Source organism: Bos mutus, chromosome 9 (assembly GCF_027580195.1).
Source record: "Bos mutus isolate GX-2022 chromosome 9, NWIPB_WYAK_1.1, whole genome shotgun sequence".
Lineage (NCBI taxonomy): Eukaryota > Metazoa > Chordata > Mammalia > Artiodactyla > Bovidae > Bos > Bos mutus.
In genome coordinates this window covers 56,718,030-56,790,118 of record NC_091625.1, presented here as the reverse complement: position 1 = coordinate 56,790,118, position 72,089 = coordinate 56,718,030, and the positions used below count along the sequence as shown (strand labels likewise).

Below are 72,089 nucleotides of genomic sequence, written 5' to 3'. Positions count from 1 at the left end.
TGGGGTCGCAAAGAGTCAGACACAACTGAGTGACTTCACTTACTTACTTACTTTGCTGTGCAAAAGCTCCTAAGTTTAATTAGGTCCCAATTGTTTATTTTGCTTTTATTTTCATTATTTTAGGAAGTGGGTCAAAAAGATCTTGCTGTGATTTATGTCAAAGAGCGCTTTTCCTATGTTTTCCTCTAACAGTCTTATATTGTCCAGTCTCCTATTTAGGTCTTTCATCAATTTCAAGTTTATTTTTGTGTATCGTGTTAGGTCGTGTTCTAATTTCATTCTTTTACATGTAGCTGTCCAGTTTTCCCAGCACCACTTGTGGAAGAAGCTGTCTTTGCTTCATTTTATATTCTTACCTCCTTTGTCATAGTTTATGTGACCATATGTGCATAGGTTTATTTCTGGGCTTTCTATCCTGTACCATTCGTCTATATTTCTTTCTCTGTTCCAGGACCATACTATTTTGATTACTGTGGCTTTGTAGTATAGTCTGAAGTCCTTCTTCACAGAATTGAAACAAGAAAAACTTCCATTTTGTATAGAAATACAAAAGAAACTGAATAGCTAAAATAATCTTGAGAAAGAAAAACTCCAGCTCCGTTTTTCTTTCTCAAGATTATTTTGGCTATTCAGTTTCTTTTGTATTTCTATACAAAATGGAAGTTTTTCTTGTTTCAATTCTGTGAAAAATGCCATTGGTAATTTGATAGGAATTGCACTGAATTTGTAGATTGCTTTAGGAAGTATACTCACTTTCATTATGTTGATTCTTCCAATCCAAGAACATGGTATTTTCCCACATGTTTGTGTTCACTTTGGTTCCTTATATCAGTGTTTTATAGTTTTCTGAGTATAGATATTTTGCTTTCTAAGCTAGATTTATTCCTAGGTAAACTTTTAAGGAGTAGTGTGAGTAGAAAGAAAATGAAAGCATTCTTAGGGTATCTGATTTAAATAAACACAGTTTGAGCTTGGTGAGTTATCAAGTAAGGATAGTTTTTTAGCTCACTATGTTTCAGACATATGACTATGTCTGAAGAAGTTAAAGATGAAATAATTAATGAAGTATACAAAAAATATTTCCTGAGAACTAGGAGGTAATGGAATTAATAACTCAACAGTAAACTTTCCTTGAAAAAGGAGAAGTGGATGACAAGTAAGGGATGGTGAAAGATATTTGAATTATTTTGAGGTGTTGTAACAGGTGGACATGGAAACTATTAGTAAGAGTATATTGATATCTTCATTAGGACACAGGCCCCACTACATAATTTGAGTGTCCAGTGCACAAAAGGGGGCCTATGGTTCAAAGTTAAAAATTTCATCATGGCAACAACAGAACTCAAAGCCAAATATGAGTCTTTCTGAGTTAAAATACTCCAAATTATTTTTAATGAAAGAAAACAAGATTTGGGGAGGGAACCTAAAATATAATACAAAGAGTATAAATTAACTTAATAGTGTTACAAATGAATAACATAAATTTATTGAAGGGATGGAGAGAAAAAAAAGAATATAAGGAACTTGCAAAACAATATTTTGATTAATCTAAAAACAGACAAAAACAACTTTACATAACTAGCATTTCTACTAGGAAAATGAGTTGATAATTGAGAGACTGTATTTTTAACTGAGCAAATAAGAAAACAGTGTGGGTAGTAAGTGTCAGGTTTCTTATTGTGGAGAAAAGGAGTTAGAATTAAGGAAAGGAGACTAGAAGTTGTTGAAGTAGAATTAGAAATATCAGTATAAATTCGAGTTTAATATACTTAGGTGAACAAATAGGATATACACACATATGGAGATAAATATGTGTGTGTATAATATATATGTATTTTCTAGCTCTGTCTACTGAAAGGGTCTGGAAACAAAACGAAGTAGCAATTGACATGCTTTTTGGTTTCTGAATGGTAGTTTACAACCAATGGAACCAGAACTCTCAGGAAAAACGGCAGATTCCAGAAAATGGAAAGTACATTAAAGTAAAGGAACATCTTATGGTGGTATAAAGTAAGGAAGTGCTCAAAAGATTATTGGAACATGCACCAGTGGCCAAATATCTGGTACAATTAGAGCAAGAAAATAAATGACAATAGTTATGGATTATAAAACATAAAAAAAAATCCATGAGTTCATAATGAATGTATCTATATATGCATGTATACATATATCCATATATATGTATATGAATAAATAAATGAGAGAAAAATGACAATTCAAATTAATTGTAGAAGAAATTATGGAAAAAGAAAATTGAAATTTGTTGAAGACTGTAGGTATAACTATTTGGGGCAAGAATTATCAATGGGTGCTAAAGTTAGTGGGTGAAAGTATGATGGAAATGGGGTATTGACATAATCTCAAGTATGTTCCCATCAGATAATTATAAGAACAAAAGGGGAAATGATTACTTTTTAATGGAAAGGCCTAGCAGATCTTTGGAGAAGGCAATGGCACCCCACTCCAGGACTCTTGCCTGGAAAATCCCATGGAAGGCGGAGCCTGGTATGCTGCAGTCCATGGGGTCGCTAAGAGTAGGACACGACTGAGTGACTTCACTTTCACTTTTCCCTTTCACGCATTGGAGAAGGAAACGGCGGCCCACTCCAGTATTCTTGCCTAGAGAATCCCAGGGACGGGGGAGAGTGGTGGTCTCCCGTCTATGGGGTCGCAGAGTCGGACAGGACTGAAGCGACTTAGCAGCAGCAGCAGCAGCAGCAGATCTTACTTGAGTGAAAAAGGTTAATTTGCCAGCAATGAACTATATCAATAACTTGAGCTTCCTGATAAGATACACCAAAGACAAAACATCACTTCTGTGATATACTTCCCCAAATATATAATCTGACCATCAGTTCAGTTCAGTCGCTCAGTCGTGTCCGACTCTTTGCGACCCCATGAATCGCAGCACGCCAGGCCTCCCTGTCCATCACCAACTCCCAGAGTTCACTCAGACTCATGTCCATCGAGTCACTGATGCCATCCAGCCATTTCATCCTCCTTCGTCCCCTTCTTCTCCTGCCCCCAATCCCTCCCAGCATCAGAGTCTTTTCCAATGAGTCAACTCTTCGCATGAGGTGGCCAAAGTACTGGAGTTTCAGCTTTAGCATCATTCCTACCAAAGAAATCCCAGGGCTGATCTCCATCAGACAACCTTAAATCATGAGATTTCTGTGAGATAACTTACTGATATTGTTCAAAAGATTCAAGATCACAGCAGATAAAAACAAGGAATTGTCCCAGATAAAGTGGTCTAAAGAAACATGACATATAAATGCAATATGTGGTCCTGATTGGGTTCTGGACAAGAAAAAGGATATTAGTGGGACGACTGAAGAAATTTCAATGATGTCTCTAGATTTTGACAAGTGTTGTCTCAAGGTTAATTTCCTAGTTTTGATTATTTTATTGTGTAATGGTGTTAACATTTGGAGAATATGGATACAACATTTTTGTATTAATTTCAAAATGTTTTTTATAAACCTGGAATTATTTTAAAATGAAAAGTCTAAACAGATAAATAACTGATCAATGGCATAGGATATGTTTTATTCATAATGCTTGATAACAGAAAAAAGTAGACTATAAATGAATATATTCATCCCACTGTGTGACTATTTTTAATGAGATTATATAATATACATTGGAAAGAATGTACATGAAAATATTGAGAGAAATGGGAAGTTGAGTTTTTTCTTTCCCTTCTTTTATTTTTTTTTCTTTCTCTCCCTCTCTTTCCTTCACCTATCCTTCCCATCCTCTCTCCTTCCCTTCTCCTTCCTTCCATTCCGTCTTCCTTCCTTTATTTCTATTTCTTTCTTTCTTTTTTTTTGCTTTTCTATGCTTTCCAAACTTTCCATAATTAGCATATATTGCTTTTGTAATCAAGAAAATATAGTACAAAACTTATAAAATACACAAATTAAAGCATGTTCCATAGGAAATGCTAAAACCTTTTTATTTTAGTATCTGAGGATAAGTATTTCAAAATAATTTCATTTATATGTGGTTATTGTTTTCTATCCTATTTCTTTTATCTTAATAAAGCCATAGGTAGCTGTAATGAATTCTTGGACCAACACCAGTTAAAGATGGCCCAGTGTCGAGACTTTCCTCTAATTTCTTTTCATAGACTATCTTAATGATCTCTGCCTCTCTTCTCATGGTATTTCTAAAATGATTACATTCAACTGGGACAGCACACACTCATAATTACAATATAATAAGGAATACTTTTTGGTTTTGAAAAAAAATCCTGCAAGTATTATCTCTCTGTGTCAACTATAGGTATTTATAACATTAAAATATTAATATATACTTAAATGAATGATAGGTTTCTATTGATTTTGCTCTTCTAGGACTCATGGTTCTTATAGTGTGGTTGCTATACATTTCAAGTAAAATTCTTGAAGTGTAATGTTTCATTAAAGCCCAGAACAAAACCAGTTTATCTAATTTCAAATCCCAACTCCTAATCTCAATGTTTATGTGACCATGAACAAGTTACTTAACATGTCTGTGCCTTAGTTTCTCACATGCAAGATGAAATAAAAATATAACCTATTTTTAAGGTCATTTTAAAAGGAGATGAATGATTAAAAGTCACTTAAAATAGTCCCTGGCATATGGTAAATACAAAGTAGGTGTGAGCTATTTTTCTTTTCTATTATACAAACTGAGATCCTGCTCAAAGGTGACCTCCAAATGATAGAGCAGTCTTATCTTCACATCAACTAAAATATCTTTGCTGTGGTTTTTACCTATCTTTCTACATTAGAATTAACCAAATTTTTAGAATATCTTCATTATGAAACTATCTTGACATATATAACAAATCTTACCTTTAAAAATGAAGTGCTTGATATTAATTTAGAACTTAGAGTTAAAAAAAGAGTTTTCCATATATTATCTGATTTCAGTTTAAGCTTCACACTTTGTTACACCCTAAATAATAGAGTCCCTAGCTTGTAGGTGTGCTAATTACCTGAAAGAGTTCTGTTCATTCAAACTCCAAGTTGCAGTTAATTAACTTAATTAATTTTTCATCATAATTTGATCCCTAAAGCCCCATTTTGGTTGTAATTTCTTGTAGTGTTCTGAGTGAACCAATGAAGCACACAAAAAACAGCATAATATTCCAGCTGTGACTTTTATCCTTGTATAACAGGAGACAACCAAACAAAATTTATAGCTCAAAGATAATAAGTTACATAAAAGTAGAAAAAATGATGGAGAAATGGAGCTGGCTGATGTTGAACATAGGTAAAGAGGAAGGGGCATCCCAGGGAAAGGGGAGAAGATAGAAGAAATCAATAAATAAGGAAGAGGTAAGACAACAGAAAATATATGGATAGGAATCTTAAAAAAAAAAAAATTGTGAAAGTAGGAAGGAACCGTTCTCAGTCAACAGAGCCAAAAAATAAGGGAAGAACATGGGGTCCCAAGATTTAGTTCACGTGAAAAGAAAGGGAAAAGGCAATATTCCTTTTAAATATATGTGGAAATGCTAGATTAAAACAGCTAAATAGCTAAGCTAAAATAATAAAGTGAATCCATACCCACTTGAACTGTTACAAAACCAGTACAAAAGTGGTAGCTCAGGGTTGATAGCCAAGTGGTTGAGAGATTGGGGTTCTAGAAGGTCCTATAAGGGCTGGAGAAGTGGACTCTGAATCTCATGAAGATTTACCAGGGTTTGCAGTATGACCTCAGGGCTGCGCAAGGTAAGCACTTACAGAAAATTTAGCACTCCTCACTCCAACCCCTTTTCTTGGAAAAAAGTACAGGGATTTTTGTGTTTTGCTTTTAAGAGAAAATGTCACTTAAGGGGAATTTGGAATTCCAGGCATTTCTTACATGTAGGTATGGAGAGAAAATGCACATATTTTGCATGGTTGAGAACCTCATAGCAAAAATTCCAGGTGAAATTTGGTCCAGGATCACTGAAGTCCTTGAAATTCCCTCAATTAAACAATCCAAAAATACTTCCAAAATAACATTTTTATGACAACTTCAGGGTCTCATATTGAAAACAATAAATAAATAAATAGAATTTCAACTAAATATAGCAAATAAAGTAACATGAGAATTGGCACATAGTATGAAGAGAAGAATGACCTAACTAGAAATATTGTAAGATTAAAAATTATTAAAATGATAAAAGAAGCAATAAAACCATAAGAAAACAAGAGTAAGAATAAAGTGACCTGAATTTAAAGCCTCCAAATCCTGGGATTGGTCAAGTTCACCAATAAGTAGTTGAAAATCTGGTGTTGAATTTCTTTGAGCTCGAATTTTTTCATGGAACTACTGATATGTTTATCTCATGATGTTTGCATAAAGATTGTATAAGGAAATGCATGTAAAGTCCCTAGAAAATTATAAGTAGTCAGTAAATATCAGTATTTATCTCCCATTTATGACAGAAAAAGATGTTGAAACATGGTCCACTGTTTATTTGCAGTTCTGAGTACCAAGATCTATTTAGTGTACATTAAATTTTGAAACATGATTTCCTACTTAGTAGCATTGTAAAAAATTAGTGTGGAATAGGGCATTTATCAAGATACACAGTTAATGTGATAACAGTAACATGCCAATTTTCCATCCATATATGTAATATCTTCCTCAGAGATGTGTAAAATATAGTCCAAATACTTCTCTCAAGCATGACTTTCTCTAGAGGATAGAGCATGGGGATAGCACCAACTATTGTTTCAGATAAGGCTTAAAATCATTTTTGCCAAGTTTTAAATACATCTTTTTTGGATATTGATTAGAATTTCATTATATTTACAGATAATTTTTAGAAATGGAAATCTTTTCATCCAGAAATTTGGTGTGTTTCTTTTATTTGCCTTTAAAAATACTTTATTCCTTTGCAAAGCTTTGTGATACCTTTCATAAACATTTCTTAATAAATTAATTCCTATATATTTTAGACCTTGGTTGCTATAGTGACTCACATCTTACATACTATTAGGTATCCATGGAAACTTTTTATTTCTTTATATTTTATGTCTAACATATATACCATTTTTCAAGTATTTTTAATTTTTCCCTTTGCTTTCTTTAGGTAAATAGATAGTGACATATTCTAGATGCCTTCCTTTACAAATTAGTTCTACTATTATTTATCACACTGACAAGAAATTTCAAATAGTATGGCCTGGTAAGTGAAAAGCATAGAACTTATTGTCCTGTACATGTTGAATTCGGTTTTCTAAAGATGATAGTTTCTTTGGCATCTTGGTGTCACATAATATATTAAAGAATTTTATTAACAAAATTTCTAATTGGAACCACCCTTTTCTTACTATATATATACACACACAAATAAAAATTGATTATGAAAACTAAGTCTTTTAATAATCTTCTGAAAAACATGTCCTTGTATTTTGGACAACTTTGAAAGATCATACCATAGTTTATTTTCACATGTTACATGTTACTTTGTTGGGTCTAAGTACCAAGACTAAATTCATGGGCCTGAGAATATGTTTCTTTACAGTTTTAAGTAATGCAGCTGTAAAACTGTACTGTAAGTTGTGAAGGCAAGGATATTCCCTGTGGTAAACAACTCAGAAGCTTAGAGAGATACTCATTGGTTAGGTAAGTTACAACATAAACACAAAACATCAGTGTTACTAAAATAATTTTCTTCTGATGAATCAGTGCCTTTCTATTTAAACAAATTTGGATGTTTACCAAAGTAAAAATGCTCAATTGTCTTCTCCTGTCACTAATAGCCCTTGGTGGAAAATTTTGTTTTAAAAATATAAAATCTTGCTTTATGTATTTTGAGACTGATGTTTGTCAGAATCTTAGGGCTTCCCTGATGACTCAGACAGTAAAGATTCTGCCCGCAATATAGGAGACCTGTGTTCGATCCCTGGGTTAGGAAGAGCCTCTGGAGAAGGGAATGGCAACCCACTCCAGTATTCTTGCCTGGAGAATTCCATGGACAGAAGAGCCTGGCAGGCTACAGTCCATGGGGTTGCAAAGAGTCGGACATGGCTGAGTGGCTTTCGCTTTCACTTAGGTTCTTAGAATACTTTGAATTCTGATGATCTCCTTCAGTCATTAATTTTATGTCATTTCATAAATAGACAGTATTATTTTGTCATCGTTGATATTATTATTATTTGTTAACAGGCAATGCTTTTGTAAAATTGTTTTCTTGCTTTCCAATGCCCTTGACCTAACTTACCTGCCTTCCTTTTAGTTTTGTGTACTTTTTTTAGATATAGTATCGATCTTTGAATAATGCAAGGGTCAAGTTGAAACTCCACTCCACTCAGTTTAAACCCCACTCAATTGAAAATCCAAGTATAACTTATAATAGGCCCTCTATATACAGGGCTACTGCTTATTTGTGGTTCCTTCATATCTATGGTTTCCAATCCACAGGTTCAACCACCTACAGATGGTGTAGTACTGTTGTTTTTATTGTTGAAATAATCCTCCTATAAGTGGACCCACACCGTTCAAACCTATGTCATTCAAGAGCCATCTGTATCTCTTTTATAACTTGTAAAAGGTAATATCCTTCCATCTCTCTGAGGATATCTTTATTTCCCTTTTGGTCTTATGAAAATTTATGTAGGTATATAGTGCTAAGTTCAACATGTTGAAGATATGTCTTCAGCCTTTATTGTTGATAAAAATTTCTGCTGTCAACCTAATTCTTCTTTGCATGCAGTTCTTGTTTTTATTCTTAGGAAATTTTAAACAAATGTTTGAATTTTAATTTATTTTTATTTATCCATTACATGTTTTTTTCTGTTTGGTTAATACAAAGATTTGTTGTGGAAATTCTCAAGCAATATACACTTTCATTATTTTTCTCTTAGTTCTATTGAGATATTATTGAAATTATGTAATTTCTAATTATGTACAAAATTATGTAATATGAGATATTATTGAAATTATGTAATTAGTATATATAATGTGATGATTTGATACATAGGTATATTGCAAAATGACTTTAAATTAGCTAATACCTACATCCCATTACAATATTACCATTTTAACTTTCAAGTGTATGATACACTACTGTTAACTATAGTCACTATCTTATATTCTATCTCCAGAACTTACTTCTTATGAGTTCAGTAGCTCAGTCATGTCTGACTCTTTGCAGTCCCATGGACTGCAGCATGCCAGGCTTCCATATCTATCACCAACTCCTGGAGCTTGCTCAAACTCATGTCCATCGAGTTAATGATACCATCCAACCATCTCATCCTGTCATCCCCTTCTCCTCCTGCATTCAGTCTTTACCAGCATCAGGGTCTTTTCCAAGGAGTCTGCTCTTCCCATCAGGTGGCCAAAGTATTGGAGTTTCAGCTTCAGCATCATCAATCCTTCCAATGAGTATTCGGTACTGATTTCCTTTAGGATGGACTGGTTGAATCTCCTTGCAGTCCAAGGGACTCTCAAGAGCCTTCTCCAGCACCACAGTTCAAAAGCATCAATTCTTTGGCACTCAGCTTTCTTTATACTACACCTCTCACATCCATACATGACTACTGGAAAAACCATAGCTTTGACTAGACGGACCTTTGTCAGCAAAGTAATGTATCTGCATTTTAATATGCTGTCTATGTTGGCCATAGCTTTTCTTCCAAGGAACAAGCATCTTTTAATTTCATGGCTGCAGTCACCATCTGCAGTGATTTTGGAGCACCAAAAAATAAAGTGTGTCACTGTTTCCATTGTTTCCCCATCTATTTGCCATGAAGTGATGGGACCAGATGTCATTATCTCATTTTTTTAATGTTGAATTTTAAGCCAGTTTTTTCACTCTCTTCTTTAAATTTCATCAAAAGGCTCTTTAGTTCTTCTTTACTTTCTGCCATAAGGGTGGTGTCATTTGCATATACTTATCTTATATATAGCCGGAAGTTTGCACTCTTTGACCAACATTCCCCTACCCCTTAGCTCCTGGCAACTCCACTCTCTTTCTATGAGTTTAGGTTTTTAGATTCCATATATAAATAAGAATAAACACGTTTGTCTTTGTATGATTTATTTCACTTGGCTTATACCCTCAAAGTCCAACTGTATTGTCACAAAAGGTAGGATTTCCTTTTTTCTTGTAATTAATGATTATATTCAATTCTTTAATCCATTTTGTGTTAATTTTTGTGTAATAAAATGAGTTGAGTTTTATCCTTTTTCCTGTGAATATACAGTTTTAACACCATTTGTTGAAGAGACTATGCTTTTCCCATTGAGTATTCTTGTCTCTCTTATCAAATATTCATTCACTGCACATGCTTGTATTTATTTCTGAGCTCTTGATTCTGATTTTTTGGTCTTTGCATCTATTTTTATGCCAGTTCTATACTATGATTACTTTTGGTGTCTGACTTAAAAAGATCATACAGATTTTAGTATTGTTTTCTCCTTCTGTAAAAAATGTCATTGGAATCTTGATAGGGATTGCATTGAATGTATAAATGGCTTTGTGAATGGACATTTTAACAATATTAATTATTCCAATTCATAAAACATGGGATATCTATTTACATGTGACTTCTTCCATTTCATTGAACCAAGTCTTTTAATTTTCTGCATACAGATTTTTCACCTTTGTTTTTGTGCTGATCCCAGTCTATTGAAAGTATTGATCTTGGCTAGAAATACCAGAGTGTGGTTCTTACTTGGGCCTGAGGCAAGTTTCTCATAGACTTATCCCCTTTTGGAACCATTGTTGTGGCTGGACTGGCACTGTAGTTCTTATGATTGCAAGATGCTTTCAGTAATTAACATGAAGAGACTATGAAACAGCAGAGCTTATTACTCACAGCTCTTGGAGGGTACATGGCACACCAGGGGTCACATAGGGAGGCCTCAGGTGGAATGAGAAGAGGTGGGGGGGTGGGCACGCAGGCCTGGTAGCTCTGCTTCTATTGCAGTCAGTAGTGGGGACCTATGATTTTGTGGGTTCACTTTTTATTGGTGAATTTAAAGCATAAGATGAGGAATTAACGTGCAAGAAGAGAAAATCCACCAGCCACTAGTCAATTATCTAAGTGAATCAAAGATCTCTAAAACAAACTTTGGTGCTGTAGGGGCGTGGGGCAAAGCCTAGCTCTTTATCTAGTCATGGGACCCTCGATGTGTTTAGTAGCTGTCTTTGAACTGGATTTCTTAATCACAGCTTAAGTTAGGCATTTGCATTATGATAAAAAAAAAAAAAAAAACACTCAGGTACTTACAATGCAAGCTCCTTGGTTAAAGTATTTTATTATTTGTGATTCTATATTAAATGATTATTTTAATTATCAGGTAGTTAGTTGTTAGTGCATAGAAACAGCTGATTTTCTATGTTGATGTTTGTATCCTACAACTTTTCTCAATTCACTTTTTAGTGTCAGTAATGTTTTGATGTCATCTTTAGGACTTTCTATGTGTAAGATCATGTCGCCTGAAAACAGAGACACTTTTACTTATTTGTCTCTAATTTGGATGCCTCTTATTTAATTTGTTCTTACCTAATTTCTCTGACTAGGAATTTTAGTATTATGTTGAATAGGAGTGGTAAAATGAGCACCTTTGACTTGTTCCTCATCTTAGTAGGAAAGTTTTAACATTTCACTACTGAGTGTGATGTTAACTGTGTGTTTATTATATATGATCTTTATTATGTTGAGGCATGTTCCTCCTATACCCACTTAGGTGAGAGTTTTTGTCATAAAAATTTGTTGCTTTTGCTGCATCCCATAAGTTCTGATATTTTGTATTTTCACTTTCATATGTTTTCAAATAATTTTATTTCCTTTTTGATTTCTTCTTTGACTCATCGGTTTTTCAGGAGTGGTGGTCTAATTTCCACACATTTGTCATTTTTTCAGTTTTCCTCCTGTTACTGATCTCTAGTTTCACACCATTGTAGTTGGAAAGATACTTGGTGTGATTTCAACCTTGCATTTGCTATGGCTTATTTTATCTCTAAACATACACTCTATCCTGGAGAAACTCCAGGTGCACTTGAGAAAAATATGTATTCTGCTGATGTTTGGTGGATTCTTTTATACATGTCTATCAAGTCCACTTGGTCTAAGGTGTAGTTCAAGTCCAATGTTTCATTACTGATTTTCTGTCCGGGTGATCTCCCCATAGTTTATGTGAGGTATTGAGGTCCCCTACTATTATTGTATTGTCTGTTTCTCCCTTTGCATGTCAGTGTTTGTTTAATATATTTAGGTGCTCTGATACTGGATGCATATATAAGTATAATTAGTATATCCTCTTGGTGAACTGACCACTTTATCATTATATGATGGCGTTATCTGTCTCTTGTTAAAGTTTTTGATTTAAATTCACTTTGTCTAATATAAGTGTAGCAATTTACTGTCTTTGGGGTTCTATTTACTTGGAATATCATTTTCCATCCCTTTGTTTCGAGCCTATGTGTGTCCTTAAAGTTAAAATGAGACTCTTCTAGATAACATAACATTGGGTCTTATTTTTTAATCCATTCAGCCATTTCTCTCTCTTGATTGGAGAAGTTAGTTCATTTACATTTAAGGTAATTTTGATAGGCATGGATTTACTATTGCCATTTAGTTATTTTGTAGCTGTTTTATAATTTGTTTATTCCTTTTTCTATTGCTCTCTTACTTTGTGATTTATGATTCTTTAATAGTGCTGTGCTAAGTTGCTTCAGTCATGTCTGACTCTTTGTGACCCTGTGGACTGTAGCCTGCCAGGGTCCTCTGTCCATGGGATTTCCTAGGCAAGAATACTGGAGTGGGTTGCCATTTCCTTCTCCAGGGAATCTTCCTGACCGTGTCTCTTAAGTCCCCTGCATTGGCAAGTTGGTTCTCTACCACTGGCGCCATGTTATGTATTAATTCTTTTCGTCTATTAATTATCTTCAGTAGGCTTTTGCTTTGTGTGCCATGCGGCTCACAGGAAAAAAAAAATTATAATGATCAATTTGAAGTTGATAATAACTCTAAACACATAGAAATGTTCTACATTTTTTTCCTCTCATATATTCTGTTTTTGATTTCACTTTTCCTCTATATATACTGTATATCCATTTACAAAGTATTGTTCTGTAGTTATTTTTGTCTTTAAACTTCATACTCAAATTATAAGGGATTTACCCTCTACCTCTTTTTTGATTTTATTTAGTATTATTGTGTGTCTTGGAGTTAGATTGTTTTGAGTGGAAATTTTGTGGTGACTTATTACCTTCATGAAATCGGATATTGAAATCTGTCCCCAGATTTGGGAACTTTTTAGCCATTTTTTCTTTAAGTTTTCTGCTCCTTTCTTTGTCAGTTCTCCTTCTGAGACTTAGATTGTTTCTTTTAATGATATCCCAAAATTCACTCTTTCATTCTTTTTTCTTCTTATTCCTTTGTGTGATTTCAAATGACCTGTATTTTAGTTTTTTCAGACAATTCATAGATTTTTATTTCCTTAGGATTTATCACGGAAGCTTTATGGTTTCCTTTGGCAATGTCCTGTTTCCTTCATTAGCAGTGATCCTTGTGGCCTTGTGTTTGTGTCTTTCCATTTGAGAGGCACGTCTCCTAGTCTTTACAGACGCTTCAGTAGGCAAAGCCCTCCATGTTCAATCTGTCCAGAGCTTCTGAGTGGGCCAGCTGATGGAGTCCATGGATGAATTTGCTGCTCAGAGTCTTTGGGCAGGCACAACTAGTGCCTGGATATGCAGTCGCAGACCTAGATATTGATTCTATAGGAGTCAACCAATACTGAGATGAACTGGCAGCCAGGTTTTGTAGGACCCAGTCTGGAAGCTGGGGTTTTTGAGATCATTCTCCTAGCAGGATGAGGTAGAGTCTGTGGCTCCAAGAGTCAGTTTATAACCTGGGGTCTCAGATGCTGGCCTGGGCCTAGCCTGGCACTGTGAGCCTGGGTCAGTCAGCTGGTCTAGAGTCTAGGTCTGTGGATACTGGCCTGCAACTGGTATGGGTCAAAAGTCTGGTTCTATCGTAGCTGGCCTGGCATAGGACTTAGCTGGGAGCCTGTATTCACAGGTGCCCACTTGGAGCCTGGTGCCATGAAAGTTGCCATGGGACTCAGCTGGCACCAAGATAAGCTAAGAGCCTAGCTTCAAAGAAGTCCACTGAAAGCCTAGAGCCATAGGAGGCACCCTGGGTCATAGAAGCCAAAAGCACTGGGGTGGGAGCCTAGGAACTAGAGTCCACTGACAGCGTGGTGTCGTGGGAGCCACCTGGGGCCTTAGGAACTGCCCATGTCTTCAGGAGCTGACAGGAGTAGGGGTGAGCTAGGGGCCTGGATTTTTGGGAGCCTATGGGGACCCTGGTGCTGTATGTGCTGCCTGAGACTTCAGGAGCCACTGAGGCCACTGGAATTGGCAGATGCCAGAGTAAGTGAGGGGCCTGAGTTAGTAGAAGCATGCAAAGAGAGACCTAAGGTCCAGGGATTAGTCTGGAATTGGGTTAAGTCTGTTCTGGACTCCATGGTAAAGTCGAGTGCTTGCCTCACTCTCCATTTCCCACAGGGAGCATATCTTTGTCCACACCAGGCTGCCCAGGCTTGGGGAAAGGATGATGGAGGTAATGTGAATATATGCTTCTTAACCTTTCTCATTTCATCTTTTCTTATTTTTGTGCTTTACCCAAGTGCTATAATCCCTTACCTTGAATTTTTCACTCATATGAAGATATTTTTGAATGCACATAGTTAATAAAGTTGATGTTTTTGTTGGGGTAGAGCTAGAAATTCCTATGCTGTTATAGGAAATTCTCTTGACACTTTTTTCCTAGAGTTATCACTAATTCAGTAAATATGTACATATTTATTGAGAGTTACCATGTTACCAATACTTTACTAGGTGTTATGGAACTACCAGCCTTGGATTCATGTCAGATCCTCCTTATCTCATAACATCTCTCATATTATCTGTGATAGATTATCTATCTAGCTGTCTATGCTATTTTCTGTATTATTTTACTAAATCCATTTTTTTCTAATCATTAATACTCTTTTCACTTCTGTATGCTATTTTATGGAAAAAATTTTTATTTCAAAATAAAATTTTTATTTATAGAAGTATAGTCTTTTTTTAACCTACTTGTTTTTCCCCATTATCCTGTAGTTTCTTCAATAAATATTATAGATAGTCCTTTATAATTATCTTTCAGATTTAATGCTGTTACTCTACTTATTAAGGATAAAAATGTAGGAATCATCATAGATTCCTTTTTGTTCACCCTGCATCTAGTTCTTGACCTCTCTCCAATATTTGTCCAAAATCTTTCCACTTTCTGCCACTTCCACTGGTACTGTGTGTGTGTGTGTGTGTGTGTGCTCAGTCATGTCCTACTCTTTGTGACTCTGTGGACTGTAGCCTGCCAGGCTCCTCTGTCCATGGGATTTTCCCAGAAAGAATACTAGAGTGGGTTGTCATTTCCTCCTCCAGGGGATCTTCCCAACCCAGGGACTGAACCCATGTCTCCTGCGTCTCCTACATTGGCAGGCAGATTCTTTACCACTGAGCCACCTGGGAAACTGTCCCAGTCTGGTATGTCACTATCATTTGTGCCTGGATTGTTACCATAATCTCCTAACTAATCTCTACCCAAGACTTGTTCACTGACTGCTCCACCATCCTGCCCACTCCCCACCCACTCACCCAATAGCAGTGTATTTGGAGCCTCAGCCAGAGTGACTGTTTCAAACTCTAAATCAGGTTATGTCACTTCTGAGTTTAAAATTTGCTCCTCATCTTTTTCAACATAAAACCCAAAGTTCTCTCCATGGCTTATTGAGTCCTATACATCTGGCTTCTACCTCTCCACTTAACTCCAGTTCTCTTTTTCCTTACTCAGATCCAGCTAGTTTGGCCTCCTTATGCTTCTTCAAACACACCAGGCATATTCTTATCTCAGAGACTAACCCTTGCTTCTGTTTCTGGTTAAGTTTCTGGATGTTCTTCCTCTGGATATCTGCATGTGTGTTGATTATCTACTGCTGCCTAGCAAATTATCCCTGAAACTTAGTGATTTAAAATTTTAAATATTAGCTCTCACAGATTCTTTGGCTCCAGAATTCGAGGGCATCTTGGCTGAGAAATTCTATCTTCCCTTCTTACAGGATATAGCAAGATGTTAGCTGGAACTGTATCCATCCGATGTATGCATGTATTTACTGGGCCTGGGAGGTTAACTTCCAAAGCGACTGCTTACATGTGTGGCAAGTTGATATTGGCTATTGGTGGGAAACATTATTTCTTCTCCATGATAGCCTCTTCATGGGCTGAGTGAGTGTCCTCATGCCATGACAGCTGGCCCTCCCTAGAGAGTGAACTAAGAAATCAAGACAGAAGCTACCATGTCTTTCACAGCTTGGCTACAGAAGTCACACAGTCTCTTCTACAACATCAAGTCTTTCTAGTGTCACTTTCTCAGTGAGGACTTCTTTGACCTCCTGCATGGTAAACTGCAACCTCACTGTCATCCTTGCTCTCTACTCCCTCTTTTTTTTTTTTTTAATAGATTTTTGATTACATGTGTCATCTTCCGGTAAAGCAGATGTTTAATTGCTCCTTGTGTCTGTCTCTCTTTCTCCAGTGGAACATACAGTCCATGAAGAGAAGGGCTTCATCCTCTTCATTTCTGTTTCCACTGTGCTAAGAAGACTGGCTCACAGTGAAAATTTGTTTTATTAGTTTCTGCCTTTTTTTTCTTCTTAAATTTATTTATTTATTTTAATTGGAGGGTAATTATAATAGTTTCTGCCTTTTCAATCTGCTAATATCTGCTTCACTGAGGTTTCTAATTCAGTGATTGTATTGTTCTCTGTGTAGTTGCTTCTGATTCATATTTTCCCTGTGGTTGTCTGCACTGTTGCCTTGACTTCTATAAAGGGACACTGATTAAACATACTTTCAAAATGTTTAGGATTTTGTCAGAAAACCTAACTCTTCTGACTGCTCTTCTGAGTTACACTGTTTTGAACTTTCATGTAATTTCCTATAGCCAGTGATTTTTTAAATACTAGTTTCTCCTTATAGAGAACTCTTTTGGGTCATTCTGCTCTGGTGTGAATTGGGGCCTGTCGGAGGTTGTGGGACTAAGTCTTTCAAGCTGAAATGAAGGGATAAGAATAAAGTTCCCATGTATCATAGTTTTACTTTGTCAGTTTAGACCTCCATTTCCAGAGTTATCTAGAGAGAGACCAATGTGATGGGCTTTGCAGTGGGAGCCTCTCTCCACTCAAAGACCACCTCTCTTTGTTTACCATGGCAGCTATTATTTAGCAGGGGCACTTCCCAGGATACACCATGAGCGAGTGCCATGGGATCAGATGTGTAAGGCAGACAGAAATTGGGCACTTAACTGAAATTCTGATGGAATCACAAATTACTATCTTACTGTCCTGATACCTGGTTTTTCTGCAAGTTGCTGCTAGTGAGTTCTTTTGGGATCTCTTCACTTATTTCCCAAGCAAGGTATTCATTTGCGTGCAGACAAGACGTTGTCTGTGCAGATTCTCCTTGTATAGAGAATTTCCCTGAAGTTCCTGGTGTGAGACAGTTATTCTTCCATGTTTTCTAATGCTGGATACAGGATTTTCTCTGTATATATTGTATATGCAGATAGTCCTTTCAATATGATTTTGAGAAGGAAGTTAAATGTATGTCTCATTCATTATTTAATCAAGATATCAGCATGATACCCTTAATATCAGGTATTAAGAGAGGGTACCTCTGACCATCCAAAGAAGGTCCTTTCTTTTAATTCTGAGGCAGATCCATTTATATTTTTCCCTTGGAGCACTTAAACAATTTTAAGGTATTTAATTATTTGTTTACTTATCCTTTGCTCTCTTTTACGTTCAAAGCTCTGTATGGTTAGAAATTCTGTTTTGTCACTATATCTTCATTGCCTAACATAGTCCCTGAAAGTCAATAGTTTCAGATGAGGCACCAGGGATATGAGTAAGGTAAACAGCCCAGTTAGTCTTTCAGGCCACAAAACTTCACAGCTTTAACTCTGCCCATTTTGTGGCATTCATTTCTTGAAGGGGTTGAGAGAAATATGAAAATACAAAAAGAAAAATGCCTCTAATTTGTCAGAAACAGCTAAAGGAGTGTTATTTTGCCAGTAGTAAGATTTATGAACTAAATATATGCACCATTATGAAAATATAACAATAAACCTGATTGTATTTTCTCCAGCATCATTAAAGACACAGCAAGAGGAATTGGCATTTACTTGTACAGAAAAAAAACACAAAAACTGAAGTACAACAAATAACTTCACAGTAAGATCATTAATGACAGGAAAAAGTGCCGAAGGGCATTAACGAATATTCTTTTTTACAGTATCCTCTGGAAAAAGGAGAAATACCAGTTAGGTGTTTCAGATTCAGCCTTTGTAAAGGCAAGTCACCTCTGAAAAATATTTTTAGATGAAGAGATAAACCAGAGTAAAGTATTTCAGACATATTTTTGACACAAGCTAAATGTAAGCCTAGAATAATTTGCTAAATGTCACAAAAGAGAAAAAAAATTAGTCAGAATAAATAGCTGTCTTTAAGCTTAACTGGAGTATTTTCTTGTATCTGTGCTTTAAAAAATCACCCCTGTTAGCTAACAGAACACATTAAATCAAAAGGATTTAGCATCATGGTTAATGTTCTTTATGAGCTGCATGGGCTTAGATATTACAGCACATATTTTACATATGTAATTCTGCTTTGGGACTACTTTCAAACCAATGTACAATATGCTGAATTAATAATGCTTATAAGTGTAATATATATGAAGAGAGTTTGAGAAACTCTTGACGAAAGGTGATATATATTTATGAGGTGCCAGATGTTTTCCTTTAAAAGTAATTTTTTCTGACTAACCCACACTTTGGAGATTTGTATTGAAGTGGTCTCTCTGTGGTAATATATTATTTAAAATATGTTCTGTGAGACCTAGGCACAATGGGGTGAATAAAAGAATAAGTACCTGTCTAAATTTTATATATTTTTAAAAATTGGACCATTGGGGTGCATTTCTTAATGCAGGTGCAGTGAATTAGATAGAAAACAATAAAAAGAGTTACACATTTCATATATAACTGCAGGTGTTGAAAATGCACATATTATTTTTATTTTAATATTTTCTTTTTATTATGGAGGTAATCATGATATCATATGCTTATATATCATATTTCTTCCAAGGTGTTCAAACACATCACAGTCATGAATTATTTTACATTTCATAACTTTCCCAGAGGAAAGCAGAGACAAGTATTATTGCCCCATTTTACAGATGAAGTACCTTGTTACCAAATGACCACTTTCTAAATGTCTGCAGAATCTTTTCAAGCATTTCTCAGGGACTTTTTCCTCTGGCCTTCCACAGTGTACAAGAAACTGGGCTGTTTCTGTTGACTGCCCCCCGCCCCCCTGCCACCCTGCTGCTGTAGTACCACTTCTCTGATAACTGTCTTGCCACTGTGACTGGGACACTCAAGAATGTGCTCACTTCTCCCCAAATATAAGGCAGAGTTCACATTGCAATTTTTTTTTCTGTTATTACATTAAAAAATGTTTATTTTATATTGAAGTTGAATTGATTAAAAATGTCTTAGTTTCAGGTGTACAGCAAAATGATTCAGTTACATATTCATATATCCTTATTCAAATTCTTTTCCCATTCAGGTTATTGTAGAATATTGAACAGTATTTCAAGTGCTATACAGTGTAGGTACTTGTTGATTATCTATTTTAAATATAGTAGTGTGTACGTGTCAATCCCTAACCCCCAATCTGTCCTCCCCATCCTTCCCGCCTTGAAACCACAAGTTTGTTCTCTAAGTCTGTGAAACTCTTTCTGGTTTGTAAATAGGTTTGTTTGAGTCATTTTTCAGATTCTGCATATAAACAATATCATATGATATTTATCTTTGTCTGACTTGACTTAATATGATAATCTCCAGGTCCATTGATGTTGCTCCAAACGGCATTACTTCATTTCTTTTAATGGCTGAGTAATATTCCTTTGTATATATGTACCACATCTTTATCCATTCATCTGTCAGTGGAAATGTGGTTGCATCCATGTCTTGGCTATTTTAAACAGCACTACACTCAACATTCAGGTGAGTCTATGATTTTAAACCATGGTTTTCTCTATATATGCCCTGTAGTGGGATTGTTGGATCATAGAGTAGCTCTGTTTTTAGTTTTCAAAGGAATCTCCATACTGTTCTCCATAATGGTTTTACCGATTTATACTCCCATCAACAGTGTAGGAGGGTTCCCTTTTCTCCACACTCCCCCCAGCATTTATTGTTTGTAGACTCTTTTTGACCATGCCGCATGGCTTGTAGGGGTTGGTCTCAGTTCTCCAACCAGGGATCAAACCCAAGCCACAGCTGTGAGTCTGAAATCCTAATTAGTAGGCCACTAGGGAACTCCCATGTAGACTCTTTGATGATGGCCATTCTGACTGCTGTGAGGTGATACCTTATTGTAATTTTTATTTGCATTGCTCTACTAATTAGTGATGTTGTGCATCTTTTCATGTGCCTTTTGGCTGTCTATGTGTCTTTTTTGGAGAAATGTCTATTTAGGTCTTCTGCCCATTTATTATTATTATTATTTTTTATACTGAGCTGCATGAGCTGTTTGTAAATTTGAGGAATTAATCCCTTGTATGTTGCATTGTTTGCAATATTTTCTCCCTTTCTTTGCATTGTCTTTTCATTTTGTTTATGGTTTCCTTTGCTGTGGATAAAAGCTCATAAGTTTTATTAGGCCCCATGTTTAATTTTATTTCCATTACTCTAGAAGACAGATCAAAAAAGATATTCCTGTGATTTATGTCAAAGACTGCTTCATTTTCACATTTTATAGCATCAAGTCTTATGTCAGGTCTTTAATCCATTTTGAGTTTATTTTTGTGTATGGTGTTAAAAAATGTTCTAATTTTATTTTTTTACATTTAGCTATCCTATTTTCCCAGCACCATTTATTGAAGAGACACTCTTTCCTTCATTCTGTATTCTGACCTGTTTTGTCATAGATTAGTTGACCATAGGTACATGGGTTTTTCTCTGGGCTTTGAGCATCTTTTCATGTGCCTCCTGGCCATCTGTATGTCTTCTGTGGAGAAATGTCTGTTTAGGTCTTCCACCCATTCTTCCTCTGTAATTTTTTGGAAGAGTTTCAGAAGAGTAAGTGATTCACAGAATTCACTTGTGAAGACATTTAGCCCCGGATTTTTGTTTGGGAGTTTTTAATCACAGTTTCAGTTTCAGTACTTGTGATTAGTCTGTTCATACTTTCTGTTTCTTCCTGGTACAGTACTGGAAGTTTGTACCTTTCTAAGAATTTGTGCATTTCTTCTAAGTTGCTCATTTTATTGCCATAAAGTTACTTGTAATAGTCTCTTATGATCCTTTGTATTTCTGCATTGTCCACTGTAACTTTTTCATTTCTAATGTTATTGATTTGAGCTCTCTCCCTCTTTTTCTTGATGAGTCTGGCTACAGGTTTATCAGTTTTTATCTTCTTAAAAGATGCCAGGTTATCCCTGGCAGGTATAGGATTTTATTTTATCAGGATTACGCCCATTTGTACTTCTATGGATTCTTCTTTGTCTTTGGATGTAGGATTTATTTATTTATTTATTTGGTTGGCAGTTAATCCATAGTTAGTTGTGATTTTGGTATTTCTGTAAAAGGTGACCTCATCTTTCTACTCTGCCATTTTGTCTCCACCCAGCTGCTCCACCACACTCGGTCTTTCTTTAGTTCCAGGAGATATTCACCAGTGATTTAAGGTGGAGGAAAGATCCATTAGTCCTGGAGCTCTGAGGGTAGAGAGAATGTCTCACAAACTCCTCCAACAAATGCCGTTCTGTGTGTGTCTGGGTGGAGGGGCTGGCTGCGTGTGTCCTGCCCCACTTGCACTATATGCTGCATTTGGCCCCCTTCTCTCTCTCTGAAACTTGGCACTGACCTCAACGATGCTCCATGGCCAGCCTATGTGCTTCACACTGCAAACTGTAATGACATTTTTAGCAAGCTTTGATAAAGTAGGTCTATGTTAAAAAAAAAAAAAAGAAGAAGAAGAGTATTTTCAACAATTGTGCAGGTTGTTGAAAATACTCCTTATGGCCTTTCTCTCTTACTCCTCACTGCACTTCTGGAAGCTAAGGCAGTTTTTCCCTTCCTGCATCTCAGAGTCAGATCTACTTGAGGCCCTGGGGAGACTAGAAGAAACTTTCTTTCCCTAATCTAAAATCCACTGCCATAGGTGCCAGAATTAACTTCTTCCCATTTATCTTAAAGGAAATTTCACCCTCACCTATACAAGAGTATGTCCCATCATATGGCCATAATACCAAATTTATGCAGTAGTCCAATTCATTGTCTATTGTCTGGCTTATTTGCCTTAAATGACATCATCTATGTGACAGAAACTGCACATCCATGTCTATTTTCATCATCAGGGAGTTAGTGTACATTAGTGTTGTCTTACCTAAGAATCCTGGTTTTTGTGACACACAATTTGTGCATGCAGGACAACAAACAACTCAGCAGAATCTGAAGTTCTAAGCCCATCAGTATGTTGGGACCCCGTTTGAGTCTCATGTATCCTTGTATCCATTCACTTAATGACTGATTCATTAAGCAAACATTTATTTCAGTGTTTTTCTGTGATGGTTGTTACTAGATTATGCCATAAAAATCAGGCAGGTCCCTGTCTTCACACATCACCTTGCAGAGAAAGTAAAATACAAGTAAATAACGAATTTTCTCTTTAAAAAAAACATTTCAGATCTTTGGGAAGATGGCAGAGGAATAGGACAGGGAGACCACTATCTCCCCCACAAATTCATCAAAAAATCATTTGAATGCTGAGCAACTTCCACAGAACAACTTCTGAATGCTGGCGGAGGACACCAGGCACCCAGAAGGGCAGCCCATTCTCTTCAAAAGGAGGTAGGACAAAATATAAAAGACACAAAGAGAGATAAAAGAGTTAGGGACAGAGACCCATCCGGGGGAGGGAGGGGTAAAGGAGGAAAAGTTTTCAAACACCAGGAAACCCTCTCACCAGCGGGTCTGTGAGAAGTTTTGGAATCTCAGAGGGCAATATAACTGGGAGAGAAAAAAAAAAAAAAAGCCCACAGAGTATGTGCATAAACTGTGGAGATGTAGTCCAGAACTCACATCAGCCACCAGTGAGTTGGGGCTGAACAGGGAGGCGCAGGTTGCTTTCTTAGGGTAAGGACCAGGACTGAATGCCCTGAGGACAATCAGGGAGCTAACGTGAGATAGCAACCCAAACTGTGGAATAGCCAGAGAGAGAAGGAAAAAAAGAGAGAGAGATAACTTTCCCATGAAAAGCTCTAACCTAAAGGGCAGCCTGGAACACTCACAGAACAGAGAATTGAGCGAATACCAAAGGAGAGTTAGCCGTCTGTGGACCAGCCCATCCCCCCACCGGAGGCAGAGAGGCAGGCCTGCCGACGTCCAGACATCCAGGGAGGTGATTAAGACACAAAGCCCACCTAGGACAGTGCGCTCACCAAGCACCTGGTTGCCTGAGCTCCTCGGACCTGGGAAGGGCACAAACACACGCCCAACCGAGTCTGTGCCTTTGTGGAGTACCCCAGAAACTGAACCTGAACCTGAGCAGCTTAGACCTGGGAAGTGCATGAAACCTAGGGCCCACTTTGAACAGTTCCCCTGCAGAGCAACCTGGAGCCTGAGCAGTGTAGACCGGGAAAGCACATGTGCCATGAGCTGGGGCAAACCCAGTGTGGTTCATAGACTGCTAGCATTTCCCACACATGCCAGTGATATTTGTTTGCAGTGTTCCTCCCTCCCCACAGCACAATTGAGCAAATGAGCCTAAATAAGTGACCACCTTCGCCCCCTGTGTCATGGTGGAAATTAAACACTGAAGAGACATACAAACACAGGAAGCCAAAAAAACAAACAAACAAGGAACCACTCTGGAAGTGACAGGTGACAGGTACAACAGGTTAAAACCCTATAGTTAGCATTGACTATGCATTGGAAGGGGCCTATAGACCTTGAGAAGTATAAAATGGAACAAGGAACTATCTAAAACTAAACTGACCCCACACTGCCCTCAACAGCACCAGAGAAATTCCTAGATGTATTTTTACTATTATCATTTTTAATTAAAAAAATTTTTTTAAGTTCTTTATTACTCCTTTCATTTTCATTTTTATAACCTACTGTGGCTGCTGCTGCTAAGTCGCTTCAGTAGTGTCCAACTCTGTGCAACCCCATAGACAGCAGCCCACCAGGATCCTCCACCCCTGGGATTCTCCAGGCAAGAATACTGGAGTGGGTTGCCACTTCCTTCTCCAATGCATGCTGCTGCTGCTGCTAAGTTGCTTCAGTAGTGTCTGACTCTGTGCGACCCCATGGACGGCAGCCCACCAGGCTCCACCATCCCTGGGATTCTCCAGGCAAGAACACTGGAGTTGGTTGCCATTTCCTTCTCCAATGCATGAAAGTGAAAAGTGAAAGTGAAGTCGCTCAGTTGTGTCCGACTCTTCGCGACCCCATGGACTTCACCCACCAGGCTCTCCCGTCCATGGGATGTTCCAGGCAAGAGTACTGGAGTGGCTTGCCATTTCCCTCTCCAACTTATAACCTACTGCTGCTGCTAAGTCGTTTCAGTCGTGTCTGACTCTGTGTGACCCCATAGATGGCAGCCCACCAGGCCCCGCCATCCCTGGGATTCTCCAGGCAAGGACACTGGAGTGGGTTGCCATTGCCTTCTCCGTATAACCTACTATTACCTTGCAAAAAAAATACCCTATTTTAAAAGCAAATTTGATAAAAATTTTTTATAATTTTTGTGATTGATTTTGTTTTATATTTTTAATATTATATTTTTGAGTGTCTAACATCTCTAGATTTTTAGTCTTCACTTTTTGATATTTGTTATCAATTTTTTACCTATAAGAATCTAATCTTCAGTATCCATTTTTACTTAGGACTGTGATTACCGGCTTGATTGCTCTCTCCCCTTTGACTCTCCCTTTTCTCCCCAGGTCACCTCTATTTCCTCCCTCCCCCTTCTCTTCTCTACTTAACTCTGTGAATCTCTCTGGGTATTCTGGGCTGTGGAGAACACTCAAGGAGCTGAATTACTGGCTAGATTGCTCTCTTCCCTTTGGATTCTCCCCCTTCTCCTTCCTGTTACCTCTATCTCCCTCCTCCCTCATCTCTTCTCCTTGTCACTCTTGGAACCTCTCTGGGTGTCCCTTACTGTGGAGAATTTTTTCACCATTAACCTAGATGTTTTATCATCTGTGCTGTATGGATGGAAGTCTTGAGGCTACTGTAAGAATAAGACTGAAAGCGAGAGGCAGGAGGCTTAGATCCAAAACTTGAGAACACCAGAAAACTCCTGACTCCAGGGAACATTAATTGACAAGAACTCATCCAAAAGCCTCCATACCTACACTGAAACCAAGCACCACCCAAGAGCCAACAAGTTCCAGACCAAGACATACCACACTAATTCTCCAGCAATGCAGGAACATAGCCCTGAGCATTAATATACAGGCTGCCCAAAGTCACACCAAACCCATAGACACCTCAAAACTCACTACTGGACACTCCAGAGAGAAGAGATCCAGGTTCACCCACCAGAACAATGATGCAAGCTTCCCTAACCAGAAAACCTTTACAAGCCCCTAGTCCAACCCCACCCACAGGAAGCAACATTCACAATAAAGAGAAACCACAAACTTCCAGCATACAGAAAGGCCACCCCAAACACACCAATCTAAACAAAATGAAAAGGCAGAGAAATATTCAGCAGTTAAAGGAACAGGATAAATGCATATGAAACCAAACAAAGGAGGAGATCGAGTCTAACCTGAAAAAGAATTCAAAATATGATAGTAAAGATGATCTCAAATCTTGAAAACAAAATGGAGTTATAGATAAATAGCCTGGAGACAAGGATTGAAAAGATGCAAGAAATGTTTAACAAGGACCTAGACGAAATAAAAAAGAGTCCATCAATAATGAATAATGCAACAACTGAGATCCAAAGGACTCTGGAGGGAACCAACAGTAAAATAATTGAGGCAAAAGATAGGAAAAGTGAGGTGGAAGATAGAATGGTGGAAATAAATGAAGCAGAGAGGTAAAAAGAAAAAGAATTAAACAACCTCAGAGACCTCTAGGACAATGTCAAATGCCCCAACATTCAAATCATAGGAGTCCCAGAAGAAGAAAACAAACAGAACGGCCGTGAGAAAATACTTGAGGACATAATAGTTGAAAACTTTCTAAAATGGGGAAGGAAATAGCCACCCAAGTTCAAGAAACCCAGAGTCCCAAACAGGATAAACACAAGGCGAAACACCCCAAGACACATATTAATCAAATTAACAAAGATCAAACACAAAGAGCAAATATTAAAAGCAGCAAGGGAAAAGCAACAAATAACACACAAGGGGATTCCCATAAGGATAACGGCTGATCTTTCAATAGAAACTCTTCAGGCCAGAAGGGAATGGCAGGGCATACTTAAAATGATGAAAGAGAAAAATCTATAACCCAGATTACTATACCCAGCAAGGATCTCATTCAAATATGAAGGAGAAATCCAAAGTTTTACAGAGAAGCAAAACTTGAGAGAATTCAGCACCACCAAGCCAGCTCTTCAATGAATGCTAAAGGATCTTCTTTAGACAGGAAACACAGAAAAGGTTTATAAACTCAAACCCAAAACAACAAAGTAAATGGCAAAGGGATCATACTTATCAATAATTACCTTAAATGTAAATGGGTCGAATGCCCCAATCAAAAGACAAAGACTGGCTGAATGGATACAAAAACAAGACCCTTATATATGCTGCCTGCAAGAGACCCAGCTCAAACCAAGGGACACATACAGACTGAAAGTGAAGGGCTGAAAAAAGATATTTCATGCAAATGGTGACCAAAAGAAAGCAGGAGTAGCAATACTCATATCAGATAAAATAGACTTTGAAATAAATAAAGGCTGTGAAAAGAAACAAAGACACTACATAATGATCAAAGGATCAATCCAAGAAGATATAACAATTATAAATATATATGCACCCAACATAGAAGCACCACAATATGTAAGGCAAATGCTAACAAGTATGAAAGGGGAAATTAACAGTAACACAATAATGGTGGGAGACTTTAATATCCCACCCACACATATGGATAGATCAACTAAACAGAAAATTAGCAAGGAAACACAAACTTTAAATGATGCAATGGACCAGTTAGACTTAATTGATATCCATAGGACATTTCACCCCAAAACAATGATTTTAACCTTTTTCTTAAGTGTACATGGAACATTCTCCAGAATATACCACATCCTGGGCCATAAATCTAGCCTTGGTAAATTCAAAAAAATTTGAAAACATTTCAAGCATCTTTTCTGATCACAGTGCAGTAAGATTAGATGTCAACTTCAGGAAAAAAAAAAAAGATTAAAAATACAAGCATGTGGAGGCTAAAGAGCACACTTCTGAATAACCAACAAATCACAAAATAAATAAAAAAAGAAATCAAAATATACATAGAAATGAATGAAAATGAAAACATGACAACCCAAAACCTATGGGATTCAGTAAAAGCAATGCTAAGGGGAAGGTTCATAGCAATGCATGCTTTACCTTAAGAAACAAGAGAAAAATCAAATAAATAGCCTAACTTTACACCTAAAGCAACTAGAAAAAGAAGAAATGATGAACCCCAGGGTTAGTAGAAGGAAAAAAATCATAAAAATTTGGGCAGAAATAAGTGGAAAAGAAACAAAGGAGACTATAGCAAAAGTCAACAAAGCTAAAAGCTGGTTCTTTGAGAAGATTAAGTTAGACAAAACATTAGCCAAACTCATCAAGAAAAAAGGGAGAAAAATCAAATCAACAAAATTAGAAATGAAAATGGAGAGATCACAACAGCCAACACAAAAATACGAAGGATCATAAGAGCCTACTATCAGAAACTATATGCCAATTAAATGGACAACTTGGAAGAAATGGACGAATTCTTAGAAAAGTATAACCTTCCAAAACTGAACAGGAAGAAATAGAAAATCTTAACAGACCCATCACAAGCACAGAAATGGAAACTGTAATCAAAAATCTTCCAACAAACAAAAGGACCAGATGGCTTCATAAGTGAATTCTACCAAAAATTTACAGAAAGGCTAACACTTATCCTACTCAATCTCTTCCAGAAAATTACAGAGGAAGGTAAACTGCCAAACTCATTCTATGAGAATCAGTTCAGTTCAATTCAGTCGCTCAGTCATGTCTGACTCTTTGCGACCCCATGAATTGCAGCACGCCGGGCCTCCCTGTCCATCACCAACTCCCAGAGTTCACTCAAACTCACGTCTATCAAGTCAGTGATGCCATCTAGCCATCTCATCCTCTGTCATCCCTTTCTCCTTCTGCCCCCAATCCCTCCCAGCAGTGAGGGATTTTCCAGTGAGTCAACTCTTTGCATGAGGTGGCCAAAGTACTGGAGTTTCAGCTTTAGCATCAGTCCTTCCAAAGAACACCCAGGACTGATCTCCTTTAGAATGGGCTGGTTGGATCTCCTTGCAGTCCAAGGGACTCTCAGAGTCTTCTCCAACACCACAGTTCAAAAGCATCAATTATTCGGTGCTCAGCTTTCTTCACAGTCCAACTCTCACATCCATACATGACTACTGGAAAAACAATAGCCTTGACTAGATGGACCTTTGTTGGCAAAGTAATGTCTCTGCTTTTGAATATGCTATCTAGGTTGGTCATAACTTTTCTTCCAAGGAGTAAGTGTCTTTTAATTTCATGGCTGCAATCATCATCTGCAGTGATTTTGGAGCCCCCCAAAATAAAGTCAGCCACTGTTTCCACTGTTTCCCCATCTATTTCCCATGAAGTGATGGGTCCAGATCACTACCATCACCCTAATACCAAAACCAAACAGATATGCCACACAAAAAAAAGAAAACTATAGGCCAATATCACTGATGAACATAGATGCAAAAATCCTTAACAAAATTCTAGCAAATAGAACCCAACAACATATTAAAAGGATTGTACATCATGATCTAATGGGCTTTATCCCAGGGATGCAAGAATTCTTCAATATTCACAAATCAATCTGTGTGATACACCACATTAACAAACTGAAAGATAAAAACCATATGATTATCTCAATAGATGCATAGAAAGCCTTTGACAAAATTCAACATCCATTTATGATAAAAACCCTCCAGAAAGCAGGAATAGAAGGAACATACCTCAACATAATAAAAGCCATATATGATAAACCCACAGCAAACATTATCCTCAATGGTGAAAAATTGAAAGCATTTCCCCCAAAGTCAGGAATAAGACAAGGGTGCCCACTTTCACCACTACTATTCAACATAGTTTTGGAAGTTTTAGCCACAGCAATCAGAGCAGAAAAATAAAAGGAATCCAGATTGGAAAAGAAGTAAAACTCTCACTGTTTGCAGATGACATGATCCTCTACATAGAAAACCCTAAAGACTCCACCAGAAAATTACTAGAGCTAACCAATGAATACAGTAAAGTTGCAGGATATAAAATTAACACACAGAAATCCCTTGCATTCCTATACACTAACAATGAGAAAACAGAAAGAGAAATTAAGGAAACAATTCCATTCACCAATAAAAAGAATAAAATACTTAGGAATAAGTCTACTTAAAGACACAAAGACCTATATATAGAAAACTATAAAACACTGATGGAAGAAATCAATGATGACACAAATAGACACAGAAATATACCATGTTCATGGATCAGAAGAAGCAATGTAGTGAAAATGAGTATACTACCCAAAGCAATCTATAGATTCAATGCAATCCCTATCAAGCTACCAATGGTATTTTTCAAAGAACTAGAGCAAATAATTTCACAATGTTTATGGAAATACAAACAACCTCCAATAGCCAAAGCAATCTTGAGAAAGAAGAATGGAACTGGAGGAATCAACCTACCTGACATCAGACTATAGTACAAAGCTACAGTCATTAAGACAGTATGGTATTGGCACAAAGACAGAAATATAGATCAATGGAACAAAGTAGAGAGCCCAGAGATAAGTCCACGCACCTATGGACACCTTATCTTTTACAAAGGAGACAAGAATATACAATGGAGAAAAGACAATCTCTTTAACAAGTGGTGCTGGGAAAGCTGGTCAACCACTTGTAGAAGAATGAAACTAGAACACTTTCTAACGCCATACACAAAAATAAACTCAAAATGGATTAAAGATCTAAATGTAAGACCAGAAACTTTAAAACTCCTAGAGGAAACATAGGCAAAACACTCTCTGACATAAATCACAGCAGGATCCTCTATGACCCACCTCCCAGAGTAATGGAAATAAAAGCAAAAATAAACAAATGGGACCTAATTAAACTTAAAAGCTTTTGCACAATGAAGGAAACAATAAGCAAGGTGAAAAGACAGCCTTCAGAATGGGAGAAAATAATGGCAAATGAAGTAACTGACAAAGAATTAATCTCAAAAATATACAAGCAGTTCATGCAGCTCAATTCCAGACAAATAAACGACCAAATCAAAAAATGGGCCAAAGAACTAAACAGACATTTCTCCAAAGAAGACATACAGATGGCTAACGAACACATGAAAAGATGCTCAACATCATTCATTATCAGAGAAATGCAAATAAAAACCACAGTGAGGTACCATCTCACACTGGTCAGAATGGCTGCTATCAAAAGTCTACAAACAATAAATGCTGGAGAGGGTACAGAGAAAAGAGAATCCTCTTATACTATTGGTGGGAATGCAAACTAGTACAGCCACTATAGAGAACAGTATGGAGATTCCTTAAACAACTGGAAATAGAACTGCCATATGACTCAGCAATCCCACTGTTGGGCATACACACTGAGGAAACCAGAATTAAAAGAGACATGTGTACCCCAATGTTCATTGCAGCACTGTTTACAATAGCTAGGACATGGAAGCAACCTAGATGTCCATTGATGGACTAATGGATAAGAAAGGTGTGGTACATATACACAATGGAATATTACTCAGCTATTAAAAGGAATACATTTGAATCAATTCTAATGAGGTGGATGAAACTGGAGCAGATTGTACAGAGTGAAGTAAATCAGGAAGAAAAAACACCAATATAGTAATATATGGAATTTAGAAAGATGGTAACAATGACCCCATATGCAAGACAGCAAAAGAGTCACAGGTGTAAGGAAGACTTTTAGACTCTGTGGGAGAAAGTGAAGTTGGGATGATTTGAGAGAATAGCATTGAAACATGTGTATTACCATATGTGAAATAGATCGCCAGTCCAGGTTTGATGCATGAGACAGGGCTCTCAGGGCCAGTGTACTGGGATGACCCTGAGGAATGGGATGGGGAGGGAGGAAGGAGGAGGGTTCAGGATGGGGGACACATGTACACCCATGGCTGATTCATGTCAATGTATGGCAAAACCCACTACAATATTGTAAAGTAATTAGTCTCAAATTAAAATAAATAAATAAATTTTTAAAAATAAATAAAAAATCATTTCAGTTTTTGTCTAAAGATTATCTCTTTTCTACTAGATACCATCCAGAAGGACTGTTAACCAGAAGCTCCATTAAGGACTGGACATCACCAGTTCCCTTGATCACTGTCTCCCTTCCTCTCTGTCTCACTGTTGAAGTTGAAAGTTGTGCTTTTAGACATCTCTCTTCCCATGTGATGATTCATAGCATCATTCATAATACCACTTCCTCCAACTTACCCAGAGAGATAGCAATAAGACTTTGGGCAGCTGTTGCATCTGTAAATTTTCTCAAAAAAGGTCAATATTTTTCTAAAGTTCAGTGTCATCAATAAACCTAAAATGAACAGTAACCAAAGATTCTGTGAAAATTTAGACTGAATTGTTTTTATGGAAATTCTTAGGAACATAATTAATAGAAAAGGGGCATTCAAATGGCACTGTCTTTCTTCTTACACAAATAAAACATTTAATTTCTGCACATTGATCATAAAGATATTTATTTATTTATTTATTTATTTTTTTTTTTTTAAACTTTACAAAATTGTATTAGTTTTGCCAAATATCAAAATGAATCCGCCACAGGTATACATATGTTTATTTTAAAATTTGTAATGTTAGGTAATTCCATAGGTTATTACAAAAACTATGAATTAGAAGAGACTTCCCTGGTGGCTCAGATGGTAAAGCGTCTGCCTACAATGCAGGAGACCCAGATTCGATCCCTGGGTTGGGAAGATCCCCTGGAGAAGGAAATGGCAACCCACTCCAGTACTCTTGCCTGGAAAATCCCATGGACACAGTCCACAGGGTCACAAAGAGTCGGTTATGACTGAGCGACTTCACTTAAGAGGGAAAATATAAAAAAAAAAGATTTCTGAGTATGAGCAATACCTACCATTTAAATAGCAAGTATGATTTATTTTAAAATTTTCTTATGTAAATCATTTCTCATTTTTGCATATCAAAGAGAATAGTTTTGCTTTCTATCTTTATACAGATTCATAGATTCACAGAATCGAAAGAGTTGGAAGATGCCTCAGAAGTCCTTTCATTTTAACTTCTGTTGAACACTGATATCTCTTTATCCCCATAATGGACAATTTTTTCCCCTTCTTTGGAACACACAAAAAATTGGAAAAATCACTGTTTGTCATTTCACAGTTCTCACAGTTCATTTCACTGTTGGACTACCTTGATGGCTGTCAGAAATTCCCAATTATACCTGAAATTCTGCCCTTTTAGTCTTCTAAACATTGGCATAATTGGTGCTCTCTCTCTACATATATGAAAAGAAAAATAATGTGCCTTCCATCACCACCCCCCCTTTTTATTTCCAGGCTAAAAACCTTACTTTATAGTAAGAGAAGAATCCTTTATGTCAGGCAGGGAAGCAACACAACAAATATACAGAACAAGCACTTTGTGAATTCAACTCACAGTACTGGTTAGAGCATGGAATTCATGAGCAGTAAGAGAAAAGAGAAAAATGGAAATGAGACTGGAGTCTGATTGTGGGTGGCTATGGGCAAGAGGATCTTTGCTGTGTTTATTAGGCAGGTTCCTGATATGATCAGAGAGCTGCTTCTGGAAGATTGATCAGAACATGACTAGAGCATGAGTCCCAGATGAATATGAAGTTTTGGTCATTTTTCCTCCATAGCTTTTCAACATTCCAATCCTTGTGTAACTCCTTTTGTTGAGTGTGGGCTGAACATAGTAACTAAATTCTAACCAACAGAAAGTACTGTAAGTGCTAGGCTGTCACTTTATAACTAGCTTACATAAGATTGTTACTTTCATCTTAACAGCAGACTCTCTCTCTATTGCCTGCTCAGTTTGCATGGATTCATGAAGCAAGTTGACTCCTTGGAAAGATCCACAAGCAAGGAACTGAGAATTCCCTCTGGCCGACTACCAGTGAGAAACTGAGGCCCTCAGTCCAAGAGCTTGCAAAGAAGAGAATCCTGCCACCAACCACATGAACTTGGAAGTGGATATTTCCCCAGTTAAACCTTGAGATGACTACATCCCAGCTGACCGAGGAATTACAATGGGTAAGAGACTTTTAAACAGAGGACCCAGCAAACTCATCCTGGATTCTTGACTTAAGTAACTTAGCTAAAAATGTGTCTTGTTTTAAGCTGCTGATTTTTATGGTAAATTGATTACTTCTGAGCATATGAGCTATAGGAGCTTAACTTGATGCAGAGGTTGTGAGGTTGCAAACACTGGACAAGAGTATAGTGATGCCCAGAAATGATGGGAGATTATAAATGTTTAGATTATGGATTTTGATGGTTCTGTATATGTACATTCATAGTGTTCATTCGTATTCAGCAATAAAACAGAACTGTATCATCTGGACTGAGGTATTACTGACAGCAAAAGGGAGTATTTTTGTATCCCTAGAGAGCACATTTGATAAATTTTTATGAGCAACTTTGTAGATGCAAAGTATGTACCATGCTAAAATGTTCATTTTTTTTTTAAACTGGTAGAAGACCAGTCAGTGAAACCTCTAAATAGGACCTCAAAAATTAAGAAAGAAGTTAGCCCTCATATTTTAATGTGTTCTTGCTACCATTTTTCAACTGTAAAACTCCTTCCAAATATTTGAACTTACAGAGCAGATCTTTGGCATGATAGCTGAAAGCATAACAAGTAAACCACCACCACCAGAAACAAAACGAAGTGCTGCCAAACCAAGTCAAATTGCTTTACTCTGCCAAGTCCAAACACTGATATAGTCTTTCTTGTGAAAATACCTCATTAATGAATGTTTCTATGATTCTGCATTTTGTTACAGAAATTTCACAAGGGAATATTAATTTCCCTTATTGGGAGAACTAGAAATGCTGAGGAAACACATATAAAGAACAATCCCTTTGAAGCATGGGAGTTCTAACAAGGCAAGAAGAATTATGGGACCAACAACCAGGGGGAGATAGAAACTCCAAGAGGTAAACTCAGTATTTGGGGCTACTTTTTTCCTAGGTTTAGAGGCATCTGTAGATTCTATTCTATCTGTAGATTCCTACGCTGGAGTCGCAAATGACAACCTACTCCAGTGTTCTTGCCTGGGAAATTCCAGGGGCCTGGTGGGCTACAGTCTGTGGGGTCACAGAGTCAGACATTACTGAGTAACTGAGCACAGACACATATACAATAGATTCTATTAGAGACAAGCTGAGCAGAACTTTTGATAAATTAACAGTTCTAAGGAACAGAAATTCAAATATAAGACAGCCAAATTAGAAACCCTAGAAAATCCCTATGACTTGAATTAGAACCTCCAAGGGATACATTCCAGAAGAGAGAAACCAGAAATAAGAAATATCCTGTCCCTAACAAGGGTTGACACTCTCAGTTTAAACTGTCTCAGGCTCAGTAACTGGATTAAGATGATCACCACTTGCTAGTTCACCAGCTGATGGTCTAAATCAAACATAAATCCTCAAAGGGATTCACTTTTGGGTAAGATGGAACATTTTGAGGCAGATCAAAACAATTATAAAACAGAAAACCTAGAAGAGTTACCAAATTATTTTCTTTTTTCTTTTATTCATTTCTGGACAATATTTTATTCTAACATGGATTCATTAAGAGCCGTTAACTCACCCGGCTCTTGAAGGCATCAGAGAACTTCAGCAGCTGCAAAGACTAAAAAGAGTAAGATTCCAACAAGAGGATTCATTATGGAGAAGAGCTAAGGGCTTGAGCATCCTTGAAGGCATTTGTTGGTTGTAGATTTGAGACCAAATGGAGATTCCTAAGCAAACCTGCACACAGGGTTGCTACTAGGAGGACAGACAGAGTGACTGGCAGAGATTGGAGGGGTCACATAGAAGAATCAGAGGTTTCAAAAACCTCAGATATAGTGCTCTCTCCTGCAGTGTATGTCTTAAACGCTAAAACAGCACAGAGCTGGAGGCCAAAGAACTAAGACCGAAGATAAAGTGCCTAAAAATCCAGGGACTGTATTGGAAGATTAATTGTAACTTTGTCCATTTTTCCTGAGCTTGTTTAGTTGCTTCAGTCGTGTCTGACACTTTTGCGACCCCATGGACTGTAACCCACTAGGTTTCTCTGTCCATGGGATTCTCCAGGCAAGAATACTGGAGTGGGTTGCCATTTCCTTCTTCATTCCTGAGCTTAACTAAGGATTTAATGCAATTCCAACCAGATTCCTCAAGGGTAATTTTTAGGAGAAACTGACAAACAGATTAAAAATGAATATGGAAATGCAAAAAAGAAAACCAAAATTAAATTAGGGAATGTACACTAACATATACCAAAACTCAATAACTATTATAAAAATGTAGTTAAGACAGTATGTATTGGTATAGGTACCAATACGTAGGCCAATGAAATGAAGAGTCCAGAAACCTACCACCTGTTTATGGTCACTTGATTTATGACATATATGATGGCAGGGGGCAAATATTATCTTTCCAATAAATTATCTTGTGTCAACTATATACCCATAGGAGAAAAAATGAAATCTGGCACTTGCCTCACACTTACATATAAGCCAGTTCCTGGTGGGTTAAAGTGAAAAATATGAAAATTATACCAATAAAGTTTTAAAAGATCCAATTAAAATAAATAAATTTATATTAAAAAAAAGATAATAGAAGGAAATCATCTTGACCTTGGGAAAGGAAAAGAATTTTATATTAAAGTGATAACCATAAAGAACAGACCTGGGGTCTGTGATACAAGTGAAGTAAGTCAGAGAAAAACAAATATTATATATTAATACATGTATATGAAGTCTAGAAAAATGGTACAGATGAACGTATTTGCAGGGCAGGAATAGCGATGTTGACATAGAGAACCAAAATGGGGACATGGGGTCAGGGGAGGGGAGGGTGGGAAAAATTGGGAGAGTAGGATTGATATATATATATATATATATATATATACACTGTCATGTATAAAATTGATAGCTAGTGGGAACTTGCTGTAGAGCACAGGGAGCTCAGCATGGTACTCTCAGATGACCTAAGGCCAGGAGCTGGAGGATCAAGAGGGACAGAATATATGTATACATATAACTCATTCCCATATGGCTTCCATAATGGCTCAGCAGGTTAAGAACCTGCCTGCAATTCAGGAGACACAAGAGATGTGGGTTCGATCCTTGGGTCGGGAAGATCCCCTGGAGAAGGAAAGGGCAACCCACTCCAGTATTCTTGCTTGGAGAATTCCATGGACAGAGGAGCCTGGTGGGCCCCAGTCCATGGGGTCACAAAGAGTCGGGCACGACTGAGTGACTATTACTAACTCATTCACTTTATTGTACAGAAGAAACTAACAACATTGTAAAGCAATTATCTTCCAATTGAAAAATAAACATGGAATTGCTGTGTGATATGGTAATTCTTCTTCTGGGAATATACCCAAAAGAAGTGAAAGCAGGAACTCAAACAGACATTTGTACACACACCCACATTCATAGCATCAGTGTTCCCAAGAGCTGAAAGGAAGAAACAACTCAGATAACTATTGGATGAATGGATAAACAAAATGTGGTATATATATATATGTGTGGAATATTATTCAGCCTTAAAAAGGAAGAAAAACACCAATACAGTATACTAACGCATATATATGGAATTTAGAAAGATGGTAACAATAACCCTGTGTACGAGACAGCAAAAGAGACACTGTTGTATAGAACAGTCTTATGGACTCTGTGGGAGAGGGAGAGGGTGGGAAGATTTGGGAGAATGGCATTGAAACATGTATAATATCATGTATGAAACGAGTCGCCAGTTCAGGTTCAATGCATGATACTGGATGCTTGGGGCTGGTGCATTGGGACGACCCAGAGGGATGGTATGGGGAGGTAGGAGGGAGGAGGGTTCAGGATGGGGAACACATGTATACCTGTGGCGGATTCATTTCAATATTTGGCAAAACTAATACAATATTGTAAAGTTTAAAAATAAAATAAAATTAAAAAAAAATAAAGCTAAATCACAAACCCCCCAAAAAATAAATAAACAAATCACAGGAATGATATTAAAAAAAAAAGAAAGACAGTTATTTTGATATAACATGGATGAAAGTTGATGTTATGAACCTTAACATTATGCTAAGTAAAATAAGCAGACACAAAAGGATAAACATTGCTATTCTATTCATATGAGATACATAAAGAAGTCAAATTCATAGAGACAAAAACTAGAACAATCATAGAGACAAAAACTATACAAAAGCTAGAACTGGGGGAAGGGAGGTGTGGGACATTGTTTAATAGGTGCAAAGTTTCAGTTAGGGAAGATGAGAAGTTCTGGAGATGGACAGTAGTGCTGGGTTCAATTCAGTTCAGTTGCTCAGTCGTGTCTGACTCTTTGTGACCCTATGGTCTGCAACACACCAGATCTCCCTCTCCATCACCAAATCCCACAGCTTGCTCAAACTCATGTCATTTCCTCTGTCGTCCCCTTCTACTCCTGCCTTCAACCTTTCCCAGCATCAGGGTCTTTTCAAATGAGTCAGCTCTCCACATCAGGTGGTCAAAATATTGGAGTTTCAGCTTCAGCATCAGTCCTTCAAATGAATATTCAGGACTGATTTCCTTTAGGATGGACTGGTTGGATCTCCTTGCAGTCCAAGGGACCCTCAAGAGTTTTCTCCAGCACCACAGTTCAAAAGCATCAATTCTCTGTTGCTCAGCTTTCTTTATAGGCCAAATCTCACGTCCATACATGACTGCTGGAGAAACCATAGCTTTGACTAGACAGACATTTGTTGGCAAAGTAACATCTCTGCATTTTAACATGGTGTCTAGGTTGGTCATAGCTTTTTTTCCAAGGAGCAGGCATCTTTTAATTTCATGGCTGCAGTCACCATCTGCAGTGATTTTGGAGCCCCCAAAATAAAGTCTGCCACTGTTTCCATTGTTTCCCCATCTATTTGCCATGAAGTGATGGGACAGGCTGTCATGATCTTAGTTTTCTGAATGTTGAGATTTAAGGCAACTATTTCACTCTCCTCTTTCACTTTCATCAAGGGGCTTTTTAGTTCTTCACTTTCTGCCATAAGAGTGGTGTCATCTGCATATCTGAAGTTATTTATATTTTTCCTGCTAGTCTTGATTTCCAGCTTGTGCTTCATCCAGCTTGGCATTTCACATGATGTACTCTGCCTATAAGTCAAATAAGCCGGGGGACAGCCTTGATGTACTCCTTTCCCTATTTGGAACCAGTCTGTTGTTTTATGTCCAATTCTAACAGTTGTTTCTTGACCTGCATACAGGTTTCTCAGGAGGCAGGTCAGGTGGTCTGTTATTCCCATCTCTTTAAGAATTTTCCACAGTTTGTTGTGATCCACATAGTCAAAGGCTTTGGCATAATCAATAAAGCAGATATTTTTCTGATATTTTCTTGCTTGTTCGATGATCCAATGGATATTAGTTTGATTTCTGGTTCTTCTGCCTTTTCTAAATCCAGCTTGAACATATGGAAATTCATGGCTCATGTACTGTTGAATCCTGGCTTGGAGAATTTTGAGCGTTACTTTTCTAGCATGTGAGATGAGTGCAATTGTGCAGTAGTTTGAGCATTCTTTGGCATTGCCTTTCTTTGGGATTGGAATGAAAACTGACCTTTTCCAGTCCTGTGGCCACTGCTTAGTTTTCCAGATTTGTTGGCATATTGAGTGCAGCACTTTCACAGCATCATCTTTTAGGAGTTAAAATAGCTCAACTGGAATTCCATCACCTCCACTAGCTTTGTTTATAGTGATGCTTCCTAAGTCCCACTTGACTTCACATTCAAGATGTCTGACTCTAGGTGAGTGATCACACCATTGTGGCTATCTAAGTCATGAAGATCTTTTTTGTATAATTCTTCTGTGTATTGTTGCCACCTCTTCTTAATATCTTCTGCTTATGTTAGGTCCTTTATTGGGTCCATTTCTGTCCTTTATTGTGCCCAACGTTGCATGAAATGTTACCTTGATATTTCTAATTTTCATGAAGAAATCTCTAGTCTTTCCCATTCTATGGTTTTCCTCTATTTCTTTGCATTGATCACTGAGGAAAGGTTTTTTATGGTGATGGTTACACAGTATGAATATACTTAATGCTACTGAACTATACTGATATAAACTGTAAATTTTATGTAAAGGACGTTATGGCAGTAATAAGGGCGAGAAAAGAATAGACTGAAAAATCAAAATAAAACTGCTTATTAGAAGGCACCATTTGAAGAATAGAAACACAAGCTCCCCTGCCCTCCACAAATGGCTTTTATGATTTTAAATACATATAGCTAAGACAGGGTTTGTGTCCATACAAATTGATGAGGAAAGGACAAATCCATAGAGTAAGTGGCAGAACTCTGCACTGAATTCAAATAAGACCCAACCACATTAGTCATCGGGAAGATGTAAGTTACACCCACTGTGAGATGCCACTCTTCCCATGGAAGAAGAGCTAAAATATGAAAGCTAAAATAGCAAAGTTGGGTGAGGATGTGGGACAGTGGGAACTCTAATACACTGCTGTTGGGTTTGTAAATCAGTACAACTACCAGAAAACAGTTTGCACTAATTCACAAACATTAGAAACATGACGACTTTTTATACAGAAATTCTAATTGAAGGTTTATACTAGTGAGAAATAAATCTGAGTACTAAACAATATACATAAGAATTTTAACAATAATAACTGTAAGAATCCCAACTGAAACCATAGATTAATGAAAATGAATCTCATGAATATAATGTGAAGCATAGGATGCTGGACACAGAAGAATATCATCTGTATTGTTGGAAAGATAAGCATTTAAAAGCCAAAAATTAAAAAAGATTGTGTTAAAAGTAGGACTATGGACCAACAAAATGAAAGAAACCCCACAGGATAGAAGAATATATTTGAAAATGAAGCAACCAGCAAGGAATTACTCTCCAAAAATATACAAAGCACTCAAACAGCTCAAAATAAAAGGAAGAGCCCAATCAGAAAATGGGCAGAAGATTTAAATATACATTTACTCAAAGACCTACGATAGTCAACAAACACATGAAAAGATACTCAACACCACTAATTATTAGATAAATGCAAATAAGGCTACAATGAGGTATCATCTCACACCAGTCAGAATGGCCATCATCAAAAAACCTGCATACCATAAGTGCTGGAGAGGGTGTAGAGAAAAAGGGAACCTTTTCACAACACCATTGGTGGGAATGTAAATTGGTTCAGCCACTATGGATGTTTCCTAAAACACTAAAAATAGAACTACCGTATGACCTACAAATTCCATTCCTGGGCTTATATCCAAAGAAAACCATAAGTCAAAAAGTAGACTCACCTCAGTGTTCACTGAAGCACTGTTTACAATAGCCAGGATATGGAAGTAACCTAAATGTCCATCAACAGGTAGATGAATAGATAAAGAAGATGTGGTACATATATACAATGAAATAGCACTCAGCCATAAAAAAAAAAAAAAAAATGCCATCTGCAGCAACATGAATGGACCTAAAGTTTATCACACTAAGTGGAGTATGTCAGACAGCAAAAAGAAATATAATATTGCTTATATGTGGAATCTAAAAATAAAAGTACAAATAAACCATTTCCAAAGCAGAAATTGAGTCCCAGATATAGAAAACCTATGGTTACTAAGGAAGAAGTGCAGGGGAGGAATAAATTGGAAAATTAGGATTGACATATGTACACTATAATATATAAAATAGATAAGAACTTACTGTATAGCACAGGGAACTCTATTCAGTACCCTGTACTGACCTATATGGGAATAAGAATCTAAAAAGTAGTGAATATTTGTATAACTGACTCACATTGCTGTACAGCAGAAACTAACACTATATTGTCAAATCAGTTATACTCCAATTAAAAAAAATTAACAGTAGGAATATGGGTTACTATGGGGGACAAGGTAGTAGAGAAGGGAAATGAGTAGGAGGGGACAGAAAGGGCTTTTGAGTGATGGTGTATCTACTGCTTGAAAACATAACAGTTCTAAAATTATTAGCTTCTATGAATCAGGAATCAGGGCACAATTTACCTGGGTCCCTCTGTTTCAGTATCATTCTTACAGATGAGATTAAAGTGTCAGCCAGGACAGTCTTTTTGAGACTCAGCTGGAGCTAAAGTATCTTCTTCCAGACTCAGGGCTTTGGTTCTGACAGGCTCCTGAATTCTGCTTCCAAGCTCATTCATGTGGGTCTCTCCCCAGGGCTGTCTGGTGACTTTAGAGATGACTTGAATCACTGTGAGTGCTTTAAGTGGAGAACAAGCGAGAGAATGCCAAGAGGGAAGCCACAACCTTTATATAATCTAATCTCAGAAGTGACTCTCCATCACCTCTGCCTCATTCTTTTTGTTGGAAGCACATCTACCCCAACACATTCAAGGACAGGAAGCAGGTATCACTGAGGTCCATGGAGCTTGCCGGCCCCAGATGGCGATGTCAGTTTCTTGACCTTGGTGGAGATTATGTAATTGCTTTATGGTTATTCATTGGACTGTATGTGTTCTGCACACTTTTCTATAAAATGTTATCTTTTACAAAAAATTTTTTTAATTAAAAATAAAGTCATATTTTCAGAAATGACAGATATCATGTGAAGGTCTTTTAGAATATACCTTAAAAATCTCTTTATGAGATTTAGTTAAATGGGGCGGAAATGAATAATGGGAAAATATGAATAGAAGATGTAGAGCAGTACTATGAATAGTTTGTGGACTGGTTTATATGAAACACACTGCTTGTCTTATTTGTCTTGCAATTACTTTTGGTGATGCTACAGATATGGTGATTTCCTGCAGTACTAAATTCTCCTTGACATGTAAGTTAACGTGATGTTTGGCTTGTCTTAATAAATTCGTATCTTTCAAAAAAATAAACAGTCATAAAATTTCTTCAAGTTTCCTGTTCCTGATTCCTTGAATGTACTCACGATGCTATATAACTCCAGAGAACCTCTTACCCCACTCATTTAGAAATATGGACTGCTTTAAGAATATTTAGGAATTTTAACTAAGGATCCCATTTACTAACAGGTAAATTCACCAGTATTCAGAATAGAAATTTATAAATTGATCTGATCTTTTACATGGGAAGCAATTGTTCTTGAGACCCTATTCAAAGTTTTCTTACTTAGGACATTTTTTAGCTATATGAAGACAAAGTATACTTAAGAGACAGTCTCAAATTTGTCATGAATGCCACTATCAGTATGAACTTATTAAATCATAATACCTTAATTACAATTTTCTCAATTTCTTTGAAAACATTCTATTTCACAGACATTTGCAATACTGATTGAATAGAGAAATAAAAATGTCAACTAATCTTGTATTTTGCCACATATAAACATTTTCATTAGTACCTAACCATGAATATTATGCCTTAATGGAATATAAATGGTGCATATGGCATTAATAGAAAAATAAATCTTTAAATTTGTACTAGTCATTCAATAACAATACATGTAGATAAATTAATTCTTTCATGGATAGAAGAGGAGAAGCTTACAGTTTGAATGAACTGCTCACTCATTCCTTGACAAACTTGACATTTGGCACAGTCCAGCCAGTCAAGCTGCCCTTCTTGATGGGAAAGAGCACAGAAGTGAACATGGATGTGAAACACCACTGTCACCTCCCCTCAAGGTGAGAAATAGAGAGGTTAAAAACTATCAAGGAAAATGCAATGTTTCTTTTTTATGTAATATTTTACTATAAGTAAAAATCATTAAATACCAACATTTATAAAATGTATACAAATAATGTACAAAGTTGACTTTTTAAAAATATTTTATATCATGAAATCTAAATTCTTAGATTTTAAGAATTTCACAGTAATAACAGTAATAAATGTGTCAGTTATTGAGCTCTTCTTTCTCTTAACTTCAAATCATCCTTCTATACTTTGATGCAAGGGTGGAGATCTTGCAAACCACACTGTCAGCTGCTTATCAACAGATTCCATCAGTAGGGTCATAAGAAAGAACATGGAAGGGTGGAGGGGAAAAGGGGCTTATTCTGTCCTGTTTGCTGGCTGGTCCTGATAGATGGCTTAGCAATAACCCTTAACCCCAGCAGTGGCAGTTGATTCCAGCCTGTATTTGTCCCCACTCCTCAGACCCCTCAGACGTACAAGGGACATGGGTCTCAGGACCCTCCATCCACCTCTTCTTGTTATTACTCAGCCCTGGAGATGGTGGCTACTCCCAGCAGACAAGTGTTTTGTGGTACTTTGGTATTTTTATAGTTTCAGTTCTCTAGCATATGTGTTAGCAATTTCATATACTGACTTCTGTGTTCAAATAATAAATATGATTTCTTGTTTCCCTGACTGGACCCCAAATGTTATAGTAGTCTACACAATCATTTTATAATTATTATAAAATTGTATTATGGCCATATATGATCCTATTCCATGATTTTCTGAAGAGGAAACTGTTTTTCCTCTGCCAGCTTAAGTGAAAATAATTCCACTGGTTTAAGAAGAAAAACTACTGATTACCATTTAGATTTTGGGAAGACTACACACAAATAATTTCTGAACTCTAGACCCATATTAGTGCTCCATAAAAATCACAAGATAGATAGTAAGAATAAGTCTGAGCTAAGATTATTAATATATATCATTCTTAGAAGTCCTGTTGCCATACCATGCATGAGAAAACAAATCTATAAATATAATACAAATAAGAGGTTTTTCTATTATTAACAATGATAGGGGAAAAGTACACTAATTTTTGGTATTGAACAAAACAAAAAATTTTTAAAAATTACAAAAATACTTGGCAGTTGACCAACCAAAATACTGTGTTTACTTAGATACTTGATATTTTGAAAATACTAGATATTTTTGAGAAATACCAATACAAAGTTTGTTTCCATTGTGTAAATATACAGTTTTCATATATTCTCCTTTTGAAGGCAAAAGGAGAAGCAGGTGGAAGAGGATGAGATGGTTAGATAGCATAACAGACTCAGTGAACATGAATCTGAGCAGATGGACAAGGGAGCCTGGCGTGCTACAGTCCATGGGGTTGCAAAGAGTCAGATATGACTTAGTGACTGAACAACAACAACAAACACTACATATTTCTGATAACAAGGTGAATTCCTGTGAAATGTGTTCGTAAGAGTTCCAGAGACATTTAGTACACACACCAGTTTTTTAATAAAAATTACTTTCTATGATTCACACTTCATATTTATGGGGTTTTTTTTTGCATTTTTTTTGTTTGTTTTTAACGTAGAACATAATGGTGATTTTGAAAATAAAGAATTAATTGAAAAGCATATGTGAAGGAATTGGGACATAGAGTTCTAAATTTTAATAGATTACTCATCAATTTTCATTTGGATACTTGGAGACATTTTTTCCCAATAATATGAAGCTAATTAATAGCTCATGCAGCTCAATACAAACACACACACACACACAAATAAATGGGTGGAAGACCTTAATAGACATTTCCCCTAAGAAGATGTACAGATGGCCAGGAGGTACATGAAAAGATGCTCAACATCACTAATAGAGAAATGCAAAAACTACAGTGAGGAACCACCTCACACGGATCAGAATGGCCATCATCAAAAAAATCTAAACATGTGGCTTCCCTAGTGGCTCACTGATAAAGAATCTGCCTGCCAGTGCAGGAGACACAGGTTCTATCTTTGATCCAGGAAGATCCCACATGCTGCAGAGCAACTAAGGCTGTGCGCCACAACTGCTGAACCTGTGCACTAGAGCTCGGGAACCACAAATACCAAGCCCATGTGCTGCAGCTACTGAAACCTGCATGCCCTAGAACCCGTGCTACCCAGCAAGAGAAACCACTACAATGAGAAGCCTATGCACAGCAACTAGAGAGAAGACCCCCGCTCGATACAACTAGAGAAAAACCTACACAGCAATGAGGACCTGGCACAGCCAAAAGTAAACAAACAAATCTTTACAAAATAAAACAAATGCTGGAAAGGGTGTGGAGAAAAGGAAATCCTTTTACGCTATTGGTGGCAATGTAAATTGATACAGCCTCTATGGAGAACAGTGTGGAAGTTCCTTAAGAACTAAATATAGAACTACCATATGACCCAGCAATCCCACTCCTGGACATATACCTGGAGAAAATCATAATTTCAAAAGATACATGCACCTCAGTGTTCACTGAACCACTGTTTACAATAGCCAGGACATGGAAGCAACCTCATGTCCCTCAGCAGAGGAATGGATAAACGTGTGTGTGTGGGGGTGTGTGTGTATTTATATATGTATATATAGTACAATATTACTCAGCTGTAAGGTGGAATAAAACTGTGACAGTTGCAGAGACATGGATGGACCTAGAGACTCTCATACAGAGTGAAGTAAATCAGAAAGAGAAAAATAAATATTGTGTATTAACGCATATATGAAGAATCTAAAAATATAGTATAGATGAACCTATTTACAAAACAGAAATAGAGACCCAGGCATATAGAATAAACATGTGGACGCCAAGGGATTGGAAGGGGGATAGGATAAATTGGGATATTGTGACTGACATATATACACTGCTATGTATAAAGTGAAAAAAAATAGTGAGTGTTATTAGTCGCTCAGTCGTGTCTGACTCTTTGCGACCCCATGGACTGTATAGCCTGCCAGGCTCCTCTATCCATGGAATTCTCCAGGCAAGGATACTGGAGTGGGTTGCCATTCCCTTCTCCAGGGGACCTTCCTGGCCCAGGGATTGACCGGACTGCACTGTAGGCAGATTCTTTTTTTGTCTGAGCCCCAGGGAAGCCCACTATGTATAAAACAAGTAACTACTGAGAACATACTGTGTAGCATGGAGGGGGCGGGAAGTATAATGTTTGTAGGACATATATTAAGTTAACCTCAAAAATGCATTCCATAATACATTAGGTGCAGACAAAGACTGTGATTCCACTTATCTGAGGTACCTAGAATAGTCAAATTCATAGAGTCAGAAAGTACATTGGTAAATGTGGGGAGGAGAAATGGGGAATTAGTGTTTAATGGGGGCAGAGTTTCAGTTTAGAAAGGTGGAAAATTTAGGAGATGGAAGATGGTGAGAGTTGCACAACAATGTGAATGTATCTAGGGCTGCTGAACTGTACAGCTACATATGATTAAAACAGTATATTTGATGTGACTTTTGCCAAAATCAAAATAATGCAAAACTGACCATTTTAATATGTGACAGATATGACAGGTAGGAGGATATAAGATTGTATTAAATCACTTAGTAAATTAATTGAGAAAAATGATAACATAATTATGGAGCTTATGGATTTAACTTTTTCTGTTCTTGAGAACTTTTCATGTTGGATTTTGCTGTTATTGGAAAAAGCCATTTTGAGTGAAAGCTTCTGCTTCTATTACTGATTTCACTGCAGCTGCTCTCCAAATTGTTCAGTAATATATCATTGCCTAACTCATTCTTTCTTTCTGGTTCTCATCTTAGAAGAGTATAAGTAATGATTTCAAGTCCATAATGTCATTGGTCTTGCTATTTATTGGGTCATGAAAGAATTTAAGTTTCTATGTGGACACCATGAGATCCTTGTAAAGAATATGGAATGCTTGGCCCATGGGGTCACTACACTGACCCTAAAGAAGTCCTGCAGTAAGTGTCTGGAGGAGGTATAGGAGCACATAGCTAACTTAGGTAGGGAAAGCCACCAGGTAGCTTGTGATACGAAGAAGTGGCAGCAGTCCACCAGGGTGTATTGCATAATATGCTAAAATCACTCTGGGACATTTTGTGTCGGGATTTTAAAAACTGATGCTGGAGCTCAGTGAGTAAATCAGTATGACCATAAAGGGAACATGATGGCTGCAGTGTTGTAACTATGACTATAGTGAAACGTGATTCCTTTAGTTCAGGCAGTGTGCAAATAGGAATTTACTGCTATCACCCTCAAGAGTTTAACCACCAACTGTCTTCATTTTTTAAAAAACAATCCACTGATTTTGATTCAGAGCCACCAGGATAAGTAATTTAAAAAATATATATTTGTTGAAGGTACACTGTTATTTCAGTGAGTCTTAGACCCAAAAAAGCAATATTTATATGAATAATGGTGGAGATGTGGTCCAGGATAAACGACTATTCACATCACCTCATCCCTAGGAAAATGACATAAGAATACACAGTAGTGATTCACAGTAAGGAAAAAGGAAGGGGCTAATCCTATACTTCTGTTTACATACTATGCTTCTGTCTATACCCAACCCCTGGGTACACCTGATGGAAGATGCCTTGAATTAATTCTTCCCTTCTATGAAATACACATGAGAATTACTGGTTTCACTACAGACATTAATGCATGTTCACAGGCTTGTGAGCTTCCAAGGTACTTTGGAGACTGTGAAGACTTTGAGGCTACAGGTTCAAAACCACACTGAATTTATCAGGCTCTGTCATCAGAAACTGTCTTTTCAATCTCTGAAATGTGAACTACATCACACATTATGTAGATTTTCTTGTTTTGTTTTCTTTTTACAAATGAGCAGATGCCTATGTGATTAAATCAGACTGAGCCTGCATTTGCATTGGTGGTAATGATAGGTCTACAAATTTGCTGAAAATTGATAGGAAACTGAATATTCTCTCACAATGACAGTCTGTGAGTGGTAAAGATCCTGATTTAGACCTGGAAAGATAATCTGCAATGAATGTGCTGCTCTCTTTCCTCCCTTATAAAATTTTGAAGGCAAAGGTTGAAAATTACTGACTTATTGCCTCATGAATTCATTTGAGATGGCATATATTGAATTTGAAAGCACTATTACATGGGTAGCCCATTGTACATGTTGATAAGGAAGCTATTACTTAACTTGGCTGAACATCTGTCAAGGATTGCTCTTGAAATGAGTCTGTGCACACTTAGCTCTGCCACAAGGAAAACAAGTTCATTCTTTACAACAAGAGATATTAAGTCATGATCCAGAAACATGTGCATGTCCTCCTGTCTATGTCTCTTGTGAGAGGGACTTCAGGGTCTTGTGAAAATTAAGCACTGGGAATTATAGGTTATAAAATAGGGATAGTTAATTCTTCTTTGATAAATCGTTGCTATAATTACTCAGAGTGGATAGCTGTGATCAGCCAGAATAAATTAAGTAATTCTGTGGTGGCAAATGACCTCAAAAACCTCAGTCGCTTAAAAAAAAAAACTGGCTTAATTTTTGCATATTTTATATGTCCATCACTGGTCAGCTGTACCCTCCTCTCTCTGACCGCTTCTCTGTTTTCACCTTGGACGCAGTGCGACAGTGCAGTTCCTTTTAAGGCTATTTCCATACTAACAACAGAAGGGAAAGAAGCAAGGCTGCAGATAACATAATAGTTTTCACACCTGGTCAGTGTGAAATATCCATTTTATTCCATTGGTCAAAATATCAGTGATGACTCTGTTCATGGGTCCTTTATACAAGTAAGGAGTAGTCAAGGACTAAAGCTGACTGACCTGCACTGAATGATTCAGCTTATCCTCCTTGTTATTTAGTGTCTCTTCTATGCCAGATACTCTTTACTCAGCACTGATATATGAAAATGTGTGCCCATTCCTACACAAACTGGATGAGGGATGGGTTTTTAAATAGCATATCAGTTACCAATTTTCAGCTCACTCTCATTTGGTCTGTAATTATATAGTCTGTAATATATAGGTCAATTACACTCTTGTTGGATATCCATGTATTACATTCCTAGGAGTACCACAGTCTATCAGCTGTCAGCACAGATCTCCACCAACTTGGGACCTCTGGTTGCTATTTTGGATATATTACCTGGTAATATATGCTTTTTTCTTATAGTAGATAATTTCTAATTTCTTGTCTGATAGCATCTTTTGGATGCAGATTAGCTTACTGGCCACATGTACATGGTATCAGTTCTGTGATCCTTTTTAGGCACAGGTCCAAAATGCCTTCTTAGCTATATCCATGTGGAAAAAGATTAGAGGCAACAAAACAGGTCTTCCAAGACAGGGTCAAAAAAGTTGGCCCATATGGAAGAACTTAAGTGCTTTGCAAATAATATAGTTGTTCACGCTGTTTAGGGGTCATAATGACCAAGGAGACCCCTACAGATATGATCGAGTGGAGTTTCTGGTAGTTTCCTTAGATGCCAAATATTATTCTTGTGAGAAATATGTAGTAATCTGCAATTCCCAATACATTTTAAGGTTGATAAATTCTATTATCTGCTGGGTCTTGACAGATCTCAGCTACAGCTACAATGCTAATTTTACTAGAGCACAGAGGACTCAAAGTCTGCCTCTGATAAATCATGCATCATGCCGAGGCTTAAATCTTGTATGTTTAATAAAGCTACCCTTGAATGGAGGGATTGGTGCATCCACACAGGAATTTACAACTATTTATTTCATCTTGGGGAAAAAAGAGCCCTCATCTCCACTCCACCAAATATGATACTATGACAGGCTCAAAAGTGATTTTGGTTATTTGTTGGTTGTTTTTAATAATGCACAATTCACACACTTAATTCTAGCCACCTTTGTAGCAGTCAATGAGAAAGTGCAGTTTGTAACAGTCCTTATAAAAGTCAAGTGCAGAAGGCCAAGACACACATAGTTTTGTCTCTCAAGTCTTCCACACCTTCATGGGATCTTACCTCTGACTTCCCAAAATTCTGAGACAGTTGAGCAAAATGAGTATGATTTCTGAATCAAAGCTGATTTTTATTCTAAACTCTCCCACTAAGTAGGTGCATGAGCTCCATTAAATTATGTAATTATCTCCGCCTATTTCCTTATCAATAAAATCTACATTTTAATAGCACTTATCTCACATAACAAATGGTCAATGAATTACTATTATGATCAGTATCATCATCAATAGATGTTAACCATGCTTACTGATTTTTTCTGGGCCTGTTTCTTACATATCTATTTTTATTTACTTGAGAGTGTTGAGCTAATGCCCCCAGTAACATAAGGTTTTGCCTTTGTGGGGAGCTCTATTTTATTTAAAAAAGGTGGATTCAGGAGATAGGATAAAGTTAGGAAGGCTCATGTGACGGAATAATGAGAGTAGCACTGTGATTGATTTAAGTATAAAGATGTTAAGAAAAAATAATAACTCTCATAAAGAAATCTGGTTTGGATGGTAACATAATAATGAGAGAGGACAAATCTGTGTTGTGATGTCCAATATCAGAAAAAAGTCTTAATAAAAATTGATAAAAGGGGGAAAAAAAATCATTAGACTATGATTGGATGGTATCTTAGGGAAATCAAGTGCCAAGATCTTTTTTCTCATGTAACCCAGAATGTATGAACTTGCCTGAATGAAAACATAATTCATAACATAATAATCACTCCACTCATTATACAGTTAAGGAAAGAGGTCAAATGGAATAAACAAATCTAAATTGGATATGTTGGAGAAGGCAATGGCACCCCGCTCCAGTACTCTTGCCTGGAAAATCCCATAGGCGGAGGAGCCTGGTAGGCTGCAGTCCGTGGGGTCACAAAGAGTCAGACACGACTGAGCAACTTCACTTTCACTTTTCACTTTCATGCATTGGAGAAGGAAATGGCAACCCACTCCAGTGTTCTTGCCTGGAGAATCCCAGGGACGGGGGAGCCTGGTGGGCTTCCGTCTATGGGGTCGCACAGAGTCGGACACGACTGAAGCGACTTAGCAGCAGCAGCAAATTGGATATGTATTCATATGAAGAGTAGTTAGTTGAGTAACTTTTACAGTATCATTTAATTCTAAACTATACTTTTTAGTAGAAACACTTTTTAATATTCCTTGGTCTCTTGTGTATTCATGGAATTTTCACATTCCTGATATTGTGGTCAGCTTATCATCTCTGTACCAGTCATTATACGGAAATTTGATGCACTTGGGATTCTGCAGTAAGGAATCCTCTCAGGAGCACTTCATCTCCAATAAGTGGTCTTCTACAATTTCACTTTGATTATATTGTATAAGAGGTATGGGAAATAAATTTTTAAAAAATATTTAAGTACAACTTCACATGAAGCATTCTTAGATAAATTGCTAGCAAAACATAAGGGCAGAGAGCACAACTAAGCATGCAGTAATCAGAGATGAGATATGTTTTTCAGCAAGAATAATCACTTAGAATATGATGCAGAACAGTTGGGTGAAAATAGCCCGTAAGTGCAACTTCAGACTAAAAACAAGCTTCACAGGTATGTCATGCAGCTGAACTATGGGAAGGCCTTGACAACCTCCTCTGTATGTGTGTGGGTGCTTAGTCATGTCTGACTTAGCAACCCCATGGACTGTAGCCCACCAGGCTCCTCTGTCCATAGGATTTTCCAGCAAGAATACTGGAGAAGTTTGCCCTTTCTTCTCTAGGGGATTTTCCTGACTCAGGAATTGAACCCATGTCTCTTGTGGTCTCCTGCATTGTAGGCAGATTCTTTACCACTGCGCCACCTACTGATTTGTAATGGATTACACAGAATAATGACTATCTCATTTATGAGCTGGTCAAATCTCAGCTTTGGTCTAAAAGACAATTAACACATGGTTTTGACAACATCAAATTTTATATGTTCAAACTAGACAGTAGAAGATGCTTCTTCTGATGTTTGCTAATAATTATCTGTCAAAATAATAAGACTGTTATCTTGATTTCCTCTCCAAAATACATTCTCTAATCTATAATAATGAGTTTATTTATGAAGCATATAATAAGTCAGTGATCAAATTTTTGTTTTCTTTATGGGAAAGTAATGTTGCAGGTTCTGAAGTATACAAAAATATAGCTGATAGACATAATATCTAGTTGGTCCATTTACTTAAAACACATTAACTTTTGAGTGCCAAAGAATTGATGCTTTTGAACTGTGGTGTTGGAGAAGACTCTTGAGAGTCCCTTGGACTACAAGGAGATCAAACCAGTCAAGCCTAAAGGAAATCATCCTGTATATTCACTGGAGGGACTGATGCTGAGGCTCCAATATTTTATCCACCTGATGCAAAGAGCCAACTCATTGGAAAAGACCCTGATGCTAGGAAAGACTGAAGGCAGGAGGAGAAGGGGATGACAGAAGATGAAATGGTAGGATGGCATCACCGACTCAATGGACATGAGTTTGAGCAAGCTCTGGGAGACGGTGAAGGAAAGAGAAGTCTGGTGTGCTTAAGTCTGACTGGACAACAAGAACTTCAGTTTTCTCATGTGTGAAGTGGGAAAAATAATAGTACCCATCCAGTAGGATATCAAAGTAGTAAGAGTCTCATAGAGAAATTTCTGGAACCTGTGCCAAATTCCTGGAGCAAATGTGCGTGTATGGGTTGGTGGGTGGTGTTTGTCGAGAAGCCAAGAACTTAAGTCCAAGTGTCATATATGGGAAAGAGTTTGTCTGTGTGCCCTCATACCTTCCCATATAACACGAATGCATCTTTGCCACTTAGACTGCTATGGAAGCTGAGAGAAAAATACAAATGTGGAGAAATATAATCTACCATAATCAGTATTATCTTAAAGCAGGATTACTATGATGTTATAGCAAAATTAATATAGTATAACAGTGCTACAGTAGAGAGAATAATCAGTGTAACAGCAAAGATTCCAATGGAACAGGATAGTGAGTCCATAGAGGAACTCATGTACATGTACTGAGTCACTCAGTCATGTCCAACTCTTTGGGATCCCAGGCTCCTTGTTCATGGGGATTCTGATTCTTTACCAGCAGAGCTCCAGCATGCACACACAGTCACTTAATCTATAACAAAGGAGGCAAGAATATACAATGGAGAAAAGATAGCCTCTTCAATAAATGTTGCTGGGAAGATTGTACAACTGTATGTAAAAGAATGAAATTAGAACATTCCCTAATCCCATACACAAAAATAAACTCAGAATGGATTAAAGACCTGAATGTAAGGCCAGATGCTCTAACACTCTTACAGGAAAACATAGAACAGTCTCTGACATAAATTGCAGCAGGATTTATTTGACCCACATCCTAGAGTAATGAAAATAAAAACAAAACAAATGGGACCTAATTAAACTTAAAAGCTTTTGCACGGCAAAGGAAACCATAAACAAGATGGAAAGACAACCCTCAGAATGGAAGAGAATATCTGCAAATGAAGCAACTGACAAAGGATCAATCTCTAAAATATACAAACAGCTCATGCAGCTCAATGTGTTTAAAAAAAAAAATAAACCAAAAAAAAAAAAATGGGCATAAAATCTAATTACACATTTCTCCAAAGAAGACATACAGATGGCCAACAAACGTATGAAAAGAATTAGGTAATTATTAGAGATATGCAAGACAAAATTACAATGATGTATCACCTCACACTCATCAGAATGGTCATCATTAAAAAATATACAAATATTAAATGCTGGAGACGGTATGGGAAAAAGGTACCCTCTTAGACCTTGGTGGGAATGCCAATTGATATGCCACTATGGAAAACAGTATGGAGTTTCCTTAAAAAAATAAAAAATAGAACTATCATATGACCCAGAAATCCCACTCATGGGCATATACCCAGAGAAAATTATATTTTACTTATATTTTAATTCATATTTATATATTTATATTTATAAATTTGTATATATATATACATTTATAAAATATATAATTATATTTCAATTTATTTACATATTTAAAGACACATGCAACCCAGTGTTCATTGCAGCACCACCTACAACAGCCAGGACATGGAAGCAACCTAAATGTCCACCAACAGAGGAATGGATTAAGATGTGGTACATATATATAATGAAATATTAGTCATAAAAAGGAATGAAATTGAGTCATTTACAGAGATGTGGATGGACCTAGAGTCTGTCATACAGAGTGAAGTCAGAAAGAGAAGAAAAATATCATATATTAATGCATAAATGCGGAATCTAGAAAAATGGTATAAATGCTCTTATTTGCAAAACAGAAATAGAGCCACAGATGTAGAGAACAAATAAATGGATACCAGGTGGGGGGATGAAGCGGGTGGGATGAATTGGGAAAATGGGATTGACATATATACACTATTGATACTATATATATCCCTTGTGGCTCCGCAAGGAAAGAATCCACCTGCAATGTGGGAGACCTTGGTTTGATCCCTGTGTTGGGAAGATCTCCTGGAGAAGGGAAAGACTACCCACTCCAGTATTCTGGCCTAGAGAATTCTAAGGACTGTATAGTCCATGGAGTCACAAAGAGTTGGACACAACTGAGTGACTTGCACTTCCACTTTCATAAAATAAAAAACTAATGAGAACCTACTGGATAACTCAGGGAACTCTACTCAATGCTCTGTAGTTACCTAAATGGGAAATAAATTTAAAAAAAGAGAGGATATATGTATAAATATAGAAGATTCATTTTGCTGTACAATAGAAACTAACAACATTGTAAAGCAGCTATACTCAAGAAAAAAATTTAAAAATTAAAAAAATAAAGATTCCAGAATGCAAACTCACACGTGTATTGAAACTCATTACCAAGTGTTTCAAATGCAGTTTGAAGTGATATTTCTTAATGTGTTTATATGTTGAAATTCTATTAGTTTTCTCAAATCATATGTTTGTTTACTACTACAAAGGCAAAATGCTCTGTTAGTTAGTGAAAATTGCTTGTACACACAAAAGTAATTACTAAAAACTTTCAAATATAAGAACAGGAAAATAGATTAATGATTAAAAAATGAATGCTAAAAGAGGGCCTTAGCTACATAACTAGAGATAAATGTATCTTCTTTTAGCAAAAAATAGAAAGTAAAACAAATTTAAAATTAAATGATACAAAACAGAATAAGGCATCAGATCAGATCAGTCACTCAGTAGTGTCCGACTCTTTGCGATCCCATGAATCGCAGCACGCCAGGCCTCCCTGTCCATCACCAACTCCCGGAGTTCACCCAGACTCACATCCATTGAGTCAGTGATGCCATCCAGCCATCTCATCCTCTGTCATCCCCTTCTCCTCCTGCCCCCAATCCCTCCCAGCATCAGGGTCTTTTCCAATGAATCAACTCTTCGCAGGAGGTGGCCAAAGTACTGGAGTTTCAGCTTTAGCATCATTCCTTCCAAAGAAATCCCAGGGATGATCTCCTTCAGAATGGACTGGTTGGATCTCCTTGCAGTCCAAGGGACTCTCAAGAGTCTTCTCCAACACCACAGTTCAAAAGCATCAATTCTTCAGCACTCGCCTTCTTCACAGTCCAACTCTCACATCCATACATGACCACAGGAAAAACCATAGCCTTGACTAGAAGAACCTTTGTTGGCAAAGTAATGTCTCTGCTTTTGAATATGCTATCTAGGTTGGTCATAACTTTCCTTCCAAGGAGTAAGCGTCTTTTAATGTCATGGCTGCACTCACCATCTGTAGTGATTTTGGAGCCCAGAAAATAAAGTCTGACACTGTTTCCACTGTTTACCCATCTATTTCCCATGAAGTGGTGGGACCAGATGCCATGATCTTCATTTTCTGAATGTTGAGCTTTAAGCCAACTTTTTCACTCTCCACTTTCACTTTCATCAAGAGGCTTTTTAGTTCCTCTTCACTTTCTGCCATAAGGGTGGTGTCATCTGCATATCTGAGGTTATTGATATTTCTCCTGGCAATCTTGATTCCAGCTTGTGCTTCTTCCAGCCCAGCATTTCTCATGATGTACTCTGCACATAAGTTAAAAAAGCAGGGTGACAATATACAGCCTTGACGAACTCCTTTTCCTATTTGGAACCAGTCTGTTGTCCCATGTCCAGTTCTAACTGTTGCTTCCTGACCTGCATACGAATTTCTCAAGAGGCAGATCAGGTCGTCTGGTATTCCCATCTCTTTCAGAATTTTCCAGTTTATTGTGATTCACACAGTCAAAGGCTTTGGCATAGTCAATAAAGCAGAAATAGATGTTTTTCTGGAACTCTCTTGCTTTTTCTATGATCCAGTGGATGTTGGCAATTTGATCTCTGGTTCCTCTGCCTTTTCTAAAACCAGCTCGAACATCAGGAAGTTCACGGTTCACATATTGCTGAAGCCTGGCTTGGAGAATTTTGAGCATTGCTTTACTAGCGTGTGAGATGAGGCATAGTGTTAAATTATCTATTGTACTACTATTCATAACGGCTATATTTAATTTGTAGTTATTCATCAGTGGTAGAACTATTTCAGAAAGTGAAGTGAAGTGAAAGTTGCTCAGTCATGTCTGACTCCTTGTGACCCCATGGGCTCTAGCCCACCAGGCTCCTCTGTCCATGGAATTCTCCAGGCAAGAATACTAGAGTGGGAAGCCATTTCTTTCTTCAATGGATCTTCCCAACCCGAGGATTTAACCCTGGTCTCCCACATTACAAGCAGGTTCTTTACATCTGAGCCACCAGGGAAGCCCAAGAATACTGGATGTTCTCCGAGGGATCTTCCCAACCCAGGAATCGAACCGGGGTCTCCTGTGTTGCAGACAGATTCTTTAGCAGCTGAGCTACCAGGGAAGCCTACATAGAAGTTCCTTATCTTGTGAGACTAATAGAGAAAGCAGAACTTTGCAATTCAAATTTTATGAGGAAGACAATTTTTAAAAATCATGGACAGTAATTATTACAAGTCATCTCTGATGCTTATATAATGTTTTATAAAGAATGTGAGGAAATGAAAAGAGTGAAATGAGGTAACCTAAACATATTTTGCTGTCAGTATTTAAACTTTAGAGCAACAGATTTTAAAAACAACAAAAAAGCTTTAAAATAACAACTTGTTAAAGTTTCCACCCTCTACTACTCTGACTCCACTGGGACTTACAGTCTATTGATTCTGTAGACATTTCTTTGTCTCTCATTCCATGTATATCCTGACTTCCTACGCAACTGAAATTCTGATTCCATAGGCAGTATAACCACTCCTATATTTATGTACTAGATTCTCTTACTCCTCTATTTCTTTCTCCCATTTGCTTGGTAGAACTACATAGTTTACTGGACCCAGAGAGCTACTATATTCCGAGTTTTGTCAAAAGAACAAACTGGCCATGGCAAACACCCTCTTCCAACAGCACAAGAGATGACTTTATACATGGACATCATCAGATGGTCAATAGCAAAATCAGACTGACTATATTCTCTGTAGCTGAAGATGGAGAAGCTCTATACTGTCAGATAAAACAAAACCCAGAGCTGACTGTGACTCAGATCATGAGCTCCTTTTAAACAAAATTCAGACTTAAACTGAAGAAACTAGGGAAAACCTCCAGACCATTCAGGTATGACTTAAATCCCTTAAGATTGTACAATGGAGGTGACAACTCTATTCAAGGGATTAGATATGGTAGACAGAGTGTCTGAACAATGGACAGAGGTTTGTTACACTGTACAGGCAGGCAAAATGGTTATCTGAGGAGGCCTTACAAATAGCTGAGAAAAGAAGTGAGAGGCAAAGCAGAAAGGGAAAGATATACCTAGCTAAATGCAGAGGTTCAGAACAGCAAGGAAAGATAAGAAATACTTCTTAAGTGAACAATGCAAAGAAATAGAGGAAAACAATAGAATGGGAAAGAATACAGATTTTTTCAAGAAAATTGGAGATACCAAGGGGACATTTAATGCAAAGATGAATACAATATAGGACAGAAATGGCAAGGACCTAACAGAAACAGAAGAGATTAAAATCAGGTGGCAAGAATACAAAGAACTATACAGAAAAGCTCGTTGATGACATGGATAACCGTGATGGTCATTCACCTAGAGCCAGACATCTTAGAGTGTGAAGTCATTTGGGCCTTAGGAAGCATTACTATGAACAAAGCTAGCGGAGGTGATGGAATTCTTGCTGAGCTATTTAAAATCCTAAAAGATGATGCTGTTACAATGGTGCACTCAACATGTCAGCAAATTTGGAAAACTCAGCAGTGGCCACAGGACATGAAAAGGTCAGTTTGATTCTAATCCCAAAGGAGGGCAATATCAAAGAATGTTCAAACTACTATACAATTGCACTCATTTCACATGCTAGTAAGGTAATGCTCAAAATCTTTCAAGCTAGGCTTCAACAGTACTTGAACCAAGAACTTCCAGATGTACAAGCTGGATTTAGAAAATGGAGAGGAACCAGATGTCAAATTGCCAATATTTTTTGGATCATAGAGAAAACAAGGGAATTTAAAAAAAAATCTTCTGAGTCACTGACTGGACTAAAGCCTTTGACTGTATGGATCACAATGAACTGTGGAAAATTCTTAAAGAGACGGGAATATCAGATCAGCTTACCTGTATCCTGAGAAACCTGTATGCAAGACAAGAAGCAACAGTTAGAATCAGACATGAAGCAACTGATTGGTTGTTTCATTGGGAAAGAAGTACATCAAGGCAGTATACTGTCACCCTGATTATTTAACTTATATGCAGAGTATATCATGTGAAATACTTCCCTTGTGGCTCAGATGGTAAAGAATCTGCCTGCAATGCAGGAGATCCAGGTTTGATTCGTGGGTGAGGAAGATTCCCTGGAGAAGGGCATGGCAATCCACTCCAGTATTCTTACCTAGAGAATTCCATGGGTAGAGGAGCCTGGCGGGCTAGAGTCCATGGGGTAGCAAAAAAGTTGGACAGGACTGAGTGATTACACTTTTACTTTTCATGTGAAATGCTGGGCTGGATGAATCACAAGCTGGAATCAAGATTTCTGAGAGAAAATAAATTGCTGGGAGAAGTATCAACAATATAAGATATGCAGATGATACCACTCTAATGGTAGAAAGTGAAGAGGAATTAAAGAGCCTCTTGATGAGGGTAAAAGAGGAGAGTGAAAAAGTTGACTTGAAATTCAACATTCAATAAACTAAGATCATGGCAGCTGGTCCCATCACTTCGTGACAAATATAAGGGATAAATGTGAAAACAGTGACATATTATATTTTCTTGGGCTCCAAAATCAATGAAGACAGTGACTGCAGCAATGAAATTAAAAGATGGTGGCTTATTTGAAGAAAAGCTATGACCAACCTAGACAGTGTATTAAAAACAGGCTTCACTTTGCCAACAAAGGTCCATATAGTCAAAGCTATGGTTTTCCCAGTAGTCACATACAGATGTGAGAGTTGGTCCATAAAGAAGGCTGAGCACCAAAGAATTGATGCTTTCTAATTGTGGTGCTGGAGAAGACTCTTGCAAGTCCTTTGGATAGCAAGAAGATCAAACCAGTCAATCCTAAAGGAAATCAACCCTGAATATTCATTGGAAGGACTGATGCTGCAGCTGAAGCTCCAAACTTTGGCCACCTGATGTAGAGAGTAGTGAAGGACAGGGAAACCTGGTGTGCTATGGTTCATTGAATAGCAAAGAGTCGGACAGGACTTAGTGACTGAACAACAACCAACCAGATAATATCAATACTGTATGATTTTTCCCTTTCGTTAGCAAAATTCTTCCATGTTTCAGTTCAGTTCAGTTCAGTCACTCAGTCATGTCCGACTCTTTGCGACCCCATGAACTGCAGCATGCCAGGCCTCTTTAGGTTTTCTATTTTCTCAGTATTCATTTCCTCTTGAACCACTTGAGTTAGAATTTTGCTCCAACTATCAATAAAAGTGCATTTGTCAAATACATTACTGAAATAATGTAGCTAAGTCAAAGTAGATATTTTTAACTGTGGTACTTAACCAGTTAATCATTCCTCCTTCCTTAATCATCTTCCTTTACTGGGCTTTTGGGATATTTTACTGTCCTGGGTTTAATTGTGTTACCACATAATTCATTTCCATATGGAACCTGTGAATATGTCGTTGTGTGGAATTGAGTCTTTTACAGATGTAAGCAAATTAAGATGAAGTTATACTAAATTCAGATAAGCACTAAATCCAATATGACTGGTGTCCTTATAAAAGAAGGGAAATTTGGAAGCAGAGACATGGACAGTAGGAAGATAATGTGAAGACACAACACACAGGAGATAAGACTGTGTGAAGATGGAGGCACAGATTGATAAGTCAAGAAATGCCAAGAATTATTGGTAACACGAAACGCTAGAAGAAACAAGGATGGATTCTTCCATTAAGTCTTAGGAGAGAGCATGGGCCTACTGACACCTGGATTTTGGACTTCCAATTTCCAGAACTGTGAAAGAAGAAATTTTGGTTGCTTAAGGAACTCAGTTTATGGAACTCTGTTATAGCAGCCCTATGAAATTAATACATCTACTCGTTTGATTTTACTTCTTCCTTACTGATCATCCATTCTCAGTCACCTTTATTGATTTTTTTGCTTTTCTCAGACCTCTTAAAGTGGGAATTTCCTTAGACTTGATCTTTAATTGTATCTTTCTCTCTAACTGCATTTTGTAGAAGGCAGTGCCAGTGTTCTGGTAAGATCACATTAGCTCCATTTTAACTTTGTTAATGTGTCTGAAAGCCTGTGGGAATGGGAAGTTGTTGTTCAGTCATTCAGTCGTGTCTGACTCTGTGAGTCTTCTCCAACACCACAGTTCAAAAGCATCACTTATTCGGCACTCAGCCTTATTTACTATCCAACTCTCACATCCATACATGACTACTGGAAAAACCATAGCTTTGTGGGAAAGGAGTATAGGCTGTGTTTTATCACCATGCTTATTTAACTTATATGTAGAGTACATCGTGTGAAATGCTGGGCTGGACACATCACAATCTGGAAGCAAGATTGCCAGAGAAATATCAACAACCTCAGATACGCAGATGATACGTATACACAGATGATCCCCTTGATGAGGATGAAAGGAGAGAGTGAAAAGCTGGCTTGAAACCCAACATTAAAAAATTTAAGATCATAAAACTCAAACAAGGACTCTGTATCAACCTAGAGGGATGGGATGGGGAGGGAGATGGGAGGGAGTTTCAAAAGGCAGGGGATATAAAACAACAAAATTCTGTAAAGCAATTATCCTTCAATAAAAAATAAATTACAAAAATAAAACTAAGATCATGGCGTCTGGTCCCATCACTTCATGGCAAATAGAAGGGGTAAAAGTGGAAACAGTGACATATTTTATTTTCATGGGCTGCAAAATCACTATGGATGGTGACTGCAGCCATAAAATTAAAAGACCCTTGCTCTTTGGAAGGAAAGCTATGATAAACCTAGACAGCATATTGAAAAGCAGAGACAGCACTTTGTTAAGAAAGGTCAATGTAGTGAAAGCTATGGTTTTTCCAGTAGTCATGTATGAACGTGAGAGTTGAATCATAAAGAATGCTGAACACTGAAGAATTGATGCTTTCAGATTGTGGTGTAGTCCTTTGGACAGCAAGGAGGTCAAACCAGCCAAACCTAAAAGAAATCAAACCTGAATATTCATTGGAAGGACTGATGCTGAAGCTGAAGCTCCAACACTTTGGCCACGTGATGCAAAGAGCCAACTCACTGGAAAAGACCCTGATGCTGAGAAAGACTGAAGGCAAGAGGAGAAGGGGATGGCAGAGGATAAGATAGTTCGATAACATCATCTACTCAGTGGACATGATTTTGAGCAAACTGGGAGACAGTGGCGGACAGCGTGGCCTGGCGTACTACAATCCATGGGGTTACAGACTTGGACACGACTTAGCAACTGGATACCAATTCACAGTAAATGGTAAAGGGGCAGCGATTCATTGAGACCTACTGGTTTATTGGACTACATCCCCTCCAAACACACACACACACACGCACAGTGTCTGATCTTACATATTGCAAAAAAAAATGAAGGAGTATATTCTTTTACCTAATTAGTTTTTCTAAGTATTACTTGAAGTCCCTAATGATTGCTTGGATATCCCAGAAATTCATGCTAGATTTGGTTTCACCTCCATTTTCAGTCCTTGCTTTGAAATGAGCCTGCCCCAGAATTCTGAAAGAAACTTTTTCTGTTTTGTAACTGGGCTTTCATTTTATTATTCTTTTCTGCTCAATTTGTTTCTGCTTCAGCATGTTCAGTCCTCATCTAGCCTGCTTTAATTTTCCCAAATATAGCTGAGAGAAATTTATAATAGTAAAATGTTGATTTCATGAGAAGCAAGTAGCAGATGATTAGAAATATGATGACATGTCCGTGGATAAGGACAATATGGAATATCAAGCAGCCAAATAAAAGGAATGAAGAAAGTCTTTATGTTCTTATATGAGATCTCTAAAATGCAGAGCTGAATGAAACAAGCAAGGTACAGAAATGTGTAGGTAGTAACCTACCATTTGTATTAATAAGAAAAATAGGACACATTCATAATTGCTAGTAGATGCACACAAGAAAATAGCCCAGACTAGATGATTCTGTGCCAAGCCCAGTTCTATTCCTTTGTTCTGTCTTTTCTTCGTCACTCAGCAAAATCTTACATTATATAAGTAAAGGAAGATAAAAGACACATTTGCTTCCCCCAAAGAATTTTCTGGTATAATGCATAAGTATTTAGGAAAACAAGTTAAAAAAATTCATTTCTTTAACCTGTGAGCACAGCATTCTATTAAGGATACACCTAATTTGTATAAAAATTTAAATAAAAACTTTACCAATGTATTCTGAAGTATTAGAATTCATGTTGATGATGAGTTTAAAGTTATTCTTTTCTAATGGTTGGACATATAATTTTATAAAGATCCTATTTTATTAGGATCTTTATTAGGATTCCATCTTTTAAAAGCAAAATATAACTCTATATTAAATTCATGGATCCATCTTTAATAAAGAGATATCTATGAGGAATTTTTAACATCATATGATAAAATTTTTAGAATTCAAAGAAAACTAGAGCAAAAATACAATGAACACTAATAAATAATTGAGGTTTAACAATTGTACAATTTTGTTTTATTTACATTGTGTTACTTTTGATAAATTCTTTGAAATAAGCTCTGGTAGTCATACATTTTCATCTCAAAAACTTCCAAATGCATCTCTAAGTAGCAAGGATATTTTTCCACAAAAAACGTTATTAAAACTGTAAATGTTTGACAATGAATCTAGAATATGGAATAAGCTTATATATTCAAAATTCTCTAGTAGTCCCAGAAAAAAATCTTTGACTTCTAATTTGTTCATATCAGTATGTTCTCAAAGACCATGATTTGCATTTGTGTTTTGTGTTCCTTCACTTCCTCCTAATCTAGAACTCTCCTCCCCCATTTGCTTTTTTTTTCCCCCATAATACTGGTTTGCTCAACATATTAAGCAATATGTTCTATATAACTTGTAGAATAGACAAGCAAGTTCTAAATGTTACTTTTACAATGTAAAAATAACAGATATCTCAAAAAGCTACTACACATATATATTAATACTTTTTATTATATGAATTTTATGATATGAATTTATTATAGAAATACTTCTCTCTCAAAGTAAGCATTTTTATAGATTACTAATCTTTGTAAATATAATTTTATTCATATTTCTTATAAATTAACCATCTCCCTCTAGTTTGTTTTTGTCTAATTTCTCCTATTTTATCCTGCATTGTAGCAAACTCCTGTACACATACATATTCTGTCCTGCACTTATTTATTTCCTAAGAAGCTGCCACCTTTGCTACCACACTTTCCCCAGTACAGAGGTCCATGATTTTCACATTTGCATTTGTAAGAAACATGAAAACAAAGCTTTCTTTTAATTAAAATTTTACTACCTAGAAGTGTGAATTTTCTTTACTTCCCTAATATCTATTTTTTGTTTATTCTTTGGGAACTCTATGTTTCTCTTCTTGCCCATTTTTCTATTGAGATATAACTTTGTTTTCATTGTTGAAAACTGCTCTTTAAATCAAGGACATCAACTCCTTGTCATATTTGTGGCAACATTTTCTTAGTTTGCATTTGCATTTTAATTTTTCATTTGTTTTCAACTTGAATATCTATTCTGTTTTCCTGTCCTTGTTTTATTAATTGCTTAATGCCTATAATCACCATCTCATCTCTCTCTCTGCAAAGTCAATCATTTCAGTGTTTCAAGTGTAATATTTTGCTTGTGTATAAATTGCATTTTGCTATATGGATAAATAGTATTATATTATATACCAAATTCTATTTTCTATCTCAAAAAATAAAGCACTATTGCTAAGATCTATCTTTGTTGATAGATATGCATTTTGCATTTAGTCAATGCTGCTAAGTATTGTATATTCCATGATTGAGATTTACCATATTTTACTTGATTATTTTCCAAATGATGGACCCAGAGGTTCTTTTTACCTTCTTTCTGCCACACCCTGGGAGAATTATCTTCACATATATCTTTTTTGAACTAGAGTAGTATTTTCCCAGGCATACACATTCACAAGTGGACCTGCTGTTTCACTATGTACTTACATAATTTGACTAAATGTTACTTGAAGGCTTTCCAGAATGACTATATCCCTCTACACGCTCACCTGTAGGGTACAAAGGTTCATACATTTTGACATCCCTGAGAGCCTTTAGCATTACTGTCTTTTTTTTTTTTCCCAATACAGTTTTAATTTGCATTTTTTGATTAATAATATTCATCAATTACTGATTAAGTTGAAGCATATGACTTTGCTGAGATTCAAACATTTTTAATTTACAAAATATACAAGTTAACCTAATAGCTTTTTGGTTTCCCTGTTTATAAATAACCTCTTTTATTTTCTATTAAGTCGCTTTCTTTTGTGTGTATGTATGTGTTTTGTAGAAGCTTCTCATATTCTAAATGTTAATCTCTTAATACTTTTAGATAATGGCAAGTATCTTTTCCCCTTCTTTCTGCTGTTACCTTGTTTTGTTCATGGTATTGCTCCTTAAGAAATTCTTGATATGGGCAGAGTAGTAGAGGTAGTTATGGTAGGCAATTATTTAGCATTTACTGTGTACAAAACATTTTTTTAACATTTTGCATATATTAAATCATTTAATATCCTTTTTAGAGATGAGGAAATTGAGGCACACAAAAGTTAAAGGATTGGCCAAATTCACTTGGCTAATCAGTGCAGGAGTTCTTATCCTTTAATCTATAAATTTCTGGTCTTGTGGTTTGAGCGTTAGAAGCAGTCTTTTTTAAAATGATACTTGTTCTGTGTCTAGTACTCTACACTTTCACTTCACTTTTTCATATGGAGTAGGTGAGGATTCCACTGTATTTCCCATCTATTAGACTATTTGTCCTTTCCTTTTTGATTACAGTACCATTTTGATTTTATGCTAAACACTTTTATATATGGGTAAGTCTCAATTCTATTTTACTAGTTTATTTGTTCATTCCTGTATTTTTATTACTGTGGTTGGGGTGTGTATCTGGATATATGATAGGACAAATCTTTCACTTCCCTCTCTTATGTCTGACCTTGATATTTATGTATCTTTATTCTTTCATATAAATGTTAAAGTTGTTTTAGAGATATGCTAAAAACACACACACACAGGAGGCATACCTCTGCTATTTTATAGCAGTAAAATAGAGTTTAAAGCAAGAGCACAGTTTGAGACAGCCAGGCCTTGGAAATCTGATTAACCTAGAGAAATATCTAAGTCAAAGCTGTCCTGAATCAGGCTTAGCCTGTAAAGTCAGACATGGTGGCACAGAGTGACTGCTTGAATGCTTTACATTATCAGAGTAGAGGGAACCCCAAGCTCTGAGACTGGGAAAGCCACCATGATCTCTCTCTGTCCTCTCACAGGAAAACACATTTAGAAAATCCTCACAAGAATTTGATTGAATCTGATGCAAAAATATCATGCTAAAGATGAAAATCAAATGATACCCCAAGTGGAGGGGAAATGCTATTAAACTGATATCACACAGAAGATGAACAGAGTATCCTAATCTTTCAAAATAACTTAAAAGACCTCAGGCAAATTCTCAAATCATAGAAAGAATGCCATAAATCAGAAAATCTCAGGAATGAGATGGCTTAAAATCAGAAATAAAAGAAAACCGATAGAATTCAGGACTAAGAGTGAAAAACTGGAAGAAAAATATTTTTTAAAACAGATGAACTGGGAAGAAAGGTAAGAGTGCAAAGATATCATGTAAAGCAGAGTGAAGGTATTGAAATGAAATGGATGAAAATATTAAGAAATAAAAAAGGAAAACTGGAATCAAAAAAGTGGTAAATATAGAAGACAGGCAGAGGATATGTACAATATGTGTGGTTGTAGTATGCTAAGGAGAGAAAGAAAGTCATGTAATGGAGTATCTTAAATTGTAATTCAAATAAAAACTTTCTGAAATAATTATGACCATAAATTAAAAAGATACAATGTATCTAGGAATTTAAATCTGAATGTTCAGTTCTGAGATATATCCTAACAAAGTGACTGAATTTCAAAGATTTAAAAAGCATGTTTTGAGTTTCCAGAAAAATGACTTTAACCAGCCATTGGTTTAAAAACTTTCAGGGAAAAATGTCACTTAAATGTGGAAACTAAATACAAGTGAACTTATTGACAAAGCAAAATTAGACTCACAGACATAGGAAACAATCTTACGGCTACCAAAAAGGAGAGCAGGGTGTGGGGAGATAATTAGGAGTTTGGGATTAATATATACACACTACTACTTAAAAAATACAAAAACAAGGACCTACTATATAGCACAGAAAACTGTACTAAATATCATAATAATCTACAAGGGAGAAAAATTTAAAGAAGAATATATATGTATAACTGAATCACTTCGCTGTACTCTTGAAACTAACAACATTATAATTAACTATACATCAATAGAAAAGGAATCACACATAAAAGAAAACCAAACTAGGATCAGATGTCTTAGCTGTAACATTAATGCTAGAAGACTTTGGAGCAGCATTATTTAGACACTTAGAGAATGTGAGTCAAGTACTTTAAATTTGTCCACACTGTTCACAGATCATAGGCAAACATTTATGGACATGAAAGATCTCTGAGAATATTGTTCCCAGGTGGCTGGCCTGAAGAACCAAGTAGAAAATAAGATTCAGCTATCCAACTTATGATTGATGAAGTTTTGCCGTGAATACTATTGATGTACGTGCAATAATTTAACTTTATATCTAGGCCTAAATGATGGACATAAAGATGACAGAAATATATGATAATATAAAAGTAATGCCACTAACAAATAGAAGAGGATGGGAGAGTCCATGGAAAATGGACTAAACTCACTACTATCTCCTGGTTATGAACTGGGACTAAAAGTTAACCAGTTTAAATTTGATACTGGAAGAGAAGTACAGGAATTTATTGTGACTCAAACGTGGGTTAAAAAAGAGCAAACTAAACATTATATACTAAGAAATTGATATAAATATATTCAATAAAACATTATACTCTTTTCTAAAAATTAGAATACCCATGGTGACAGGCTTCACAAATCACCCTGTGTGTGTGTGTGCATGTGTAAAAGTATGAAAGAACCAACATCAGTTTACTGTACTCCACTAAGAAACTAGGGTTCATTGAGAAATGGATGATTCTAGTTTTAAGACTTGAAATATATAAGGTGGGTCTGGATATCTTTTTGTGTCAGAAAGTAAGTATACTCAAAAACTAATACACCAAGTCAAGTTGACACAGAAGACAATTAGAAAGAGATACCAGTTGCCAAACCTAAGATAATTTAGATATTAAAAATATATTAATATTTGATTAATATTATATATTCAGCATATAAGAATCATGAATTTGTTAGGATATGCAAAATAATAGTAATAGTGATTGCCCTGCTTTGTCCCCCCCATTATAATGAGACTGTTTTTAATGGTTCACCATTGATTTTTTTTTTTTTCTATTTCTAATCTCTATGATAACTTGATTTGATTTGAAAAATTAGAAATGGTTGTGAGAGCAAGTTAGTCACTCGGTCATGTCTGATTCTTTTTGATCCCATGGACTGTTACCTACCAGGCCCCTCTGTCCATGGGATTATCCAGATAAGACTATTAGAGTGGGTTTCCATTCCCTTCTCCTGGGAATATTCTCGATCCAGGGGTTGAAGCCAGATCTCCTATATTGCAGGTGGATTCTTTACTGACTGAGCCACCAGGGACTGTTTGTAGTGGGTCACCATTGAAATATATTTTTTTCTATTTCTAATCTCTATGATGATTTGACTTGAAAAATTAAATTTGGTTGAGGATTTCATAAAAGATTTCTTAATTTTTATGTTTACTAACATGAATATAATTTTTAATTTGAAAAAATAAATTTACCAATACATGTATCATATTAATTCACCTATTTATTCTTAAAGTAAGTGCTATTTATTACTGTCAATGGAAGTATGAAATAACTCATCTATAAAATTATCTATTCTAGTAGTCTTTTCAACATTGTTTTCTGGACTTTGGTCTGCTCCTATTATTTTTTCCTTATATTTAACTTTAGAAACTTATAATTTTGAAATCAATATTGACATTACTTTGGGGAAAAGTAGTAAATATCTTTACTCCTAAATTTATATTTATTTGCTGATTATCCAAAAATTAATATTATAGCAATTTCAGTTTTATTTTACCTGCGGGTTTATGATTTATTTAATGTAATTTTACTATAGTTATAAGATACCAAAAACACTGCTAATTATAATTAGCATGTTCTGCTTTACAGTCAATTACAAGTTGTACAATAGGAAAAAGTTGAGGCTTACAAGTACTGTGAATACACAATTATTAATTATTGGTTCCTCAAAGTAGTACTTTAAATAAGGACTAATTTTAAAAATATATAGCTGGATCTCTGTAAGATTTGATAATTGGGTTATACTATTTGAAATTCCTTTTAAAATTTCTGTTTCTCTCAAACTGGATTAAAGACCTAAATGTAAAATAGGATACTATAAAAATCCTAGAGGAAAATAAGGGCAATACACTCTTTAACATAAATTTCAGTGATATCTTTTTGGATCTTTGTCATAGGTGCATATCTAGACAAAACTACACTTCGAAAATATATTTTCACCCTAATGTTCACTACACACTACTAACAATAGCCAAGACATGGCAGCAACCTAAATGTCCATTGAAAGATGAATGGATAATGAAAATGTGGTATATTCATACAATGGAATATTAACTGAGCCATAAAAATGAAATAATGCCATTTTCAGAGCATGAATAGATCTAGAGATAATCATACTAAGTGAAACAATCCAGACAGGAAAAGATAAAAATCACATGATACAGCTTATATGAGGAATCTAATATATATATATAAAATATATATCTTATATATATATATTAGATTATATATAATATATATAATATATGTAGTATTATATATAATATATAATCTAATATATATAGATTATATATATAATCTATTATATATTATAAGTTCATATATATATGAACTTATATTACAAGACAGAAATAGACTCACAGACATAAAAAAAAAAAAAAACTTATGATTACCAAAGTAGGAATGGGGGAGGCATAAATTTGGAGTTGGTGATTAACACATACAAGCTACTCTATATAAAATAAATAACAAGAACCTACTGTATGGGCTTTCCTTGTGGCTTAGCTGGTAAAGAATCTGCCTGTAATGAGGGAGACCTGGGTTTGATCCCTGGATTGGGAAGATCCCCTGGAGAAGGGAAAGGCTACTCACTCCAGTATTCTGGCCTGTCAGTAAATCTGGAAGACCCAGCAGTGGCCACAGGACTGCTGCTGCTGCTGCTGTTAAGTCGCTTCAGTAGTGTCCGACTGTGTGACCCCATAGACGGCAGCCCACCAGGCTCCCCTGTCCCTGGGATTCTCCAGGCAACAACACTGGAGTGGGCTGCCATTTCCTTCTCCAATGCATGAAAGTGAAAAGTGAAAGTGAAGTCACTCAGTCGTGTCTGACTCTTAGCGACCCCATGGACTGCAGCCCACCAGGCTCCTCCGTCCATGGGATTTTCCAGTCTAGAGTACTGGAGTGGGGTGCCATTGCCTTCTCTGGCCACAGGACTGGAAAAGGTCAATTCTCATCCCAATTCCCATGAAGGGTAGTACTAAACAATGTGCTAACCGTTGGACAATTGCACTCATCTCCCATGCTAGTAAGATCATGCTTAAAATCTTACATGTCAGGCTTCAACATTACACAAACCAAGAACTTCTAGATGTCAAATCTGGGTTTAGAAAAGGCAGAGGAACCAGAAATTGTCAATATTTGCTGGATGATAGAGAAAGCAAGGGAATTCCAGAAAGACTTCTACCACTGTTCCATCGACTACGCTAAAGCCTTTGATTGTGTAGGTTATATATAACAAACTGTGGAAAGCTCTTCAAGAGATGGGAATACCAGACCATCTTACCTGTCTCCCGAGAAACCTGTATGTGGGTCAAGAAGCAACAGTTAAGTTAGAACATTGTGTGGATGGAATTAGAAGATAATGGCTTCTTGGCAGGAAAGCTATGACAAACCTAGACTGTGCATTGAAAAGCAGAGAGATCACTCTGCCAACAAAGGTCCATATAGTCAAGGCTATGTTCTTCCCAGTAGTCACATCCCATTGTGAGAGCTGGACTCTAAAGGAAGCAGAGCATCATAGAATTGATGCCTTCACACTGTGGTGCTGGAGAAGACTCCCAAGAGTCTGTTGGATAGTGAGGAGGTCAAACGAGTCAATTTTAAAGGAAAGCAATCCTGAATACTCACTGGAAGGACTGAAGCTGAAGCTCCAGCATTTTGGTCATCTGATGGGAAGAGCTGATTCATTGGAAAAGTCCCTGATGCTGGGAAAACTTGGGGGCAGGAGAAGATGGTGACAGAAGATGGGATGTCTGTATTGCATCAGTGGTCCAATGAACATGAACTTGGGCAAACTCTTGGAGATGGCAAGGGACAGGGAGGCCTGGTGTGCTGCGGTCCATGGGGTTGCGAAGAGTTGGACACAACTGGGTGACTGAACAAGATATGGAAACAACCTAAGTGTCATCCATGGATAAATGGATCAAAAAATTATGGCATATATATGCACACATATGTGTATACCCACATACAATGCAATATAATTCAGCCATGAGAAAAAAAGAAAATCTTGCCATTCATCACAACATGGATGGACCTCAAGGACATTATGTTAAGTGAAATAAGCCAGGGAAATACAAATACCATATTATCTCTCTTATGTATGAAATCTAAAAATTAATTCAAAATAAAAATCAGCTCAGATACAGAGAACAGATTGGTGGTTGCCAGAGGCAGGGGTCGGGGTAGGTGGTAGGAAAAATGGGTGAACAGTTTTTCTTTGGTTTAAGTAAATCGAATGCCACTAAGTAAAAAATTAAAATATAAAAGAAAAAAATTCTGATCCTTTGAAGAGAAAGCAAATACATGAAGTGAAAAGTCTTTTTAATTATTTTTAATAGTGTAAAATATTTTATGATCTAAGGAAATCAGAATGTATATTTATATGTTCTGTTCTATTGAGAAGGTATTTATTTACAATTCATACTTATTTTCTCAGGGCCTTGAACCCTGTAACAAGCTCCCTTGAAAAGTTTGATAGTAGCATGAGAACACAGAATAGAATTATTCTACACAGTAAATGTTGATGTGGTTAGAGTTCATATTAGTGTCACATTAACAAAGTTCAACACCCTAGATCATTGGTCACAT

The 72,089-nt window shown here is 36.7% G+C and overlaps 1 long non-coding RNA gene across 1 annotated transcript; it reads left to right on the top strand.

Moving 5' to 3' along the window:
- Positions 1-19,956: 19,956 nt before the first annotated feature.
- Positions 19,957-42,391, top strand: LOC138989225 (uncharacterized). The gene is made up of 5 exons (XR_011465473.1): positions 19,957-20,111; positions 22,798-22,961; positions 33,410-33,628; positions 34,381-34,534; positions 41,792-42,391. It is a non-coding gene; the product is annotated as an uncharacterized lncRNA (long non-coding RNA).
- The last annotated feature ends 29,698 nt before the right edge of the window (positions 42,392-72,089 follow it).